Source organism: Zosterops lateralis (assembly GCF_965231275.1).
Source record: "Zosterops lateralis genome assembly, chromosome: 7".
Taxonomy (NCBI): domain Eukaryota; kingdom Metazoa; phylum Chordata; class Aves; order Passeriformes; family Zosteropidae; genus Zosterops; species Zosterops lateralis.
Window position 1 is genome coordinate 17,239,055 of NC_139767.1, and position 57,208 is coordinate 17,296,262.

Below are 57,208 nucleotides of genomic sequence, written 5' to 3' on the forward strand. Positions count from 1 at the left end.
GCTTTGTAAAATGTAGTTGAGCTGATCAAGAGAAAGAACAGAAAAATGACACTTGCTGAACTCCAAGCACTTGATTATGAGCTTGTGTATGCCAGGTGTGATCATTCATCTGCCACCAGGGCTTGGGTCCCACAGCCTCCTTCAGTTTGAGAAGTTTTTTTAAAATCAGATTATTGTTTCAGGCAATTGTAAGACAGTTTAAGTACTCCTGTTTTCTTTTTTTTTTTTTTTTTTTTTTTTCTTCCCCTCCAGGATATAAGTTGCTGCTAACCTTCTTGCTGTGGCAGTCTCCCCAGAGAAGTGTGAAAACAGTGTGAGTTTCATCAGCATGCTGACTCAGCAGTTCCTGTTTCCACAGCTGAGGCAAACCACAGTGGGTAGGGACAGCAGGGCAAGAGAGAATGTGTAACACAGGACTTACAAAAGTGCATAAACACTGTACTGCTGGTGGAGAAAGGGAGTATGTTACCTCCCTGAAAGGTTTGTTTTCTGGTATGGTGACAGGAAAGATATCACCTTTAAAAGCACTGATAGTCTAGCACATGAGAAATGCTTTTGACTTTGGATACTTTTAGAAGGTTGCTGTCCTTGGCTCCAGTCACAAGACCTCACATTTTCATATGTTTACTAGTGCTAGATAAATTCTAGCACAGCCTCCAGGCCCCTAGGCATGCTGCTGGCTATAAATTACCTCTTTCTTTCTTTTCTTAAAAATTGTGAAACTGATACAAAGTCTCCCGAGCTTCTACCACCTGAAGGTTGCACAGACACTGACTTCTAACAAAGCGAATACAGAAAAGGCAATAATGCACTACTTTGTAAAAGATTCTCTAAAATGATCATACTTCAGTGCCCGATAAAGTATACGAGACTGACACAGCTGTGGAAAAGAGCCAACCTGTAGGCGAGTATTTCCATGCTCACTGAGAGAGCCATGCTGAGTCCTGCTGGCTGCAGGTGGGTTATCTACAGCAAGGACAGGACAATTTTACTTGTTACCATGCAACAGGCCCCAGCCTGATCAGCAGACAGAAGTCCAAAGGAGTTTGTAGGCTACTGCAGCACAGGGATGATGGATCACTCAGTGGATTCTCCATAAAGGGACAATTCTATCCTCGCAAGTGTTGTAACCATTTCCTGCCATCCCAGCACAGATCTCCCATTGCAGCACATCTTCCCAACTTCTAACAGCTGAGCAGATCTCTATCAGTGTTTGCTATTTATCCCATATGGAGCCTGGAATAAACACATCACATGGTATTTCCCCAGCATGTAGACAAGAGGAAGCTGTTTGCCTCTACGTGACTTTTCAGCTAACCAATGACCCAAATGCAGTTTGCCGTGCTTAGGAACCTCATGTGGATTTGTGACCTTCTTTAGAGAGATTTGGGACTGTAAAGACAGTAAACACTGAGTACCTGCAGTTTTACTATTTGTGAGCATGGAAATTTTTACTTGCAAGCTAATCTACACTGTGTGCATGGGTCAGAAAAGCGTACACATAAAAAATTCTACCAGTTTTTGTGTTTATCTTGTAATGCTCCAAGCATACAATGACACAGAAACAGAGAAATTACCTATTTAAAAGCCTGGCAAGGTTTCCAGCCTTCCACTGAAGACAGCACAGTAATGCCACTGCTCTTATGACAGCATGTCTCACCATAATGCTGTGCCTTCAGGCAACTGCTCAGGTCCTGGTGAAAACACGAAAGTTGCAGCAGGTTAACTTAGCACACAGGTTACTCAGTCTTTGACCTTGCTGGGACATGTTACTACAAGCGAATCAAAAGCATATTTCAGTTCTTCAGGACACCTGTCCCTAACATTTTTATTTTAGATAACAGTGTTATATAGCTGCTGGGCTGGACCATGTCTACACTTCGAGTAAACAAAACCCATCTGAACACCTCAAAATGTGAAATCCTACAGAAGCAAAAGCACGTGAGATCAATGTTGGCTCAAATAGACACTCAGGGCACAGTTCTTGCACTTCAAACTTTGCTCCTATCTGCACAACATACTCCATTACATATACTTGGGCATTTTTCCATCCAAAACTTCAGTGTTGGACATAAAAACACTAACAGAAATTTTGCTTCTAGAAAACTTAGTCAAGCTAAGGGGGGAAAGGGAAACAGAATTTATTGCTCGCCTGGCAAAGCAATCTCTGCATGAGTTAATTGAGGTATGAAACCCAAATACCTTCTGGGGCATCCTGCAGAGAGGGGTAATTGACCTTCCCGCATTTCAGTATACTGCAGACCTTAACAGGGAAAAAGCAAGCACCTCTTTCCCACTGTTTAATTGCGTTTCTACTCTACGGTGTGTGTCTCTGCCTGTGCCTGGCTATTCCCCAGGCGCCACTACCCTTCCCCACCGTCTGCCCTGGACCCGTGGGAGGCAGGTGGGGAAAGGAAGCGTGTAGAGAACCCTGCGGCCACGGGGAGCCCAGCCCGGGAGCGGGGCCCAGAGGGGCCGGGAGGCTGCCCCTGCGGTGAGGGCACGGCCGGGAACCGGGGGGCCTTGGGACGGCATGTGTCCTCGCAGAGCCACCAAAATCACAGCTCAGGCTGGTGGCACCTGGGGACCTGAACCCATCCCGCTGTAAGGGGCTCTCTGTAACTCTGACTGGTGTGAACTCCACTGGGCACCGGGCACAGAGCGAAGGGGGCACGGCCATCACCGGCACCCCGCGTCCTCTGGGAAGGACCACCCTGGGGGAGCCCGGCTCGGCCGGCCGGGCCAAGGGCACAGCCCCGGAAGGCGGGACCCAGGGGCGGGCACCGACCCTCAGCGACCCGGCCCGTCCCGGCCGCGCTCTGTGGGCCCGGGGCATGTGCGGCGGCGCGGGCGGCGGGGGAGCGGCGCCCCAGAGCCGAGAGCCGCGCCGCTTCCTGCCGCTATAAATAGCTGCCCGGCCCAACATGTCCCGGCCGCCGCAGCGGCTGCAGCGCCGGCGGGACCCACCGTGCCCTCCCGCCGCCTGGCCCGCCCGGAGCGCGGTAAGGGGGCCGCGGGGGCCGCACGGGCGGCTCTGGGGCGGGCGGGGCCCGGTAGCTGCGCTGGGGCGGCTCGACACCCCCGGCCCCGCTCGGCACCCCCGGCCCCGCGGGTACAAGGGTCGGCAGCGACTCTCGCCTCGCGCCTGTCTGCTCTTTCTCTCTTTTCTTCCAGACTGCTCTGTCTCGGGCTGGACGCGTTCCTCCTGCCTCCCGAAGCCGCGCTGGCGGGCTGGGATCCCTCCCTGCTTCCCCCCGCGTTCCCGCTTCCCCCGGGGCTGGGCCCGTGCCCGGTGGCGGCCGGCCCCGCTCTGGGGACAGCCCCCGGCCCCGCTCTGGGGACAGCCCCCGGCCCCGCCGGGCAGCTCGGACCTTGCTGCTGCCCGGGCCGCCAGGGCAGTGCCTGCTGGCATCCTGGTCCAGCTCTACTGCTGCACGGCCGCGGCTGTGAAATCCTGTCTGGCACCTCAGGGCGGGGACAGCCCCGGTGGGGCCGTGGCACACACCGCTGGCTGCACGAGTGGCGCCCACGCAGGGCTTCGGTGTGTTGGTCACACACCAGGTGTTGGTGTGGCAGCCTCCCTCAAGTGCTTTCTCATCTGCAGCGAATGTTGAGGTGGACCGTGTAGTTGGGCTTTATGGTGGAGTCAGCCAAGCAGATCTCTGCCCTCTGAGCTGGCTCTTCGGGGCTTTTTGGAAGGAATCAACTTAGGGAACCTCAAGTAACCACTCGTCAAGTTTTAGTTTGTTTTGCACTTTGTTTGCCTCTGCTGCTCTAATGGCTGGTTTCATCTTCAAATGAACACCTTCTGGGGTGCAGGGCTGTGTGCCTTCTCAAAGTCGGTGTTCCTCAGCCACCATGTGAACTGCTTGAGTGGCCTCTCTGAAACAAGCACGACAGCAGCACTTGTCTCTGGCACCAGGGTGTGCGTGTTCAGGAACCCACCATGAGGTACTTCTGAATTGCTCCTTTACTCCCGAAGTACGTTCTCAAAGACAGGGCTGTGATAAGCAGCTGCTCTCAGTTTTCACCTCCAGAGGATAGGCAGCGTGTTTTGCTTCTCTCTCACACTCTTTTTAACTCTGTCAACCCTCCCTTCTGTTTCTTCTGTCCACTAGCACTTCCAAGGCCAAGTTGAGAGGACGGTGCAGAGACCCAGGAGGGCACGTAAAAAAGAAAAGGTCCTCCCAGAGCCTTGCCTTCAGTGAAGGTGGGAGGGATTGCAGGGCTGCTCTGGCAGTGCACTTTTTCAAGTGCCATGAACCACGAGGCAAGCTGAGCTGGCATGTACTTTCCCCTCTGCTGCGAGGGGAAGGAGCAGATGAGGAGGAAATACAGCTGTTCCAGAGCACTTCTGCCCTCTGTCCAGCGGGAACACGTGAGGGGGACGGACAGACGCAGAAAGGGAGATTCAGGAACACAGTATGGGGGGTTGGGTAGGGACCAGAGGGACAGAGGAAAGCTACAAATGGAACGGAAAAGCTCTTTATGTGTGCACAAATGTTATTTAAAGATCTGTTTAGCTAGAGCGAGAGCAAATAGCCTAAAATTATGAGATTGTATCTCTTGAGTCCCTGTTACTGTTCCTCCAGAAAGCACTTTTCATTCCTCAAGTATTATGTGTGTCTTTCTGCCTCACTCTTCTAGGCTCTCCAGCATTCTCTAACCTCAAGCTGAGCAGGACGTTGCCCTTAACATCTGCCTGTCAAATGTGTAGTTCTCCATGTTGTACATGAAATTATTATTTCCATAGTTGGTTAGGGCAAGTTTCCGAGGAATGTGGAGCAAGAGGCACGCCAGTTCCTGTGGCTGGCCTTGACTGGGTGCAGGCATTTTGGGACAGGGGCTGTGCCTGGAGTCTGTGGTTACTCTGTGTTATCCTTGGCAGGATTCCTGCCCCTCTCACCCTTCTCTTCTGTCTTATTGCTGCTCACCTGTTTCTCTGCTGCAGCTGCTTCAGCCTCTCCCGGTTATCCGTGGGGTTATGCTGAAAAGCTCACAAGTCTGAGTAAGGAGAAAAAGAGAGCAGTAACTCCCTTGTCTGTAGAGATGTCCCCTCTCAGCCCTGTGCTGACTCTCCCCTGCATCCTGCTTTGAGATCCCTCACCCCAACAATTAGGAATTAAAGCAGTTGAAGCTCTCTCGCTATGTCCTAATTACTGCTGCTGCCTTGCTGTTTTTTTTGAAATTACACTTTGAACTTTCTCCAGAATTAGTTTACTCCCTGAATGGATCAGGTAGTAAGGTTCTGTCCTTGGAGACTGCATGGCTACAAGACCACTAAGCTTTTTTTGTTTTTTTCAATGGAAAACCCAGTTACCTGCCCTAGCAGTGTTTAACTGCTTTTACCTGTGTAGTATAGTCAAGAACTAAAAGTGTGCATCTAAGAAAAGGTATTGGCTATGGAAGGAGCAATTTCCTGCTTGTGATAACAGGTATGACCTTTAGATCTGATGACCTCCAGACTCTGAAAAAGCCACTGAGAAGCACAAGCAATGCTAATCCCTTTGAGAAAGGAGTATGCTGCAGTGTTTCTCTCCATTACCTACACTGCATAAAGTTTTAACAGCTATTTAGTTTTCTACCTTGCTTGTATAAACACTCACCTGCTTTGTGGGGAGAAAAAAAGGTATGTTGGTGCTGTCTGACAATTGTGACATGATGGGAAGGCATGGGCTTCCTTTGGAGCACATATGTTGTTGATGGCTTGTACAATTCAGTAAAATGTCTTTATCCAGCAGCTTTGAGAAGTGTTCTGTGCTTTTAACTGTCTTGAATCTTCCTCTGGTTAACAGACCTATGTATAGAAACCAGATGAAATAATGATGCAGCAGAGGGGCGGGTTTTTTTTAAAGTATCTTTTTGCCAAAGTAAACATACCTTAATTATGGCTTCTTCACAATAATGATGTGTTATCAAAATTCAAATCTAATTAAATACTTTTGTGTTCTTTCTACTGATTTCTTTTATTCTTGACTCCAACACTTTCTCATTTTCTTCATGTGGCACACTCTAACATTTGGTCTGTGGGACCTGTTATAAAAAGGGACTGTTTACTGTCTTGGTTCAAAATCCCTGGTGCTAGCAGTTTTAGAGTAGGGGTGTGGAGACACAGTACATGGGGGTAATTCTGAGATGGTAGAACAGATTTTGGTAGTATAGAAGAAGTAGATACTGTAAGTAGCTGCAAGCCTTCAAGGCAGCTGTCTGTCCTGTGTGCAGTTAACACCAACTTGTTTAGCTCCTTACTTCAAAGAGGTAGGTGAAAACCTGTTATTGAATAATAACTACTGAACTGTTAGTTGGCAAATGGCCCAGAAAAGGCATTATTAGAAAGTAAATTTAATAAAGATATTTATAATCATGCTTTAGTAGGAGGCTTTGTTTAAAGTAATTTGTGTGCTTGTGGTGACCAGTACGATAGCATAGTGTTCTCATGAAGCACCAGGTACACATATGCATATGTCTGGGTATCTGAAGAGGGGGAAGGAGAAGTAACAAACTGTTTACTATGTTAGCACTCCGTTGTGATCCTTTGTGAGGACTGTGTCACTGCTGCTGGACTGAGAGTGAAATCTGAATAGTAAAAAAGTTTGGTTTTTTTCAGTGGCAATAACCTGAACATCAAGGCCCTGAAAGGTACTGGAGTTGCTCTTCATCCTTGCAGGCTTACAAATCTGCAAGTGCAGCTGTCCTTGGGCCTCATCCAACACAGTTCACAAAGATCAGTGAAGAGTGTCTCTAAGGCTGGAGACACAAGTGGCAGGGGAGAAGCTTTGTCTAAATCATAGAGATCAGAGTTCAGAATAGAAAGTTTTTCCTAATTCCTGGAAGGAGATAAATGGGAAGCACAAGGAGTAGTTCGAGAGTCTGTAAGTAAGTTTTGTAACACTTAACTCAGCCGTAATTTCATTTGTGTTCTTCATTTGGATCCAATTACATGGAAGTATGCTTTGGAGTTAAAATGTATAGTTTTGTAATTCCTTAAACTACTAATGTTGTAGAAGCGGAAGTTTCTAAGTCTTAATGTGTTCATGTGACACCCCTCATCTTTAATCTTCTCAGTGTGTGTGTGTATGTAGCTCCCACCATTTCCTTCTTGGGATGATGTCCATGAGGAGGGCCCTCCTGTCTGTCTGTGCATGCTTTCATGAGAGCCATCTTTCTGTTTGTGCTAAGCTTGAGCATATAACTCCTGCTGAAGAAACTACAGGATATTCTTTAACGGGAAGTAGTACAGATGTTAAAATAAATGCTCTTAGCAGCTTCAGTGAGCCCAAAATAGCTTCTGCATGTTTCTCTTATGATAAGTTCAGGAAATGGGGTGATTCCCTCTTCCTCCCTCTCTGTAGTACTTTGAGTGCTGAAATCCTCTTGCTGTGAAGGGTAGGCAGTGTGGAGCAGGCTTCTGTGTATCTCTCTGGGCCCTGACTTAGCAGGGCCAGAAGTGAGCCCTAAACAGAAGTTGCATTCCTTGGCACAGTGTTCTGCTTCCTACTAAAATTTCCGGTAAAGTCCTTGGTGCTGAGGGGGGCTAACCACTGAAACTGGTTGTCTAGAGGGATTGTGGAGTCTGTTGTTGGAGATGGTCTAAAAATTAGATAAGGCCTGAGCAATCTGCTTGAAGGCAGGTTAGCCCCACACTAAACTAGATGAGATCCAGCAGTTCAGTCCAGCTGGCTGTATGCCATGTTTTTTGCATTAAGGGGAAAGCTTGGCTGCCTTTGTCTGTACCCAAAACCAGTGGGAATAAATGTAGTCTTAAAATATCTGAAAATGGCCTTGAGAAATCTGAATAAAAGCTTCAAAAATGGAAGTATGTAGAGAATCATAGTTGTAAGGAGGTAATTTTGCCCAAAGTCTCATAGCAGCAGGTCAGTAATAGTGCTGGGAGAGGATCATAAATCTCCTGGCTGGCAGGCTAGTGCCTTGGTAGCTAAAAGATTTTGTCTTCATGCATAAAACTACCTCCTTTCCCTGCTTGGCTGTTTTCAGATCAATTGGCAACAGACACTACACTTACCTGCTGAGAGATATCATATTCCTGTCTTTCTTTTTCCTTTTTTTTTATTTCCCTTATCTCATGTTCATAGGGAGTTGTAGTACTAAAGAAAAATGTAGTGTGTTGACTTTCAGAAACGTAGAAAACTTGATCTGGAAAAGAATTTGGTGAAATAAAGACTAGAGCTGCAAAGGAAATTTTTAGAAAGTGATGTTATTCCCAGTTAGTTGCACAACAATTAATCTCATATTTTTTAAGAGTGGAAAATAGCAGATGAAGCTGTACACTGAATTCAAGTTTGAATCTCTCTTTTTGAAAAAAGAAAAATCACTTGAAAACTTTTAAATATCTGGAAGCTAAGAAGAACACAGATCAGCACTTTAGAGAGTATCATAGAAGGAGTTAAGCTGTGAGTTAACTGCATCTGTGTTTCAAATCCAAATGCTACGAACAAGGCACCATTCAGATCTTCAGTTATAAGTTATGCTGAATTCGTTATGCTGCGGTTTTTTTTAATTCTGTTCAGAGAAGAAAAAGAAAACCATGTCAGATGAGAAAAAAATCATTGCTCTTGTTTTGGTAGCTTATTTTTTAAGTGATGAAGTAGGATTCTCTCTCTTTTTTTTTATTTTTTTTGTCTAGCACTTACGCAGGTCATCTGCTAAGTATTAGCAGCTGTGGAACTGTGGAGTTGCATAAGCATAACTAAAAGTCAGCAGAGCCTTGCATCATTCTGCAGATCTATCCACTGCTTATTCTCCACAACAACAGACCAGTTTTGTAGCTCAGTTGACACAAATCCCTAAATGTTAAGAGGGCATCAGCAAGCATGGCAAGTTGGGAAATCCTTTAAGTCATAGAAATCAGATAGGATAATGCTTTATTTTATTGTTGCCACAACCTGCTGTCCACTTAGGCATGTGGCTTAGTATTCTGTGAAGAGAGCTGTGTCAGAGTAATGCCCTGGAACAGCTGAGCCTGCCAGCTACATAAACCTGATTTGTCTGGGCAGCTTTGCTTAGAAGATGGGTATGGGTGCTATGCCTGGCTGCTGTGGAAGCAAGACAAGTGTGAGTGCTCACAAATGTATCCCAGATTAGCCATGCTTAGTGATATGGCTGAATACAACAGTCTCTTTTAAGCATTAGAAAAGACATCTTTACGTGTATGGAGCTGAGAGCCTGGAATGTCTTGACAAGGCAGATACCTGCAGTGCACATGTGAGTGTGTTGGCAGAGGCAGCCTGAGGCTGGCAGGTCCAACCTCTGCCCCCAGGTTTATGATAGTTGCTCAGCACGTTGCAGGGTTTGGTTAGCAGGATGTGTTTCTTCCCGCTGAACCTGAGGTTACAGAGAATTTAATCTCCTGTGGTTCTGACTTTAAAGTCATAGAATATGTAATGAATTCTCTGATCCAGACTCTGGCTTTGTTTTCAGGGGTGTTTTTCATCTTTTCTTTTGCTGGTTTAAAGATCTCCGCAGGCAAGAAAGACTCTGAAAGGGTGAGTACAGTGTTACCAAAATATGCTCCTTACAATACTTGTTCTTGGAAATTAAGAAGATAAAATGAGTTTTTAGCAAATAGTGTCCCTCTGGATCAGTCCATGCACCTGGTGGCTCAGAGCTAAAAGCCCTGTCCCCTCTTTCAAGACTGCAAGAGGAGTTTGCCTGAGCTCCCATTCCTTCCCCAACCCTTCTATTTTTTTCTCTTTTTTTCTTCCCCCCCCGCCCCCTTCTCCCTGCCATTTCTTAAAGCAGTGATATGAACAGTTATGTGAGGGTGCTTCCCCAGATAAGTGGTGTTTCTGCTGGGACCAACAGGCAGTGCTTCATTAGCTCACCTCACCAGCAGGCTCTGAAAATGGTGGGACCTTGAGCTGCCCTGGTTGCCCAAATTGCCTTGGTCCCTGAGAAAGGCTGTAGGTGCTTCGAGGCAGAGTGCAGCTCCAGTTGAAGTAGCACTCCAGAGCTGCAAGTGTGGTGTGAATCAGGAACCTGCCTTTCTGAGCAGTCTGAACCAGGATGGTAGCTGTTTGTAACTAGCACCAGCTAGGTAGCTGTTGAGCAGAAAGATTTGGAGGACAAAAAAAAGTATATATATGGTGGTGAGGAGAAGGGAGGATTGCTTATTTCCCCCCTTACCTCCTACCTGAGGAAAGATTCCTCAGCTAATAATTAAAGGGTGCTACACTTCAATGCTCTTTTGGTTCAATTTGATTTGCAGTTTGGCTAACATGGACAGCATCAGCCATGTAGTACATAAAGAAACATCTTACTCTGAGGAGTTGCTGCATACTCACACTTACTTGTACCCTTAGGTGGAACTAGAGCAATATTTATTTTCTTATTTAGTAGTTATCCTTTTCCAAGCAGCTCTCTGCAGATCAGTGTCTCCAGGTTTTATTATAGCTTTTCCTTTTGTTTCATTCGTGTGTCCTTAAAAGAAGTGTGCATGCTGACTGATGTCAAGAGGAAGACAAATTAACTTGAGCTGCTATAGGGAACTAGAAAATGAAGTGTTCCATAACTGACAAACAGCTTGAGGTGACTGGACAAGTTCCCTCTTTATTCATCTAAAATGTGCCAGTTGTTTAGCAGAACATCCCTGATAATGTGAGTGAATTGCAGGGTAAAACCCAGTTGGATGGCATCATGTGCAGTACTTAAATGAGAACACTGAGGGATTTTGTGTTTCCAAGGGAAAGAATTGTCATTGTTGTCTTTTGTTTTGTGTTACTTGAAGTTCCCCAAGAAAGTTTCCTCTTAGGAGGAATAATGGAGCTTAAAGTAAGGATGGTTTATGACTGCTCTTTTTTATTTGAAAGCTTTTGTACTTCTCCAAAAATGTTTGTTCACCATCCACTCATTAATTGACCAGATTGAGGAGGCACTAAAGAAACCATAGTAATTATACCACATGATGTCTAATACCACAGCATTTACAGCTTCCAAGGTCTTGGCTCCAGGTCATCCACTGTGAGATATGGACAAAAGCAAATGAGAATATAATGCAAAAACTTGCAAGAAGGGAAAGTAAAAAAAAAAAAAAAACAACAAAAAAAACCAACCCAAGACTGTATTTCCACTTTTTTCCCTTTAGATAGAAATAAAGAAATGTCCTACTGCCATTTGTTAATGAGGCAAGGCTTTATGCCCTAGGAAGTGTGGACAAAGATACACAAAAAAATCACTCTGAACTAGCAGAAGGGTTGATAGGTGTAACCTGGGCCCAGTCCTACCCTTGGTATGTGGTTGCTGTGGAAGATGAGTGCTGAGATGACACCAGTGGAGCAGGATTGCTCCTTAGAAGGTCAGAACAACATTTTCCAGGACTTTCCTCCGAGCTGTTTACTCTTGGGCTTCTGGAGTTGCTCTGTCTTGTCTGGTAGACACTGCTGGTTGTTTTTGGAAAATGCCATTCTGAAGGTCGGATGACTCTTTCTTCTGCTCTAAAGCCCCAGCGCCCTTTACATCTTCGCTTTAAAGTTTTGCAGGGTCATTGTTACGTGATTGTGCTGGGAAGGAAAAAACCCTGATTATCTGCAGGCTTGTTTGGTGCATAAACCTGAGTTCTGTCAAGTGGCATTGTCAAAAATTGCAGTTTAAGTTTCTGTATTAAGTCTGGCACGTGCAGGTTCTGTTTTCTTCATTTCTCAATGGAGCATGTGACCCCTGTATCATTGTCATTTCCTTTAGCATGCATTAGATCAGGATTTCATACCCTGCCACTAGGGAGTAATGTCTAGTATAGGACAAGTGTAAAAACTTTTAAATCGTTCTTTAGGGTATAATTATGGAAATAGCCTTTGGGACAGCCAAGGGTCTTCAAAATCCAGATTTCCCAAAGTGATGCAAAGTGCTGGCTTTGACATTTGAGGATGAGAGAATAGTCCTTGTCCCATTTACCAGCAAAAAAGCCCAAAGTTAAATATGCCACAAAGTTCACTTAAATCCAAACTGGTAACATCATGAAACATCAAGTAGGTATATACAGCCTGTATCACAGCTGGTGCAGCCGAGCCCCTGCTGGCAGCATGTAGTGACAGGGAACAGGTGAAGAAGCACCTTTAGACTCCCACAGTGCATGGGGATGCTTTGAGGCATTGCTGAGAGAGAGCCAGGAATATCAGCTCACAATTCACCCTCCATAAGGAACTGTGCTGGGTCTGCTGGGACTTGGCCCACAGACCAACTGGAACCATTGGGCTCTACCAAAATGCCCGTGACTAATCTTTCTACCCAAAGGGCCCCATGCTGTAGTGTCCCACTTACTCTGGGGCAGCTCTAAGTTTTCAGGCCAGGCAGGAGGGGTTTTAGGAGGTCTTTGCTTTTCTCTGTGTTATTCTCTTAGGTCACTGCTGTGGTACAGCCTCTCAGGAAAGCCAGCCAGCTTTGCTGAATAGCGTAGAAGTTGGACTATAAGGTATTTCTGCTCTTTTAGCAGCATTCTTTCAGACAGTCATACTTCAAACTACAGTCTGGGGTTTCTGTTGAGTATAGGTAATGCCCTTGGAGCCATAAGTCATAAACTTAGCTGTAAATTTAGTTTTTCAGTTCTCTACTGTATACTTGGCCTTTTGCTAATGGGAGGGGAAAGAAGAAACAAAAAACATGTAGAGGGGGATGCAGACAGATGATTGCATGTTCAGTTATGGCTCCGTGTTAAACTTTTGCTAATGAGGGAGACCAGGTGCCAAACTGTTTTGATCCAGAATATTATACCTGCCTCTGCTTTCAAGCTCAACCTTCACATTTGGGCTATTCTGACTGTCAGTTCCCAAGTGTGTTAAGGGAATTTGCATCAGAAATCCAGATCCTTTATTTGTCTGGCTGTGGGAACAACAGGATATTGACATACCCTTTTGAGGTAGAGGTGCTGGTTTGTCTTGTGAGTGCAGTCTCCTGATAATTGACGCAGTTTCAGCAGGTGATGAAAGCAGTTGATGAAAGCAGGCAATATATTTCTAAATCAGCAGTTTATTCTCTAAGCCAGGTGATCTGTGACTAAACATTGCTTTATGTCAGATTAAGTGTAGTCTATGTGCAATGAGTTGGTAACCCCAGGTCTGCAAGACAGAAGTTCCTGCTCAAAATGGCATTGCATGACTTCCATGCTGAAAGGAGAGCAAGGTTTGTCAGTTCAGCAGTTTTTACTCAAGTCGAGAAATACATAAGCATTTCTAGGCAAAAGTACATTTTCTTAGGAATGGCTTTTATTTATGTGGCTGTCCTCTGAAAGGAGAGCCTGTGGCTAAACCCAGGGGTGATACCTGAAAATGTAATCTCATATGCACATAACTGTGTAAAAGGCTTTGGCCCAGAATCTGTTGAGTCTGGGAGGGAGGGGTTTTACTGTTTTCAGACAGGACTGGAACAGTGTAAAAACTCTTCATTTTCCACACAAACATGACTAGAGAGTGGCAATCTGCAAGAACATTTTTGATCATCAGATTTTGTTCACATCCTGGTTGAGGGACAAAATAGATTCCCTGTTTTTATCTGGTATGATTCTCCCTACCCCCAAGGAATGCGTTAATGTTTCATCATTTTGAAGAAATGTAGTGGGCAACATTAAATATTTAGATCTCTCCAAAGTCACACGGATGCCACCAGGATACCTAGCTCTACATCACACATGCTCTAATTCACCCCAAACACCCACTGTTTACTAATCTTCAGCCCCCATCTGTGCCGATAATGAGAAAGAGGAAATGGAAACAGCAGGGATTATATGCTACTGAGAAGTCCCAGTTTCTGGTTGTAATTCTTTCAACAAACTCTTGCCGACTGTGCTCCTACTTTGAAGTTGGAACACCTCTGTATTAGTCCTTAGCTCTGGTGATTTGGCTGACAGATCTGGGCTTGGTTGGTTTATTTGTGGCTGCACATTCCACATGGTGGTTTACTCTTGCACTTGCCTGTGTTGTGCCTGCTCAAAGTCAGGGCAGTACAGATTGTTTTGCCCAAGCACTGAGATGTTAGTTGCTCAAATTTGCTGGTGACAGGCTTCAGATAGAAAACAGTCCCCACCATATCCACTGTTCTGTCTGTGTGTATAGTCATAGCCATATTGATGAATGGGGTGAGTTTCCATGTGGTGAATAAATAAGGCCCATTTTTATAAGGCAAAAAGTATGTGCTGGTTTTGAATGCTGAGTTTCAGCATGCTCTGTTAGTCTGGATGATCATGTCCATATACTCAAATGTGTGGACAGTGCAAGTTTCTAATCTAAACCAAAAACCTCGAGCCCATGATTGCATTCTTATCCCCATTGCACAGGACAAGCAAATCATTTGTGTAAATAGCTTTACATCTGTGTCTATTAACATCCTTCTGTCGCTTATCTGTCAGGCCACTGTGCAACTTGTTACTGCTGCTGGTGTGGTCCTTTATTTATAAATCAAACACTCTTTGATCAAATGGCAAGTGAGGGGAAGCTTGTTTAAAAACAACTTGTGCTGTCTCTAGGGTAACTAACACATGCCTCCATTAAGTACCCATGTGTACATAAAGGAGAGCTTCAGGTATGCCTTCCACTCAGAAGCTAAAGAGATGGTTTTGTCGTGTATGTAGATACATATATATATATGTATGTAAGGTGAGCCATAGCATTGGTTGCAAGTGGTTGGCTTACACAAGGTGACTGCCAAAAATCCCTGTTGGAGTTTTGTTCCTCTGAAAAGTGCCAGCCAACAAATTCCTCATCTGTGACAAGGATGGAGAAATAAATGGTTAGTTTACAGGGGATGGAATTTATCAGGCTTCAGATGTTTCCCTTCTTGTCTTAGTGGCCCACAGTCAGAGTTGACAAATGCTCTGGTGTCACTGGTGACTCAGCAAAGCCTGCTGTGCAAGAGCCCTGTGGACACGGTGGGTCCCCCGGTGTCACACAGCTGCCTTTGCTGTCCCTGCAGTGCCTCTCCATGGCCCCACTGAAGGGCATGCAGCACTCTGAGCTTGGCTGGAGCAAAACCCTGGGAGGCTGTTTTCTTTGGGCGTGGATTAAAAGTGACTGCAAGGCTGCTGCGGGTTACCTGCTGGGTGAGCAAATTCCTCCCGTCTTGAACAACCCCAAATGTCTGGGGGGGATTTAAAAGTATATTTGCCCCACCAGCAACTCCAAGCACAGCTCTGGCACAGTCCATTATGTGTGACTGGATCCTCACAGAGAGGTTGACACATTAAAAGTGACTTTGTAAACATAGCCCCTTCTTAAAATGGAGAGAAATAACCCATCTCTTGTGAGGGATCCAGGCTGTCTGAAAGCTCCTGGGGGAGCAGCTGGGTGAGGACAAAGAGGCAGTGTGCTGAAAGCAAGCATGGCCACTTCCTGAACTCTTCAACTTCCCCTCAGCGCCTCTGGAGCTCGGGGTCCGGCGTATCATGTCTCTGCACGCTTACCGAGGGGAAAATGCTTAAGCTGCATGAGCCTCACAGCACTCTCAAGTGTCTTCCAGTGTAAATAATACCTTAGCCATTTGGCCCAAAACCTTCAGTGGGGGCAGAGCAGGTGCATCTGCAGACATGTGTTTGCACATGCTTTCCTACTACAGCTGCAGGAGCTCAGAGGTCCATGCACAAGAAGGATGTGTGTGAGTCTCATGCAAAAGCATCCATTTTATGGGATTTGTTGGGGGGGTTTCAGTCATGCATGTGTTTCCTTTTGCATGGGTGTCCTATGCATGTTCACACATACAATACTTGCATCTTTTATTAGCTGGGGGTAATTTGTTTAACACTTAGCTGCTGCTCTGTAAATCCTGTTGTTGCTGCCTCTTTGCCAGAGGTCACTCCTCTCACATCTCTGTGGATAGGAGGGATTCTCAAAACCATTGTTACTCTATTTCCAATTATTTTAACCCACTGATATAAATTACTGGAGCAAGTTTGGCTCATTTGATAGTAATGAACTAGTAAGTGGTGGTAAGAAGCCCTGAAGCAGCAGATGGGAATGTAATCCCTGGCTGGTGGTTACCAGGAGGCTGCTCACAACATTGATGTCTTCATCTGCCACAGCTTAATTATAAAGATGACATTGTAGTGGAAACCTCTTAATTTATGTAGAAATTGCATAGAATTCATCTACCCATGGGCAAAGAAGCAGCTCTGACTGGCTTGCTCTGGGTCTCTCACTATAGCCATGGCTTTATGTGACAGCCTAGGTCATGACAGAGCCAGCTTCCTACCAGCACTTGTCTGGTTTTGCCTAAAAGTGAAAAAAGAGGGAAAAAGATCTAATGAGCTTTGGACCACTAGATCAGCTCCTCAGTGTGGTCCATGGCACAGGCTGTGGAACCACTGTGCCTACATACCTGAGGCAGCTGTGGGGTGCAGTGGAGAACTGAGGTGGAGTCAGGACACCATGAATGAATGTTGCTGTCAAAGTATTTGCATCCCAAATTTGCAGCATCACTGTCTGTTCACTCTCTTCCTACCTTCGAGGTTTTCACATTCACACTTAGGTACAGCTGAAGCAAAGCTGTGCCCCAGCCCAAGTCTTTGCAGTCAATCTGTAAGGGAGCCCCTCTGGGTTTGTAACCCACCACTTTCACACAGGCCTTGCCAGGCTGGTCAGTCCCCCAGGCACTGTCTGTTGTTATTTCAGCTCTCACTAAATAAAGGAACATGACATTTATCTTCACCCCTCCATTAGCTTGATTTACAAGTATTTACTGTTTTCCACAAGGAGCATCTTCCAGCAGAGCAGTATTTCCTTGCTGACTCTGATGTGACCATCTGGCCTCTGCTGTGACGTGATAGTCTTCAAACTTTATCTCCAGACTGTGTCAGTGTTCTGCTGGTGGTGCACTTAGGGTTAGATTACCTTTCCAAAATTCATGTGTCTTTAAAAAAAAATAATAATTGTGGTAAAGCACCACCTGTTGGGTAGTCCTGTCAACACAGTACTCTAATCCAGGACTTCACTGGCCTTCCTTTTGTGACAGATGTTCAGGCCTGTTTGCTGAGTGCTAGATAACAAAATGTGGATGCACACTGCTACAACTGAGGAAATCTCTACTCCTCTGAAGATATAAACTACTTCATAGCACTCAAGCTTCTGTTTACTGTATTTAAATGAAAGTATTTGTGAAAATTGCTGATAACTGCATCTGTTTGAATTCATCAATTCACAACCACTATGAACATTTGATAAACAAATACCCTTGAACTGAAATTTCCCACGCCTGCAGTGTAATTACGTTCTCCACTACTGCATTTGTTTCCCCTTTAAAAGAATGGGGGGAGGGACACTGAGCATACTGTGGCAGAATCACATTCAGCATTTGGTATTAATATATAGTACAAAAAGGTCCATTGAATCATGGAGTGACTCAGAAGGCAGTAGAGGAGGGATTTCTGGCTGTGCAGAAATGTCAGTGGTTCAACATTAGATCAGAAATGTCTTTAATATGTTGTGAGGGACAGTTGGTTGTTTCATTTGATGTTAAAACGTAAGCAAAACGAGTCTAGCAAGGTGCAGTGAGGAAGTGTGTGTCACATGCTCCTCCACAGGAAACGAGACTGGAGCTTCTGGGGAAGTTCAGAACTGGGTGACCTCCAACGGATTCAAATAACACAGGTTAGTTCTCTTAAAACATCTCTTTAGCTGTCCTACAGGGGTTCTGCACGTGTATTTTCACTGTTTTTTGGCAGCAGTGCATGAGGAGTGGTCTGTATGGCAGTTGTAGTAAGTAGTGGTAGGAAGCAGCATGGGATTTCAGAGCAGCACTCTACAGGGCAAAAATAGGAAGCTCATCTGTGGGTTAGCTTGGTTTGTGCAAAGCTTGGAGTACATCCTGCCTTGCAGTACAACAGCAGTGTGGACCTGAGTCACATTAGAAGTGTGAAGGAAATCTTCTCCATCTTGTTAAGACTTTCATAAAATAAGTTAAAGATCTGGATTTTTAATAGATGTTTTCAGAGTTAATAGAAGGCACTTTTCCAAGTAGAGGTTAAAATCTTGACTGTAGTGAAAACTTCATTTAGTTTATTTTGGCTGTACCAAGTATGTAGCTCCTCTCTTTGATTTTACTGGCATAGTTCCTTGTTAAAGGTGTTCTCTCATTCCTGGTGATTTCTGTTGAGAAATTGCATCATGACTTTTCTGTACTGGAAGATTTCGACTTGGGAGCACATTGCATCTGGAATGAAATGAAGGTTCGTGCTGGAGAATTTGGGAACTCTTGGAGGGAGACTCTTTCATGGATGTACTGTATGCTTTGTACTCCAACACAAAGCTAGATTTGTTACTTTGAAATCACTAGGCAATTGTGATTAATTACAAATCTTAAATTCAAAGTTAGAGTGAAAGTTACAAAGAAAACCTTCAGGATGATAAAATGTATAATACAGTACTAAGTGCACAGAATCTGAAATAAAACTAAATCCCAGCATGGTGCTTGGAGAGTGTGGGGAAGAGGAGGTGATGGCCCCACAGCCAGCTCCAGCAATGGTGGCTGGAGGCCAAGGTGCTTGCTCTGCACAGAGGACCCCCCTGCTCGCCCAGGGTCACTGCTTGTGAGGCAGAGGGGCTTGGACAGAGGCAGCAATCTCACAAAATGCAGCTGCTGGGGGTGACAGTGCTGTAACAAGGCCATGCCAGGCATTAAAATCAGAGATGTGAGCTTCAGGCAAAAAGTCCTAAAGCTGCCCTTACTTCTTCCCAAATATTTTTAAAAGTCTTTCTCTGGTCATGTAGAAAACCAGACTAAGTTGCACAGCCCTTTTGCCCCCCTCGTACCACCCGGTATGTTCATCCTGATCTCAGTGTAGAAACATCTGCGTAAGATGAGCGCAGCGGCTCACGGCCCACCAGGCTGCTGCTGCCTCCTGCACCTGGAGCTGGATGCTGCACCTGGCCCTGCTGCAGGGTATGGAGGGTCCTGGCAAGCTGGGAATAGCAGGGCCCTGTTCCTGAGCAGTTAAACAGCTCCATGGCTCAGCCTTGCAGAGCTTTGCTGTCATATTTCAAGCTTTGGGGCTTTATATGCAGAGAAGGCTTTGGCCTTAGCCTGGCTCCTCTGCTTCTGTAAAACCGGCAAGTTTTCAGAGAGCCTAAGTTCTGCCCCAAATCAGCCTTTCTGATGTAGTAGGGTTTATAGCCTTCACTGGAACACTGTTTAACTAGAAATGTGATTTAAAAGCAATTTAGTAAAATCCCACTGCAGACATTTTCATTTCAGCCTAATCCTGTCTTATAGCAGCTCATCTCAAATAGATTAGGAGTTGTTTTAAGCTAAATATAATGGCTCGTAAATAATATATTTCGGCCTCCATGCAGTGGCTTGTGCTGGGTATTTGAAATGGAATTAAAAAAATAAACTGATACACGTTCCTAAATAAATAAACCCTAACAGTTCCTCTCTGCTATCAGGACTGAACATAGGCAACTAGGATTGAAAGAGAAGGAGAGTTGTTAAAGAGGGGGGATTTCTGAATGGGTCTTTTCCAGCAGCTTGTATTATGAAATCCAGGGAAAGAATATTTCTTCCTCTAACAAATTAAAAAGGAAATCTGCAAAAAGAGGAAAGGAAATAAAGAGTACAGACTAAACAAAATGAATTAAATATGCATTGGAATGAGAGAGAAGGAAACCAAAAAGAGAAAATAATAAAAAATGGAAACAGATGGGGACAAATTCTGTGCTCAGGAAAAAGGGCTACTCTTCTGCTGCATTTCAAATGGAGGAGAGACTGTGTATATGTGTTCATGCATATATCATCTATGGAAGAAAAAGTCTTTCGTATGCTTTTTAAAATTGCTTGTTTCTTTACCTTGAGCAGTGCTAATACAGAAATTTATTGATTTGAGGGAAGTTCAAAGTTAGATGAAAACATTATTAAAGAATCTTTAATTCTGCAAATAAATAGAATAAACCACTCAATGTCACCTTAATCACTGGCCAGTTTTACTCCCCAGAAACTACATGACTGCATTGTACTGTTGAACTGGTGTCCACTGTGCACTTGGATCCACAGCACAGGGTTATTCTACTGTCTGCAAGGGAAAAAGTAGGAGTTAAGATGTGCAACACCAGCTAATGCAAACTGAAACTGCATAGGCCAGCGTCAGAGGGTTGTGGCAGAATCCTCTTGTGGGTTTCATTTCTCAACACACTGTATGCAAAGGTTGCATGGCTGTGAGGGACTGTGGTCTTGGGACTGATTTCTAAATAGAAGTAAATCTGTAAAATGCTGAATAGCTACTGTTCTTACATTTTATTTTAAAATTACCATATTTTAAAAGATTTTGTTGGTTCTAGTACTAAATACATAAATGGTCAAGTGTGTTTTTTGTAGGGACATTATTTGCAGCACATCTGTTGTATGTTCCAGGTTGTTGCCTCTCCTTTTCTTCCCCACACACATTTATTTCAGCTTTTGCATATTTTTTTTCTAGCCTAAACTACAGAAACCTAATTACAAAGCTAGTTGTTGAACCATATCTCTTACCAGGAGCAGCTGTTGTAGTGGATAACTCTGTTCAGTTTTACCATCACATCCATGGCTTTTTGTGCCTTTCTGTTTTTCTTCCACTGTTTACATTGTCTTTTTCTACGTATGCTATGCTGAAGTTGGAAGAATTGTCTTAAATGTGTTTGAGAACAAACTGGGTCCTTTGGCCTCGGGGAGCGATATGGAGAGCCCAGCCAGTGTGTTTTCCTGTTCTGATTCCTCTTTAGAAGGAGGGGGGTTCTTCTTAACAGTACACTGCCAATTTCTCATGCAGGATTTCTACTTATGTAAGGAAATATATAATGGACACATGCTCAAGTTCTGTGATTCCCAATGGTTCACTAATAATAGTTCTTTTCCTTTCTTCCTTGCAGGATTGTGCAACCTGGGAGATGTTATTGCAATTTAATTAACTTCAGAAAGCGTATTCTGGACTGAACCGATCAGACCTCCTATTCTATGCAAGCATCTCCTGCTGGTGACCAGGTAGAGGGCCTGGGGTTTGCACGGAGGGGTGGGAGTGGGTGGGAGTCATGGTGTGTGTCATTCCTGGCCTGTAGGAGTTGGAAGCCACAGAGCCACCTCATGTCTTAGGTTGCATGTGACAATACAGGAGTCATTCTTCTCCAGGGCAGGATTAATGGCAGTGCTGGTGCTCTGATGTGCCACACCTTTCCTAGTGTCAGATTTAGGTGCCTTAGGTCACATCAGATTTTTTGCCAAATCCATACGCTTTTAACATGTCCAGTGAGTTATTTTCTGTTTGGTTTTGATTTTTTTCCCATTTCAGTAGTACAAGGCTAACAGTGAAGGAATTTAAGGCTTGGCAAGTAAGTCAGGAGACCTAAGGTATGATAAGACCAGGCACCATGAATCTGTAGTTGTCCTTACTTAGAGCAGATGACATTACACTTGAGAACTGCACAGTGAAGCCTACAGTGTTTACAGTTTGGTGCTAATGAACCGGTATGGTATGAAAAGGTTCACTGAAACACATGGTTAGTAAGAAAAAAAATGAAGTTTTAGTTCATCTTAATTTTAGTTTAATTATTTTTTAATTTAATTTTTAGTTCAATTTCTTTTCTTGTTGCAGCAGAAGCTCCATCAGAAAGCATGTGCTGTAGATAGGCTGCAATGTACTGATCTAGAGCTGGTGCAGCCCAGCAGATCAAGTATTTCCTATCTTAAATGCTCTGTGTTGTAAATCCCAACTGTGGCTTTCCTTATGGTTAGTGGGCCTTGTAGAAACAGATGCTGGGAGGGTCTCAGAGTCATTTGGGATTTTGGTTCTCTGTAGACATGAACACAAAACCATTCAGGGTTTCTTCTAGATGAAGTCTATAGCTGGTCTATGTGGGTTGATGCTTTAGTGTAGTTTCAGCAGTGCACTTGCTTTGGAAACCACAGTCTGGAGAAATCTAGGTGCTACGTTTGGAGATGTGAGAGGGAGGAGCTAGACCCAGGAACAGACAAATGTCTCACTTCATTCATGCATCTACAGCTTTTATCAGGCATGACGGACTGCTGCTGGATTGGTGCAAAGACTATTATTTGGAGGGTTATTCCACAGGACCAAAAAAGATGGTACTACTATGTGCTCAGTAGTCAAACAAACCTGTTTGGGTAGGAAGGGATGGCCTGTTCGAAGAAGGGAGACATGAAGATAATGACTATTTTTAAACTGACATTTATAAACTTACAATGCAATACTGAGATAAAGATGGTGCATTGTGTCACTCTAACCCATTTCATTTATGATCATGGATTATGGAAGGTCCCAGGAACAGCAGTAACGATGACAGCACAAATACCACCTGTGAGGAAAGACTGGAGGAAATATGATTGCTTAGCGAAGAGAGGAGAAGTTCAAAGAGACATGTAACCCAGTTTTCAAATAACCGTGAAGAAGAAAGGAAGAAATTCTTTTATGCATCACTTGTAAATAGTATGAAAAATAATAAATGCAGTCAGAGCAAACAGAGGTCTAAATAAAGTACTGGGAAAAGCTTCATTAGCTGTTAGGATAACAAGATAGATGACAGGGATATTGCAGATTTTCCATCAGTGGATATTTTCAGTGAAAAAAGAGATAAATACTGGCAGGAGTGACATAATTTATGGTGACACAGGGGAAGGGTAGATGCCCTCTTCCAGCCCTGCTGTCTGTTGTTCTGTATTTCAGTCTCCTTGTTGACAGTAACTTTGAATTTTTCTGGTTATTGATGAAGGCTGAATAGTTATTTTAAAGGCAATAAACATTTCCATATGGATGGTACTGTATATTTCATACTCCACTTTTCAGAGAGGGAACAGAAAATGCTCTTTCTGAGTTTCCTGATGAGATCTTTCTCTTGGAAGTAAACAGATAAAATGAGTGCGTTATATTCTACACTGTGGAAAAGTATTGAGTTATTATTAGCAGCTGGCAGGGTAAGGACCAGGTCTGCCCCTGGCATAAGAGGGGGACCTGACAAGGCAGACCCTGCTGCTTTCTCAGGTGAGCAGTTGTGGGAAGCCAGGAAACTGCTCATTTGTATCACAGATCTCAGGAGTCTGGCACTAGTGGCAAACTTTGAATTCGTGCTGGCTCTGCAAAACGAGCTTGGTCTGCGTTGAACAGCATTCCCTGATAGCGAGTTTTGATGGATCAGGGCTCACCTGAAGGAAGTGTTTGGCTGCAGAGTTGTGGCTTTGTTCCCGCAGCAGCCCTGGTGCTGCTGGACCCTCTCTGTGCAGAAGCAGGACTTTTTCTCTGTGTGGTGGTGCCTGCACTGGCACTCCCTATGACCTAGCCTCCTGGGAGCCTGCCTGCTCACAAGGGCCTTGGAGATGTCAAAGAAGACAATGATCCCTGCACCAGCATTTTTTGAGGACTGCCAGTCATCAGGGCTGCAGTTTCAAAGAGAAAGTAGACTTCATGAGAGCAATTATGTCCTTTGATAAAACCAATACAAAGCTTCCATTCAGCTGTGAGTTTTATCCAAATACTACAGCTCTCTGAGTCTAGAAAAACTTTGCTTTTTATCTGGAAGCTTGTGGCCTCAGATTTGAAGTGGCTCTTAACTCTCCATCTAATTACAAATCCTGGTTTTGAAAGCAAAGGTGTTGGACTTATAGGTCAGTCTGCCATATGCTAAATTTAGCCTTCAAATTTACTTAAAATGAAGTTGGGTTTTACCCCTGCAAGTAACCAAATCGTTCAGCCAACTGGATCAAGGTTTTGGCCATATTTACAGGATTCAGCAGATGTGATGATAACTTTAGCTAGGGTTCAACAACTGTGACAGCTACTCTCATTACAGATAAATTCAAGGGGAAATGGGTTGACACCCTCTGATACATGCAATTCAGGGCACCTGCACTGAGCACTACAGCCTTTAGGGACCGGTTTGTTTTCTCTTCTGAGCTGCTGGTAGACTGGTACTAGCAAGGACAAATTACAGCATTTCTCTGGAGTAAGATGATTTGTTGAATGTTTTAAAGAGGAAATGCAAGTGCTGAATGATGGTATGTGGCTGCTTTTGGTTTTGTGGGTATGTTTTCATGGCAGTGGTATGTCATATATACTATTTCTTTTAGCTTGAACTACACTAAATTACTACTTTCATACAATAAACCTGCATTTGGAATACTAGTAGGAGCTCAGCTAGACCTGCTATCTTGAATGGAGGCCAATGACCTCCAAACGCAGCTGTTCCCTGGGGCCCAGTGAGTTTCTGTGCCACCTGTGTGGCAGCTACTTCAGAGCTGCCAGCTAACACAGAGGTTGCCGTGCTGGCTGGGCACTGCTTCCAAAACACTGGCAAGAGCCAGGAGCCACTGCTGACCCTGGAGCAGCTGGATCAGGCACCTTGTCTCTCCTCAGGCAACAACTTGTGGTTGCTGCTGACTCAGGCAAGATGTGGATTTGTCCCTCTTGGCATATTCACCTTCCTGGCTCCTCTGCCTAGGTCTGACCTATGCAATCACTGGATGTGGCCTCGCATGGGCTGTCACTACAGTGGCCTGAGACCCCTGGTAAACCCGTGCCCTCCAGGGCAGGCACCCACTTGGCACACTGCCTCTGGCTACACTTGCTGCATGGAAACATTTCGTTGTTGAAGGTCACAGAAAACAGTTAGAGATAGAAATACTTAAAATAAATTGCAGATAACTGAATGGAACCTCTTGGTTTTTACTCACCATGACTTGGGACAACACTCTCCTTTAACATGTCTGGACTGAGCCAGCTTCATAAGTATTAAGCGGCGGGGTGCTGTATGTTGTCAGCCCAGGTAGCTGCAGTAGGCAGTGCAGCTGTGCTGTTTTCCCTCTCGGGAAGGCAGTCCAGGACATGCCTTCTCCTTTGTGTAGGGGGAGATGGACTAGTTTGTGTCCTGAGCTGTAAAAGACTTTGCCCTGACTATTTTTTGGCAGAATCCATTAATAATCATTCTTTCCAACTTCCCCTCTGCTTACTAGCTAAGTACTTGCCATGTGCAGCTGTAAAAAGTTGTTTCCAAAGAGAAAATAAACTGGAGCAAAAACTTCTGTAATTGGAGATGGGAAGGAAAGCAGAAGGGCGTTTTCAATTTGTTGTACTTGGATGCTTTTTGTTTGATTTGTGCCATGTTTTAAACTGGAGCTCTTTACAGGCCTGTGTGCCCTCTTGCTTGTCTGCATCTGTGTCCTCCCAGTCCTGGCTGGAGCAGCACCAATTTGCCCATCCCTCACGGGACCAGGGGATAATCAAGGCAGTCAGCATCAGTCAGAGAACCCTGTGCTACATCAGCAGTGCCATGTCTATACATTAAGATAGAAATCTCTTCAGGTCTCAAACTCTGACTAGACGTAAAAATAGTTCCCCTCTCTCTTTTTTTTTTAAACCCAAACCCCATATTATTAAACACACACAAATTTTAGTGCCTCTCCAGGTAGATCTGGGAATTTAAATTCCTGCATTGTCTTTCATGTAACATTAAAATTGCTTTGAGTTTGAAGGAACCATAGACTGATGAAAAACAGAACTGGTACCTTGCCATCTCTTAGATAATTGCCAAAACAAGTAGAGAAATCTATTTCGTAAACGAAATCTTCAGAAGCTATCTTCACTTTACTTGGGCTTCCAACTGAATGATGAAACCTTAGGTTAGTCTCAGACAACTGTGTGCCCTTACTTGTAAGTGTTTAAATTGGCATCACCTGCTGCAGATGTGTGCTGTGTACTGTGATACATATGTGCAAATTTCATGGTCCCAATATCATTTGAGTATTCAGCTAAAGGCCCAGGTGTATCACCTGAAACCTCCAGTTCAATCTTATCTCACCTGTATTTTATAAATGTATATATTGCATAAATATGAAGTCCTGCTGCAAACACAGATGAAAGGATTTATGTAAAATTGGCTATACAAAGCTACTGTGAGTAAAATTTTTATTGTAGCTCTGTTCTAGTAAATGAAACAAAGTGTAATTGTGGTTGGTAAATACTTTGATCTCAGTTTGGCTTATAATGATATAAATATGAAGAATGTTAGTATCGCCTAGATTTTGTTCTTTGCATTTTGGCAGCCTATTTATGAAATAATTGAAACATCTCATAGCTGTACCTTTCTTTTCCAAGTGACTTTTGACATTTTTTACTTGCCAAAAGGCAGTGTTGGAAATGCTTAACAGAAAAATTCATCCTTGTATTACTCAGGATGTTTTCCAGATTGGACCAAATGGAAATTGCTGGTGATTGGAACAGCACATGAGTATTGCTGGTGATTGCACACATGCAAACTCAGATGCTGAAGGCTAAGGTCTCTCCTATAACCTATGGAGAGCTGTTCAGTGTGCTGTAGGTTAGATTTTAACTACTTTGCAAAGAGACAAACTACATCCAAACAGAGGAGGAAGAATTTCAGGTTTGTCCTTCTACTGCTTCAGCTGCAGATGAGAATCTGAGCGAGCAGCCACCAGGGCGTCAGACTCCTTGCCTGGGGAGATCTCTAAACACTGGTCGACAGGTTCCAAAAGCCCCTGGGCTGGAGCTGACCTTCTGCAGGCCACTCAGCAGGCCACTAACTTGCTTTGGAGCTGCCTTTCCCAAGAAATGAGTCTAGAGCAGGAGATCCTCTGCAGGATTTCTGTACGTATTTCCATTAGGTAGCAGTTCTTTTTGTCCAGTAACTGGTGTTGGAGGGAAGGGCTGGCCAGCTCAGAATAAGACATATGATAATGATATATTCAACGGTTCAGTACTCTAGAGGAAAAGATAGATCTTTATTGTCCCTGCTGGTAGTCTGCTTTAGCCCTAGAATTTCAACTGGCAGCCCTCATCTTTTATCATACAGATTCTCATGACTACTTTTGGATCATATCCTCTTCTAAGTCTAAGAAGACTTCTTAGGTCTGGAATGAAACCAGAGCAGTTGCTATCAGCTAAGGACAGGTGGTATTTCCCTTTCCCTTCCCTTCCCATTAGAGTCTTAAAATTAAGCTTTTCTTGTTGTAATTCCAACACAATTAGTATCAGTATAAAATCTGTGTATTTTAAAAGAGAGAAAATGATGGTCAGATTTAGTAGATTTTTATATATGATGCAAAGAACCAAACAATGCAGTGATAATGGCAACCTTCAGTCTGCTTTACTTAATGATTCCTTAATGGTTATCTGGTCTGTTAGTTTTGTACAACCCATCTAAAGATAGTTTTTGAGTTACCTTACTGAACATTTTTTGCTTCCTCTATCTATATCTCTTACGTTGCAGGAGATGTTTACTGCTGGATTCCAACCAGGCAGATAACTGAGTGGTGCAGGAATATAACATTTTGGCTTTGTTTCTAATATGGATTAGGACAAGACATCATTTGCCAGTAGTGCCAGGATATTAGGTGATCATGTACTTTCATATGTGCAATAATGTGTTTTCAGTAATATTCTTGCTTTTCTTTGTTGTTTTTAAATTGATCCTTTTCAAACCAAAATGTGTATGGTAAGATATTTAGGATTGAAATTAATCTCTTATTCTCCTCGATTTACTTTCTGGTTGGGTTTTTTTATTGCTTTGGATGTAATTTCTGAACTTTTGTAGACCATTTAGAGCAGATTATGAACTTTTGGCAACAGTACCTTGAGTAGTTTGGAATGAGCTAAGATTGGCTCCAACATGAAGATGGGGCGATTTAAGGCCCAGAGTTTGGGGAGGGGTTGTTTGCTCAAGAAAACCCTCTCTTTGCTTCAGATTACTTTTTATCCCCTCTTTTCCCTCCCCTTTATTATTTCCATCCTGATTTTAAAGTCTCTTCCACAGATTTGTTTTTATATTGCCTAGAACCTTTAAAAACAGTTACTGAAACCATAGCAGCCCATCTGAAAGCTTTCCGAGACACAGTTTGAACTACAGAGCAGGCCAAACCTCAGAGGGCAGAGGCTCTTTTCCAAGGAAGGAATGGATACTGAGAGTTTCTTTGGATGTTTTTTCAAATGGGTGCTTTGTTGTCCTGCTTCTGGGTGTGTGGATGCCCAGCATACATTGCCCAGCTTCATATATATCAGCATTTCAGGGGGTTTAAAGTGATAGTAATTTATTATTGTAAACAATCATGTAAAATTTGTAAGACTGTTTCATTTTGTAGCTGTTCTCAGACGAGGATCAAAGATAAAATACCTACCTTGGTAAATACTAAAAGTATGCAAAATAACGGTATATTTTGTGTATATTCCTTTATAGCTCAGTAAACTGAAAATTTTCAATTGCTTTATTGCAAACTTGTACTAATTCCTTAGGCAATGTGAACTGTAAAAAAGTAACTGTTTTGTAGCAGCCCAGCAGAGTCTACAAAGAAGTTAACTTTTCCTGGCCGCATTGCTGAAATGAGCCTTTAAATGGCAGATCAAATGTTGTTTTACAGTTTTTTGTGGAGGTCAGAGAAGGTTTGTGAACACAGGGGATACAAGTCATATGCAGAATGAGTTCTCATTTAGTACCTAGGTTGTTAGTAAGATGTGGTGCAAGTTTCTGTTCAGTTTGTGGTTTGTGAACAGGGCATGGAGGGTAAGTTATGGGGAGTTTTTCAATAGGTTGTGGTCCTTGGAGACAGATGTCAGTATATATTGCTGGTTGCTCTCCCCAAATTCATGGAGCAAAGTACCAGCAGTGCTGAACACAGGGCGTGGCATCTCTGTGCAAACTATGGCTGTGGTCCTTGCTCTACCAGCCTTCCTGATCCAAAGGATGGTGTTGTGGGAGTCAGTGCCAGCCTTGTTTGCTGACTGTGACACTTTTCAAATTCATGACTTACATGCAAATATGATTTGGTGCCTCACAAATGATCTGGTTTAATGACTAACCTTGAGCTACAGTGCAAATCCCTGCACAGGAGAAAACATCAAGGGACTTCATGGGATGCACTCTTCTTAATCTCCAAGTCTGATTTCAAAAAGTTCAAATGCTTCAGAAAAGTCAGAAGGTACAGGAAGTCTCATCCAGTCTCCTCTGAAAACTGGCCTGAGAATAAATTCAGTCTCTCCATCTCTACCCCATCTAGTGGAGGTTTCTCACCACTTTGCAGCCTCAAATTATTCAAAATTAACTTTTAAGAATAGAAATTGGATTTTTTTTTCAATTAAAATTTCTGCCAGGCCTGGTTGCCTGTTTCTCACAAAACTGATTTATGGGTCTTGCTGCACTGAACAGAGTCTTTTATTGACAGTAACCTGGCTCTGAGGTGGGGGTTTTTCTGCACTGTCCATGGTGGAGCAGGCTCCCTTACATTATGCAGATCTGAGGCTGGCTATTTTTTTGTTTTTCCCACACTCCAGGCAGATCAGTCTTTGATTGCTCCTCTAATGACAGGTATTCAAGTTACTCTAATTTATGTCAACACCTGGGCTGTAAAAACTCTAATGCACTCTTGCTTGTGCAGTTGGTCTTTCCCTGATGACTGCCCAGGCCACTTAGCTTTTTGTTTGGGCTTTTGATGTGAAATCTGACCTGATCTCTGTGCACTGTAGTTTTTCAACATTCTCACAGGAATATTGGAATATTTATAAGAGGCAGGGATTGGAAAATGGTGCTTTAAATTCATTCCATATGTCTTGCCCTTATATGCCTCAGATTTCCCCTATAGAGGCACTTGCTATTTTAATATCATTTTATAGATGCTGCCTTTAGTAGACCAGCCGCAATTCACTGCAATTCACTTAGTCTCACTAAGTAAGACTTAGTTGATTGTGGTGAAGGAAATGCTTTATATTAAAAAAGCCTTTTTGAATGGTGAAGCCAATTGAATTCTAAACCTTCACCTTCTGACAAATAAAACAGTCTGACAGTGTGGGAGATCCTTGATCCTTTTCTATTAATATCCATTATTGTTAAATGTTTTTGACTGCAGCTTTGTTTCGTCCTGTTGATAAGAGAAAGGTGAATGAAGGCACCATCAGCAATGGTGTTGTGCAGGTCACATTATTATTAATTTAGTGCCAGGGCATGGAGAGGATGTGCTGTGGAGTATCCCAAAGCTCCCACAATGTAATCTCTGGCTCCAGACTGGCTCTTTTCGTACTAGCCTCAGGACTTGCAGAGAGAAGCCCCTCTCATTATAGCTACTCCTCTGAAGAGGACTGCATCACAGCTGTAGGCAGCAGAAGTCCACCAGCAAAATCCCAGAGCTTGCTCTCCATATTTGATTGCTTTCTTGACTTTTTTCTGAGTGTACCAAAAGTTGCAACAGCTCAAATGTCAAAAAACCCCTCAATTTGGACTAATTTATGGTACTTTTGGCCTGTTATGCTACAAAGAAGTGGATAGAAGGGAAAAAAATGCTCCAGGTTTCTGTCAATTTGATTCAAATAGCAGAATTGCTGTCATGTTACACAAAAAAACCCAAGTGGTAAGAGCTGTAATAACCTAGAAATAAAAGTGGAGCAATAGGTGGAAAGGCAAAAGGTGGATATGCTCATGTAAACAAAAGCTGTTTTCTCATGGTAACAATCTGGGGATTCCAAAGACCAGGCCATGCCTTTCCACTTCTGGGTCACCAGGTGTGGCCTGTGGGAAACATCCCTTCCTGTCCCTCACTGTTTGCTCCCTGCCACTGCCAGGCCATGAATGACCCTGTCTGGTCAGAGATGAGTGGTGCCATGTTGTGAGGATAAAACGGTGGGAAAAGTCCTGTTCTTGAGTGCAATTATTTTTGTTCTGATTTAGGACTGAATAATCTGGAGGCAATACCCAGAAATCCCTAATTTCTGAACTAGCCTGTTCACCCTACCAACAGCTCCTCGAGCTTAAGACAGTTTTGGGGAGAAAGCTGTGCAGTGCTGAGCAGCCACATGACATTGAGTGACCACTACTATAGTGATGAGACACTGGAAAAAGCAGCCCCATTGCAGAGAAGCTCTTGGGCTATGTGTTGGGAATGCTATTTTCTGAACACAAAATATTCACGAGGAGCAACAGATGAGGGAATAAGCTGGAGAGAGATATCAGGCCCTTTCTTGCTGCAAGTGTGTTGTTCCTGTGTGGAGAGGTTGTCCCTGTAGCCTCCCCAGAGCACTGGGAGTCAAGTGTCCCTTTCAAGGTTGCCTCCAGCCTGTGTGAATCCTCCTTGGCTGTGCTAGGGCAGTGTGCCTGGATAACAGCCTCCTGTGTTGAGGCCTTGACTAAAGGCTGCAGTGGGTGGTAGATGGTGTAATGTTGCAGGCAGCTCTGCTCTGGACAGCTGAAGGAGAGTTCACAAACAGCTCGTCCTTAACTATCAGTTCTGTCTGGAAGAGAGGGTGAAGCCTTTAGCCCTAGTGCTTTTTGCAGAGTGGTTGGGGGAAGGGCTCTTCATTTCTTGGTATGGGAGCACCAGTGGGGATGGAGCTGTCAGAGGTTCCAGTGTCTGAACATGCGTCCTCCTTCCAGTAGTTAGATTTTTCTGCTGGATTTGGCCCTGGCCTCCTGCTGAGGAATGACGCACATGTGCCTGTTTCAAAACTCTGTGTGGACTCACTCCTGAGGTCCCTGGTGCAGGGGCTTTGCTCCAGGTGTCCTTTGCAGAGCTGGTCCTGTTGCCCAGGACCAGGTTGCTGTGGTGGAGAATGGGACCTGACCCTTGTTATCTGAGCAGACAGGAATATTTTTGTACAACTCCTCTGAGCAGACTGGCTGAAAGAAATGATAGGAGTGTGGATTGGATGTAAGCAGTTTCTGTTTTCAGTGAGTCAGATACTTTCTGCTATTTGCTGTTACATTATCAGCTTTTCTCAAGTCAACATCCAAACATTTAAACTGACAGAAGCATAGCTGTTTTTTCCAAACCAGGACTATATTGATTACTAGAGGCAGTCCCTCCAAGGTTAGCCATTGCCTGTGATCCTCTGCATATCTTGAAAAATATTTCACTGAAAAAAAAAATCTTTTTAAAATACTTGGATTAAAACAATGTTCTGTCACCATAGCAGCCTATTTCTTAGCTGTAATAAAGCAGCACCACTAGATTTTCTCCATAAAACTCTCGATTGTGTTTGACAGATGAGGTTTGCTGGATGCAACTTGCTGTGGACCATAAGTGCATCTGGCTGGCACTGCTCTCAGCACCTGTGGTCGTGTGCTGGCTCAGGGGTCTGTTGACTCACTTGTCACTGACACACACAGTTACTTGCTCTGTTACTGTATTCCTGTGGTGGTATGAAGTAGATGCAAAGTGTTTAGGGGGTTTTAGGTCTGGGGAATTGCCCCAGGTGTGAGCTACAGATCATGTTGACTGGAGGATCACTATGCTTGGCTGGATCCTCTGGGGTGAGGGAATGAGCATGAGAAATGTGGAAGAAGATGGACATGCTGTAGGGTTGACAGAGCACAGGGGCCTGGGATAATACACATAAAGATGTGAAAGTAACTGACAGCATCCTCACTTTTTTTCCCCTAGCTAGTCACGTCTTTTGTTTGTTCTCATTGTTATTTATCTTTACTGGTCCTCACTAGCTCCCCAACACCTGCACCTTTCACAAACCTCTTACAGCAGCGTAACTGAGCTAAACTAACTCTGCAATTTATTGAAAGGGCTGTGCCCAAAGCAAAACAAAAAATGTATTCTCTGCAGACTCAATAGGGCAGGGAAAATGCTCACTATCCACTGTGATACCAGCTTGCCAACTGTTTCTTTCCCAAGAACTACCCCATGCACTTCTGCTAGAGACCCTTCAGGCTCTTGCATTTCACCTCTTCCCTTTCTGGTCCCTGCCTGCAGCAGGATGATGTTGCATCGCCCACACCAATCACTGCCAAATTGGGAAAGGGGCACTTCCCTGTGGGAGATCCTTCTGTGAGTTGTTCAGCTTGGGCCAAATCCTATATCGAGTCCACACAGACCTCATCTACTTTCCCATGTGCCTGTGAATAAAGCTTATCGTCACTCCTCCAATGGCAGTTTGTGGGAAAAGAAAGGAAGCTTTGGCTCTGGGTCTAGGCAGGAGCTCTCCATCACAGACTGGTATACCTCCTCTGCCTTATCATTTTGTGTAAGGGGTGGCATATTTCAGTGTGGTGGAAAGTCATACTCAAACCACTCATTTCGGGTACTGCGGAGAGTTTCCTTGAAATGCCAAAAGTCCCCAATAAAGTAGGCTTCCTCTCTGGCAGCAGCAGCTCCCCAGAATTTCCCTGGGTCTCAGACATCCAGAGTAACTTCTCTGTTGGTCACTTTTGGCTGTCCAGATCTCTGTGAGTGGTTTTAAGGGTGAAAAGTTAGTGCCTCCTTTTGCTAGCACAGCTTCCTCCAGACAGGATAGGACAATTTACATTCTTACACTCTTGTAATGTCCTATCTCAGGGCACAAAGTCTTGTAATCCCTGCAACAAAAGGATTGTCTTCTCAGACAAAAACTATTCTAAAAAGATCATCACTGGTGTTAAAGGACCCAAAAATTTTGACAGGAACATTTTAGATGTTGCTTTGTTTCCCTGGAACTCCTCAGCTTCAAAAGTTTTATTCCAGTTAGTTGAAGGAAAATTCAGGCTCTCCTGCTGAGTATAGTCTTGTTGTACAGCAGTCCCTAGTGTCTCAACTAAAACTTTTATCAGTTACTTGAGTTGTGTTGTTACTTGAGTGCCAGATAAGCTTTTCACTCCTCCATGTGCAAGTGATTGAGGCCAGAGAGTCTCCTAAATATTTTTTCTTCACCCTATAAGGGTATTCTTCAGTAGCTTCATGCTCAACTGAATTTGGTTTGGTACCTTTGTTGAACTCTTTGGGGACTTAAACTCATCTATCTGTATGTTTATTTATAGATTTCTGTATATTTAGAAACTTTAATAAAAAGAGAAGAAGAAAAACAACAGATTTTTTTCAGGGGGGATTTACTGGCATGGTATTGCATGGGAGGAGTACCTTCAGCATCCTCTAAAGTTCTCATTCACACTGTGCCACACTGCTGGGCTGACATTTGGTGCAGGCAGCCCCTCTGGCCTTGGGAGACTGTGGTGGTGGAACATGGGACATGTAGACTTGCTAATGACTCAGGTCTTCCAAGGCAAGTGGGAGCAGGGGGACTCAAATTTCATGACATTGCTGTAACTATTTTTGGCAAAAAAGTTTAATAGCTCAATACTCTGTTAAAAAATGATTAATGAAAAATATTGTGGTCTGTATAAAACTGATTGTAAGTGATTTTCCAACCACTTTGTAATGTGTTTTGAGTTAGCTGTCCTTTTTGTTTTGAGAGCTACCTTACTAAAGTACTTGGTAATCTGGCCCAATTTCCTGAAATTCAGATTTTGAAACAAAAAAAGCATCCCTTTCTTTTGCTAGGAGAAAGTAAAGGATTTTGAAAGAACCACTGGTTTGGAAGTTGGGTCCTTTCGCATAGGGGAGTAATCAGCATTTTAACTGGCAACTTCAGGGGGTTTTCCCCTTAAATTTATAAATTCTGTTTTATTTCTACAGTTGTTTGTTCCTTCCTCTTTTTTTGCTTGGAAATTAATCATGCAGGAAATGATTAACCACAGTGAGCTTGTCTGTCTGCCTCTGACTCAATGTTTAAGAGGGAGGGCCTTCAAGCAGCTCAAAATGTCTGACAAGACACAAACCATGCACTTGCAGTGTGGTTGTCGGCACTGTCCATCCCACAATAAAGGTCATGTTTCTTTTTGGCATCTGTAATGTTCCAGAAACGATTTCTGAAATACCAAATGAAATCTGAAGTGCCCAAAATGTGTGTTTCACTAGATTCCGTGTAGTGCCATTTTTGCCCATTGCTCTTTATGGATTGCTCCGCAGAGCAAGGGGCTCTTTGCAGAATGTGTTGTATACTCTTCTCTCCTCTGTTTTGTTTTCTAAATGAAAGGAGTCTTCATCATGGTGCATTGTGTAACATAGCATTTTAATGTCATTCCTGATGGTGACTGCTGCATGTGCATGGTAGTTTGCAGAAATTAGAGTTTTCTTATGCAGGTATTCTTTACTTAGGCACTGCTGGTGCATCTCATTTGCTAGCGGCAAGGGCGGCTTTCTCCAGAGGCAGCAGACGCGGACTCTGTGCACTCTGCTCTCGGGAAGGCTGCAGGGAGGCTCTCCAGCCCCAGAGCTGTGGCCAGGGCAGGGAGTGTGAGGATTGCACGGTGGGTGCTGCTCATGGCAGTGGCAGCCCGGAGCAGTGGGCTGGGTCTGCGGAGGAGCCACGCTGGGCACGGCGCTGCTGGCACCTGCCTCACGGTGGGAGAGCAGCTGCTGGGCCAGCTGTGGAAATCCTTCTCTCTGCTGACAATCCAGACCTCTGTGCTTGGGGGCTCACTGGCTGATGCTGTGGTGTTACTGTAATCCTTTCTGCCACACCACCGACACTCCCCTAGACATAACATTTCTAGACAGCTTCTTAAAAGCTGTGATTATTTACACTGAAGCCTAGAAAATATGCTAGGACATGTGTCCTGGGTTTTCAAGTACCAATCTACCTTCAGCCTTGGTCTTTTGGAACCAGTTCCATTTCAACACCCTGCAGCTCCAAGCATTATAAGAAACTTGGTTGTTCACAGATTTGGTGGGTAAAATTTATTACTAGGTGGATTGATTACTATTTCAGGTTTTTATCATGTCAGCCGTTAGCAATTTAACGTAACAGCCTTTTCTTAAATTCAGCTCCTTCCCACTGACCAAGGGGAAATAATAATGTGAATCCATTGGAGAAGTGTAGAACAGTAACCAAAGCTTTCCTCTAATTGCAGAGTTATACTTAATATCTCAGGACATTCTATGCTGTGTGAGAAACAGTGATGCTGTGAATTGGTGATGAACAAAGCACTGCAGAGCTCGAGTTCAGCATTGTTCTGACTCAGCTGCTTTGGTTCTGCAACTCAAGTGGTGCTCTCATCCCAAGGGCTACTCCCTGCACTGCCCTGAGCTGTGGGAGCATGTCACCAGGTCACTGCACTCTTCAGACCATTGTTATTCTTCATATAGGCTTATAGTGATCAAATTTTAAAATCCTGAGAGCACCTCTTTTATTTTTGCTTACGGTAAGTCAGACAAAGAAATAGATTGTACAAAATCTAACAACCAAACAGCAAGGGTGAATTAAATCTTCAAAGACAGGTGCTGTTTCTTTCTGCAAGGTTTCAGCTTGAGTTTCTAAAAACCTTTTTCATCAGCAGAAGCAGAGTTGGAGTGACAAAAGTAAGAGTGAAGCAGTATTGCAACTTTGGTTTTAAACTAAAATTTGACAATCTAGGGTGCTTTATGGGCTCTGTAAGTGTATGCATTATACGTTTTTGTGTGGGCAGACAGGTTTCTCAGTCACACCTTGTGATCTCTTTTCTGATGGCTCCTAAAGGAAGTGTGTGCTCTAGAGCACCATGAGTAAACAACTGTGCAGGATGCTTGTGTTAAACTTCAGGCCAGTTTTGCCAGAGTTTGGTTTATCACAAAAGCTTGTCCTGTGCTTCCAAAATGCTATTTTCCAGCCTATCTCTGAGGGCTGTAGGGCTTGTTCAACAGCAGCAAAATGCAAGCTCACCAGTGTGTACCTAATTTCGATGGCAGTTCTGTTGAGAGAGCCCTTTAGTACCAGCAATACCAGCTAGTGTGCAGTGGTTGAGATGGGATAGAGGAGGGAACACCCAGTGCCTTTCTCCCCACTGCCTCCTTGCAAATTGTGTGCAGAGAGGGTTTTGGAGAAGCTGGATGTGTCTGTGGGTAGTGGCTTCCTCTAAGAGAAGTCAAGCTTCAAGCATCACCTTACTTCCTCTTTATGCCACCAATTCCTTAAGAAGCTGATCTAAAACAATCCAGTTAAAAGGGAAAAAAAGTAGAACAGAGCAGCCCAAGTGGGAAACAATCTTCAACTGACAGGGAGGTAGACAAGTTACAGTATTTTACAGGAAGTGCTTCTCATACCACCTGGCTCACTTGCTGCATTCAGGTCTGAGCTGCCTTAAGGGATTTATTTAAAAGTCTGATATCAAACCAAACTGTGTTCTGCCTGCTCCAGAAACTTTTCTGTGACACATGGAGTGCCAAAGAGACTGATGGTACATTATCGAGACTGCTTTGACTTCTTAGCAAAGCAGTGCAGAGAGAAGAATTTCTCTTTTTAATCTGATGAAGCAGTTAAAAGCTTGGTGAAATACCCTCATGGCACAGTTAAGCTAGAGACAGCAGCTGTGAAAAGACTGTGTTAAGAAACAGGATGGTTGTGGTCTACTGTAAGAAATAATTTTCCTGTTGACTATTTTTTTAAACAGGAAGCTGAAGAACAAAGCAGCATTAGTCTTGGTGCTTTTAATAGGTTTCAGATTTCAAATATTGCTTTTAGAATATGCTTATTGGGAAAGGATAGGGCTTTGTGCAGAGTTTTATGTAACAACTGAGAGCTACAAATTTGGAAGATGAGAATATGACTAAATTCAAGCAGATCCTCTGTATATGAAGCTGTTGTTTGTCTGGAGGAGCTTAAGATGCTCAGTAATGCATCAGAGGGCCGATGAGAGCAGGCTGGTCTGTTTGCAGGGCTTTGTGAACGCGTGCATTTGCACAGCACTGTGTAGGCTTGGCTTCACACAGTTTCCTCTTTGTCAGTCAGTCTGTCTGTCCGCCAGCTTCCCCTCTGCTCTTTCACAGCAACTGGAAACAGTTTCTGCAGTATGGGAGAAGAAAACCTGCAGACACTGGAAACAGTCCTAGTGCCTCACACCACTTTCAAGTCCATGATTTTTCTAGATGGTCAGCCAGAGCTATGGGTGATGCATCTAACTCCTTCCTCCCTAAAGATTTTACACAAAATCCATTGAAGTCTTATTTCAGAAAATGTTTCTTCTGAGGAAGGTAACTCAGCAATTTGCAGGGGAGAGGGGGGAGGGAAGGGGGATTACAGCTGTATTCTCGATCTTTTGAAGCATGAGCATCTGATGAGTTAAATCTGTACTTCTAAACAGTTTTTTCTGACACACATAACATGGATCATGTCAGAGCCATTACAGACTTTGTAGGTGGTGACTCACTGCAAATGCCATTTTGTTTCATTCAGCACATTTTCCTGATGTTCATTTTAACTGTTCATTTCAACTGGCATGATGTTGATTTGACAGATACTGTGCTATTACTCTTCCCCTTGGTTTCATCTAAAACAATTAAGTTACATTAAAAAGTAAGAGCTGTGTATTCATGTAAATAACTGCCCTGGGAACTTCAGCTATCAGCCTGGGGTTGTCTGGAGAACTACCCTTGTTCCTACTCCCACTGTGTTTACCTGTGTTATATAAACATTATATAAGTGGTGGCAAATCATTGTTACTAAAGGTGGCTCAGGTGAATGGCCAGCATGGTGAAAGCTCAGTTAAAAGAGTAAAGCACATGCTGAAATGCCACAGCACTATTAGAAATGATCCAAAGCCCCTGACAGGCACATTTGCAGCAAGCTGTGTGCCAAAATGCTACAGAAAGCCCTTAAGAAGCCCTTATGACTTGAAAATGTAGTCCTTGACACTTGGGGTGGGTTTTTTTGTGTTTTTTTGGGTTGTTGGGTTTTTTTTGTTGTTTTGGTTTGGTTTGGTTTGGGGTTTTTTTGTTTTGTTTTGTTTTTTTTTTTTGTTTGTTTGTTTTTTGTTTTTTGGGGTTTTTTTGTTTTGTTTTGTTTTGTTTTGTTTTTTGTTTTTTTGGTTGTTGCTCCTTAATTTTGTTGCAATAAATCTCTGTATCTCAGGTGTGACCCTCCTAGGATTGCCCGAGACTGAAAGTTCAGCTTGGGGTGGGGAAAAAGGGGAGCCTGGTGTCTGGCAGGGAAGCTTGAGAAAGGCTGAGTTTTAGCATCAGGTTTTTCTGTCTGCAGCAACCTGCAGCTGAGAGGCCAGGCTGCCTGCTCGCTCTTCCTCCTCAGGGAGAATATCCAGAACATGCCTGTGTGTGCTGCTTCTGTGGAGGAGGAAGGTGCATTCAGACATGATGATGGAGCTTGGGATCTTCAGAGCAAGCAGGGAGGAAGAAGCATGAGTCCATCCCAGAGCTCTGCTGTTCCACTCTACTCATAACAGTGTAGGGGGAGGGATCTTTTAGCAACTAAAGGGATTTAACAAGTCAGTATCTCTTTCTGAGTATGATCTTAAAGTATGATGCCTTCTTGAAATAAAGGTTGATGGTTTAGCTATGGGGCTATCCTGAAGCACTTCCATGGGAACAGGATTGTTGGATTTAACACAGTTCAATTTGGTTACTGCATTTTGTGCACTGCCATAGCAATGCATGGATCGTTGTAAGTGTTCAAAACTGGATGAGTTTGTATGGCAGTGGGGATCATGTAGGGACCCTCTGTTTAAAGGTGTGGCTGGTTTCCATACAATTAAATATAAAGTGCTTTTTTAGCAATTATTTAGACTTCAAAATGTAGAAGATAAACCTGTTAGCTGCAAGGATGTTTTTTAGCTGAGTAGAAATTTACTTATTAAGATGTATTAATCTCTGGACTTTGTGTGTTTGTGTTTTGCTGTGCAGGTTTCTTAGGAAGAGCAGACAGAGCTCAGCCTTCCACCATGCCTGTGCCTCCCCCTCCAGCTCCCCCTCCACCACCAACACTGGCCTTGGTAAGTTTTAGAGGAGGTAAATATATGCATTGTTCTCTGCTGCTGCTTGTCACTTTGAATAGGATCTCCAAAGATACTGAGGTGTGGATGAGGGTATCCATGATATTTGGGAAAAGCTCTCCAAGATATTGTTTATGGTTGATCATTGATCCTATGTGAAGGATCATCACTTCCATTGCCTTCCAGTTCTCATGTGGATGTCACCATCCACTCTAACTCTCCATGCTTCTATTCCTCCCACACTGGTGGCTGATCATGTAGAGGACAACACCTTGTCTAAGGGGATTTGAAGTCTTCCTATCCTCTTGCCTTTCTCCAAACCTGTTGTCCCACCTTCTCCCTTGTTCTACACCAGTCACTTCTGTGACTTGAGCTGGAAAAAAAATAAATCCTATTGTTTAAATTTGCTAAGGATAGCTCTTAGCTACCATAGCTCCCTCAGCCAGCCTGTGGTATCAGAGCACAGGATCCATGCTGGCACAACATGATGGGTAAAACTACACTGGACCTGACTTAAACTGGAATAGAGCTTGTGCTGTGCTTGCTCTCTCAACAGTCAGTCACCTCACTGACAAGAAGGAGGAAGCTTCTTGAAATGCCATTTTCAAGTACCTAGATATTTTCAGAGCAAAACCCTAGCTGATTACACAGCTGTCTCTCAAGAGTCTTTTTCTCATTTTCCACCACAAGCAAGATACAGACTCTGCTTGGTCCCTCTATGACAACTCTCCCCACCTTTCAGGAAATCTTCATAATACTGATCTAATAAGTTAGAAAATGTTTCAGGAACTGTTTCCTGAAGAAGAAGAGCCATATATATGTGCATGTATATGTGCATGTAAGTGTATTGTTTGAAGTTTTTTTGTTCTTTCTTGAAAAACCATGTCACCAAAACATAAAGTGAAAAGAGAGGACTCTTGAGACAAACCTTCTGTATCCAAAGGTTTTATTTGGTCTAAATGAAGAGGTCAATATTATTGAAGTGGCAATTGCCATTTTTAAGTATTTCTATCTAAGCTAAAATAGTAGACAAAGGTCCATCTTTGCTCTGATTTATCTAAAAATTTCACTATTTCACTACAACTTTCAAGAATGTCCACCTTCTTTTATAATTGAGTTACGTGTGTAGTCTGTTCTTGTTTAGTCTCCAAAATGGCAATTTGCCACAGATGTGCCTTGGCTTTAAAAAATCAGACATTTTAAGTCATGAGTTCAAAAAAGGTGAATTCACATAGAATTGTTCTGTTTCTAATGAATAATGTGGGTAGGAATAGCAGTAGTGTTGGGGACTTTGACAAGGCCAGCTACCTGTGATATCATTCACAAAACTAGACATGGCATGCTACCCACCCACTCCAATACTGTTAAAACAGACACTGAAGTCTCAGGTAACTACTGTATTTGAGCAGAACTTTGTATGCAGAAGTTGGGGGTTATTTTGCCTCCTCATTTTTAATTTTTGTTTTGCAGGCAAATACTGAAAAGCCATCCCTAAGCAGGTCAGAACAAGCAGGGCGAAATGCTCTATTATCTGATATTACCAAAGGAAAAAAGCTCAAGAAGACTGTTACTAATGACAGAAGTGCTCCAATTCTAGACAGTAAGTATGATTCTGTATGTTGGAATTTCTGTAGGCATGAATGGTTCTACAGATCTGAAAGCAGAAAATTATTTTATATATCATCAGATGAATTGCCATGAGAGTAGATAAAAAAATGTCAGAAATTGGCATGCATAAAAATAAATTCTATTCATCATGAATGAACAGTCAGCTGAGAAATCAAGTACTGCTTATGAAATGTGAATGCTAATTTGTTTGCTAATTCTTATAAAGTGGTTTATCTTCCTGTTTGCTTATATCAGAAAACTATGCAAGCCCTATCAGGAGTTCTGCTGAGGCCCTTCAGCAGATCAGGCAAACAAAACCCTGTAAGGACTGAGGAGAGAACAGAGAATAAAGTGGAATTTCAGACTCTACTTTTGCATAAACAATATAAGAATAAATGCATGCCTGGCATGACACCGTTGGCTCCAGTACCACTTAGAGCAAAACCAGAGCCAGAAGTGACAGCTCTATCTGTGTGTCACTGCTGCATGCAGTTTTGCCACTCCTGGAGTGACTCAGGGGTGTTACCTTTTTGGCTGAGCCTTGCTGCTCAGCCAGCCCAGCAGTACTGCACAAGGCAGTAACTCTACTTACCTGAATGGAAATAAGGTCTCTATTCAGCTGTGCTGCTGCTGTGCCTCACAGCATATCTAGGTATCTTGGTGCTAAGAGGAGGCTGGAGAAGCCCATGTAGCAAAAGTATTGGGAAGGCAGAACAGAAGCAGGAGAAGAGTGGGGAACACAGCCTGTGCTGACAGAGGAATAGCATTCATTACCTAAGGAGAAAGGACACTTCTACAGACTGATTAGCAAATGTGATACTCCTCAGTCTAGGTTTGGCCATGCAATTAAAGGCTGGACTGTATTAGGAACATGATGGCGAAAGAAGGAAATGCCCAGAGGAGTGTGACCAAATAAAAATAATAATAAACAAAAAATTAGATACAGTCCTGCAATCAGCCAGCTACAGTTTTTAAAGATTATCCGTGAATGCGAAGTTACACGTTCTAGCTATAGTAATGAGCAGGAGGGGATTAAAGGAGGGGATAAACAGTAAGATAAAAATTATGCAGCCTATTATCTTATTTACATGAATTAACAAATCATGATGAAAGACTAAACCACGGTAGCAGCATTTCTCCAGAGGTTCACACCCTATCTGAGTCAGAGCTGAACTGAGCTGACATGCTTAAGAAAGAGAAGGATAATGTGAAACATTCCCCCATGGATACACTCTTCCTTTTTTCTTGGGGAAATTTTTAGAAGAGCTTTTCCTCCACAGATTTTAATTATGTTGAAGTCAGTGTAATTTTTACCCACCCAAAGTTGTGGAAATTAAGATTCCAAGAAATTAGGCAATTGCTCTTAGCCTATGTGGCCCAGCATGTGAGAGCTGATCTCCACACATATCCCAACCTGTGCACCTGCTGATTTTGCAGTGATGCTCTGAATAAGGCTCTTCTCTTTATTGTAGTTGTGGAAACACTTTCATTTTACTTTTGGCAACTCAGTTATCACAGCAGAAGTATTGACATTACAGAGAAATGACAGAGAAAAGGAGGGCTGATAAAATAATTCCTGCTTATTGGAAGCATTCACAGCCAATGATCCTGTCACTGCACTTCTGAACCTACAGAAATGGCATCTCCTTTCCTACTAGGCTTTTTTAAGATAAATAGATATGTTGGAATATCATCAATAATGAGAGAATCCTGTGCATTCCAAACAGTGATCCCCAGAGACACCTTCAAGGGGATGGACCTTCTGCTGTCCTCCTTCCTTCCCTTTTTCCTGTGAGATTGCCCTGACTCTGCTTAAGAACAAGTGGAAGAGAAGGATGAGAGAGCAAAAGTACAAAGAAACAGGAAGAAGCAACTAAGGTGCTAACGAAGACTGCATTATATTCTCAGAGGTTCCATCCATGCTCAGTTCCAAATCCTCTGCAGCAATTTGCTCTGCTCTCCAGTATAGAGTAGACTAAAGTGATGCCTTAATAAAACACAGAGGCTATGGTTATTATGGTTACTGCACCAGCTCCTCCACAGTGGTGGTGGTGATGGTGGTAGCTGTGATGATCCAAACCTTGTGTGTTTTGAAAGTTCATCCATTTTTCCCCAGCTACAAGTATTACTCTAATGAAAGAGATGACTTTGCAGGATCAGTCTTGCTTCACTAATATGAGGGATCTTTTTTCCCAACAGAACCCAAAGGATCTGGTGGAGGTGGCGGTGGTGGCTTTGGAGGAGGTGGCAGTGGCAGCAGTGGGGGTTTTGGTGGTGGCAGTGGTGGCAGCTTCGGTGGCGGTGGACCACCTGGCCTTGGAGGCCTTTTTCAAGCAGGAATGCCAAAGCTCAGATGTACTGCAAGTCGAGATGCTGGTAAGAAAGACCTTGAATTTCCAGTGTGAAAAAATGCTTAAAACCTTCATAGCACTGCAATAAAATACCTGCTGAGATTGAGAAAGCCATCAAATATCATAGGCTCTTTGGGAATGTAATTTTCAGTTTGAATCTTGTTTTATTCTTACTGTTAGGTTTTATGAGGGAGAAGCCAGACTCCCTTTCCACCCATCCTCCTCGTTACTGATGAAAACTAAAGATCTTGGTAGTGTTGAATGGCTACCTGCAAAGTACAGTCAGGCAGATAATGTCCTGCCTTAGCTGTTAGGTGTGCAGGACCAGAGGGGAACAGAGGAGGATCCAGGCTCATTCCTTCTTGTGCACCAGGAAAAAGGATCTACTTTCCAGATGGAAAAGCTGACTTGTGTCAGCTCCACAACAGCATGATTTGCTGCTTAGGGAGTGCTCGAGGCATCCCAGCTGGCTGGTACACACACTGCAGATGGAGGCTTCTCTGGAGTGTGCTTCTGGCTGACCTAACAGCTGCCCCGAGCCTCATGCCCCTTTAAATGAAGGACATCTGGGGCCACTGAATTTTTTAAGTTTAAGGATACAGGATTCCATACTTGCTGAAGAAGGACTAGGCAATGGGGGTTGTAGAGTGTTACAAATATTACCTGTTTTATAGCCTAACATAATTTTTCAGCAAATATGTACAAAACAGTCTCTCAGAGCTGGTATTTTCTATTGTGTCACAGTCTATTTTTGGGAACTTGTATTAATACAAAAGTTCCTGGCATTGCAGAACAGTACTTGTGAAGTGCAGGGCTGGCTGCCTTCTTCCTGATGTGCACAACTATATCCTTAGTTCACACCTACTAGAAAGGGCTGAAAAGAGCCTTTTGCTGAACTTTTGTTGTTAAATGTAATTGAAAAGATTTTTTTGCTCTCAGGTTAATAGTATTCAGTAGTTGTTCTTTACCAGTTCTTCCCTACCTGTTTATTGCTTGCTGTATGGTGGCTGCATCACTTGGTGGCCACTTAACTCGTGCCTCATAAGCGGTATCAGGATGTCACCTGGTACTCTGGAGGGGCTTCCCGAGGGTACCGGGGCTGGGGCTCAGGGCAGGGGCGCTCCGTGCCGGGCTGCGCCCTGGCCACCCGCAGAGCCTGGGGACTTCGGGACCGCAGCTCCGGTGCGCCGGTGCTGATGCTCGCTCCCTCTCCTGTGTCCGCAGACGCCGGGGGAGGCCGCCCGCCCGTGCTGCCGCCCGGAGGCCGCTCCGCCGCCGCCAAGCCCTTCTCGCCGGCGAGCGGCCCGCCGCGCTTCCCGGGGCCGCCCTCGGGGCCGCGTTCCGCCGCCCCGGACCCGCAGAGGAGCCGCGTGCCGCCGCCCAGGCCCGACGCCGGCTCGAAGCCCGAGGCGGCGCCGCCGCCGGTGCCCAGCACGCCCCGGCCCGTGGCCTCCGGCCCGCACACCCGGGGGTCGCCGCCGGTGCCGGGGCTGAGCCGGCAGCCCAGCCTGGGGCCCACGCCCCCGCCCTTCCCGGGCAGCCGGGGCGCGGGGTCGGCCGTGCCCTTCCGGCAGCCGGGCCCCGGCGGGGCGCTCCCCTTCTCGGGCCGGCCGCCGCTGCCGCCCACCCCGGGCCGGCCGGCCGAGGACAAGCCGCCGCCGCCCCCGCCGCCGCCCCCCGCCGGGCACAGGCCGCCCGCCGCCCGGGAGGCGTCTCTGCCGCCGCCGCCGCCGCAGAACAGCAAACCGCCCGTGCCCGCCGCCCCCCGGCCCGCCCTCGGCGCCCCCGCGCCCCCGCTGCCCCCCGGCAGGCCCGGCCCGCCCCCGGTCCCGCCCGCCCCCGCCGGCGGCGACGAGATGCCGCGGCTGCCGCAGAGGAACATCTCGCTGGGGTCGTGCCCGGCGCCCGGCGGGGCCCGCTCCGGACCGCTGCCCCCGCCGCCCGGAGAGAGGCCGCCGCCGCCCGTCAGAGAGCCGCCCGGCCGCTCAGGTACGGAGCGGGGATGGGGGCGTGGGGGGCGGCTGCTGCTGCTTTGGCCGGGACAGGGCCCCCGGCCGAGGGCGCTTTGGCCAGCTTCACGTTCACAACAAACACATCCCAGGATGACATCCCCGTCAGGCACTAGGCATTCTGCAGTTGAAAGCGAGGGTTTATGGGCATCACGGTGGCTTAAGGAAAGTCAAAGTACATCACCAGTGTGCTCACCTGTACTTTTACCGATCTTGGTAACTTTCATTATAGTCACTGTAATTGAAAAGGGTTTGCAAACGGATTTCCCCATCGTGTTCTTTGATGCAAAGAAGCTTCTGGTAAAGTGACAGCATCTGACTTCCTGAGTCAACCAGCGTGAGTTAATGGTTGTGTTCTCACCAGTGGAGGTTTGTGGAACCTGACCTTCTACGTGTTCAGAGACACACACACAGTCAAATACAAATAGCTTTAATAAAAGACCTGGCCAACAGTTGTTAAATGTAATAGCACTTGTTACAGCGTGACTAAGTGTTGTTACTTACCCCATATGTAGATATCAAATTAGACTAAAATCAGAATTGTCTCCTTTGAGCAATTTCATAATGTACTTTGTCCTCTGTGACAACTATTGTTCATAACTTTTAAGAATTGCACATCATAACTCAGGTCTCTGATACCTGACAGTTGTCCCTTTGGAGATGAGAGAATTTAGGCACAATTGAGCCCTGTAACATCAGGTGGAGAAAAGCATTGCACAGGAGATACTGCTAGGAAACTTCATAGAGTTGCTTTTCATTTCATCCTTTGAATAAACTCAGAAATCATCTTTAGCCTGCCCAGTCCTAGACAATAGAAATTAATGTCATGGGAGCTCCCACAGACAGCTATGTTGCTTTTCAGCTCCTTGAACCAGCCTGGATCTCCAACACCTACAGCAGCTGTGCAGCTACAGAAAATAGTGGCCCTGAAACTGTGCCTTGTGGAGCTGGTTGCCAGCCCAGAAGATGACACAAAGCTAGTGTAGCCTGCAGTAAATAAATCAGAGAAATCTCATTACAACTAAGGGGGGGGGATGGATCAAAGCTACAGAGAGTGTCTGTAATTATTCAGTCACTTACTTCCAAGAGTTTGTTCTGTGATGGCCTTGGCTTCTGCCTAGTTGACCCTTTGCTGAGGCAGAAAAGGGTCAACTGGTTTTAGTAAACCTGCACTAACTTTCTTCTGGCTTAAGTCTGGCTCAGTAAGTAGAAGGAAGTTGTAGCAATACATTCTAAACATAAATACATCTATTCTGCAGCAGTTCAGTATAGACAATGGAGTTCAGCTACGTTTAGAGAGGATGAGCAGAACTATCCTGAAAGTTGCTGAATACTTCTCATTCTTTGAAACCATTCCCTGAAGGCAAACTTTAGTAATTTGTAAAACAAGAACGAGAGCAAAAATACACAAAGTACACCGTGTTTCTTGAAACATTTCAATGCTTGCTGGAGACACAATATCTACTGCTCTCTTTTTCAAAGTCTCTTTTTCTCTTTTCTATCTACATGTCTGTATTTTCTCTTTTTCTCTTTTTCTCTTTTCTATCTACATGTCTGTAGATAGATTTCATCAAGACAGGGAAACATTTATTGAAAATTAACATAATTGTCAGTTGCCCAACTACGCCAAACAGAAGTAGTGAGACTTTTGAACGTGCGTAACTCTCCACACCCTTTGCTTCACCTTCTTGTGTCCTAACCATGGTCACTTCTCTCCCTAGCAGAAGCAGCTTTTCTCTCTTTATATGCTTTTCTTGTAAAAGCACCCTTCCCCTGCCCTAAGGACAGCCCTCGCTCTATATTACGTAGGCTGTGCCTTCATATTTGACCTGTCACGTCCGTGCCAGTTACAGATACACAAACACTGGAAATGCCAGTCTGTGGGAGGTCTGTTTCCAGTTTACAGGGAGATGGATATGCTCCAACTACTAAAAAACCTGTCATGCAGCTCATTTGTTTATGAATGAGTGAGCTGATGAGCTGCTGCTTAACACAGCCACTCCTGGGCAGAGCTCCCCTGTGCGTGACCACAGACCCAGAGGGGACCCCCCCTATGGACAACGAGTGTCTGAAGGTAGCAGGTGTCTTCTGCTACACGTCCTCTTGCCTTGCAATGGTACATAGAAAGGAAATGTGTTATGGTTTGGACCTCCACAGCACCCTGAATTCCAGCTGTGACCACTGTTAATTTAAAGTGGCTTAAAGTAGCTTTAAGGACCAGGACCTCTACAGAAGCTTCTGTAGCTGAGCAGAATGGGAACCTGGACACTGCAGTGTATTTATGTTTAGATACATGCAGCTCCTCTGAGCTGTACTCTCCAAATCAGCACCAAATCCCTAGAGAGCCCTGGAGAGCAGGGAAGTGCTGAGGGCCATTACCCGTTGGGGCCAAGGGTCCTAAACCAACCTTTTTTGTTAGCAGGAGGCCTTGGGAAAGCCAGCAATGGCTTTCCACTGGCAGAGTAACCCCTGGTGTTAACAGCATTTGTATGCTTGCTTCTTGCCTTGCTCTAGGCCCACTCCCGCCACCTCCTCCCATAAGCAGGAATGGAAGCACTTCAAGGGCTTTGCCCAGTACTCCCCAGCTGCCTTCCCGGGCAGGGCTGGACAGCCAGAGAGGAGGTGGACCACGACCTCCACTTCCCCCCGACCGGCCGGGCTCGGCAGCGCCGCCGCCACCGCCACCACCTTCAGCAGCTGTCAGAAACGGCTTCCAGGATCCAGGTGATGGTGAGCCATTCTCCCTGCTGTTTGCTCTCCATAGAGAAGGTGTAGTGGCTTTTAGCCCTGATACCTCAGAAAAGGTTTGGGATAGAGACTTTGTTTCTAGCGCTAACCTTTGATTTCTGACCAACAGAGATGTCACTTGAGTCTCAATTAACCCTGGCAAGTAAGAACTACTACTTGTATGCTAGCTCCATACATAGAGCAGAATTGCAAAGTCATCAATTCAGTCTCCAAAATAACCCTTTGAAAAATATTCTGAAGAAAGGAAGGGAATTGTTTCAATTCTAATACGAATTCAAACCACAGCTACACTGACACTTTGAAAGTCAGAATAAGTTAGATGACTCAAAAGCTGAAAAACAGATGAGGGAAGAGATTGTCAGAACATTGCTGAAAATGTCAAGTATCTATTTCTGTTAGTGTTTATTAAAAAGATGAGGTCCAAGATTGCTGTGTTTTAAGGATTCGTCATGCTTTTCTTTTAATTGTTTTCTATTTGTGTAGAACAGATAAAGCCTTCAGCTAATTACGGGAGGCCAGAATTGGTTTTCCTGACATTTATAAGGTTAGAAAAAAGCAAACAGAAAATGAAACTATAACTCATGCTTTTGAAACATCTTCACACATCAGGTAAGACAGAAGGATCACAGGCATATTTCTTTCTTTCTACACAAGTCATTTGCAGGGGTCAGAACATGCAGCTCCTCTACATACTGGTTTCTGATTGCAGCCATTGGGAGTAAACATAGAAAAACTGGATCCAGCAAATAACCACATGTACAAGTGCCAGATAGAATTTTCTTAGCTGTTCATTACATTATGCAGTAAAATACAGCAATATCTCAAGAAAGTTATGGTTGCAAAGTCCTGAAGCAAGCAAGTGAAGAAATGACAAAATTTAAATTATCCCACACTTTCTTCCTTAGGCTTTCAAAATCAGGTTCAGAGCTCTTGGAACATTTCCTATTATTTCAATGAAGAAACTAGTCAGCTTGCTTTATTTAGAATTCTATAGACCCAGTAAGTACAGCAAAAGGGCCTCTGTAGTCTAAAGAGATATAGCTTCAAGTGATGTATTTTTCCATTTTGACACTAGTTATATACAGAATTCTCTGTCATTAATTTTAGCATAATGATTATTTTTCTTCCTCCAGTATAAATATTAAGAGAGAAAAAACTGTGCTTATAGGAGTATGCTTTAAATTATGCTTTTGAGCTCTGTTTATCAATGACGCGTGAGTATTGGTAAATTCTATACCAGGAGCAAAATACTGTTCTGAAGAAAGAGAAACTAGGCAGTTGTGGTAGCACATATATGTATGTATATGTGTGTGTGTCTGTGTGTTCTCGATCTGTGATTTTGCATTAAATTGGCAAAATGATCAGTTAAAGTTGATAAAAAATTTCACTCTCAAATTAGCCTAAAGCATCATATTCCCTGACTTTCTAAGGGAATGCTGGTTCAATACTCAGCTGTGTAAGCATTTTGCAATATAAAACATGCATTAAACGTGATGTCAATGTCAATTTACTTTCCTAAGCTATGTCAGAAAACTAATGAGTAAATTGCATGGGATTTTTTTCAGATGAATGGGAAAGCAGATTTTCTTTTCATCCAATATCTGATTTGCCACCTCCAGAGCCATATGTACCCATGAACAGAAGTTATCCCAGTAAACTAGCAAGAAATGACAGTAGAGGTAAGTTAGAATTTCAGTGTATTGTCCTAAAACCAATGTGCATGGGGAAGAGTCTGGATGCTGAGGTTTCCAGACTTCTCAGACTAACAGTCTGGTCATCCTTCCTCACCACAGAGGAAAAGCTAAATGCAGGTTCACAGGTACAAGCCCTCAAAAACTTTGAGTGGGAAATTGTTTGTTTTTTAATTTGAAACATGTACTCTAAGTGACCAGCTCTGCCATTATAGTCATCCCTTCTGCTCTAGGCAGCCAGAACCACAAAACCCCTCAGGATTTTCTCCTCGTTTCCCATCTAAATTCATGCACAACTCATTTATTTTTGTGCCAGCATCATCCTTGAGTTTAGTTTTCCTCTCTTCTTGTGTGTTTAACTCCTCATGTTTTTTAAGACAAGAGTCGTATCCTTCTCTCAGTTTTTGTTTTGCTGGGCTGATTGAATCCGGATGTACTACACTCTGCTTCCAAGCCATGTTCTCTGATCATCAGAGCTGCTTAAGTATACATTTCTGTTTGTTTTTTGTCTTTTCCGATCAGTGTTACATGCTGTTCCAGCTAAGGTTTCAAACGTGTCTTCTACAGCAGCGTGAATGTTTCCTATCTTCTTTAATGGCATTTTGCCTGATACACCCAAGGATCAATTACTTCTTTCACAACCAGTGACACTGGTGGCTCATAGTTATCTTGTAATCATATGTGTACTCAGGTGTTTCTCTCCTGTTTCCAGATGATGAAGTTTTGGTTTGAAACAGAGATTCCTGTTAGTCTCTGACTGTTTACTTTGCCATGTTAGCTTTCATCCCATTTGTATTTCCACAAAGGAAAGCAAAGTAACATATGCATATTTTTGTGTTTCCTTTTATGAGTTTGCTATGAAAATCTTCATATAGGGAAAAATGTTAAGAGCTTGGAAATTTTACTATGTTTAGAGCTTGCCACTTTCTGTTGAGATTTGTATGTATTGCAAGTAGCACTGAGAAGTTGTGTGTTCACATAAATTAGTAAGGCTAACAAGAGCTATCGGTCTGCTCTGGGAAGGGGACAATGGACCAAAATACATGTCCTTTCCAGGCATTAGGGATAGCATTAGTTAAAAACGTTATTCTACAGTGTTTGAAGTTCTGATGTTGTTTAATAAACTAACCAGAAACTCTACAAAGTTGTCTTTTCTTTTTTTTTTAATGGCCAGGCATGAAAATTAGTAGATGTTCACCAGTTACTGAATTAATTGCTTGGATGTAAACTCCCCCTTCAAAAGAAGGAGCATTCCAGGAAGAGTAACACAAAAACCTCTTCTTTCTCTTTCAGGTGGGTCTGTGCGAAAAGAAAGAGGTGCTCCCCCGCTCCCGCCTATACCAAGGTGAAATGGGTTCTTGCCCATCTTTGGGTGACGTCTGTTCTCAAGTTTCCTTCGAGTCAGCTCTCCTGTCCACATGACTGGAAAGTTGTCTATCTTGATTGATTTCTACTTTTGCTTGTCAGCTGGACCAAACTTCAGTCTATTACAGAAGTAATAGATGTGGCTTATGGACTATAGTTGCTCAAAGCTATGAATTTTATTCGCTTAAACTGCAGGCATTTTGTGGACCCTACAGAACATACGTGCATCATGCTTACCGTGTCCAACCCCATCCCCTGGAGAGCACCATGGGAGGTCTGGCTTTGAATTTGATAGAGCTTGAACAAAGCTCTTCCGTTCCTTTTGGGTACAGTAGCTATATTATTTTAATGATAAAGTATTTGATGTTTAAAAAAACAGTTGCTGGGTAAAAAGTGTAGCCAAGAGTCCCCTGGATCCTTCTTTGCATGCCTAACTCAGCCTATCTGCTTCTGCAAGCCATAGACCTACTACATGGTGACAAAGAGTTCATCTTTAACTTTGTCACTTCAGCTTAGTCAAGCAAATCTTAAACAATTCACAGCACATCCTGCCTCGATGATGGAGTGTCTCTGGCCTTGTTTTTATCTGCAGAGAATCTTCCAAAGAAAAGTACAAGTGAAGAATTCATCAGCATAAAAATATATATATTTTTTTAACCCTCTTTCCTATGTTTTTTAAAGTGTTATGTGTTCTGTGACCTAATTCTCTCCTACTCTTATGTGGGCCAACCCAGATCATGTCATCCGTGCCCTGGATTCCTGTAATGCCCTCTGCCTGATACTGCATGTGAAGAGTCCTCAGAAAGCAGTCTGAGTGCAAACGCAGCAGTTGTTGTAGTTGCAGGCTCCTCCTGTAAAGCATCACTAATGCCAGTGCTCCACAGACTGCTTTCCAGTTGTTTCTTTGGTACAACTAAATGATGGGGTTTGACTTAAAAAGCTTCTTGGCACTTGGGTCACGAGTCTCAGAGAGCTTGTGTTTGACTTCCATTATGGTAGAGCAGCCAAGGTCAAAAGCGTTCCTCAGTGAAAGCCCTTTGATGTGGTGAGGGGGGTCCAGCGTTTGTGCATTCAAATGGGACCATCTAAAATTTGCTGTCTGCACTGGTTCAAGAGAAATGGAAAGATTTGGTCTTCTGAGGTGGCCATGAAGCCTGTTCTTTAAAACTTTGCTGAAAGGAGTCTCTACAGAGAGCTGCAAGGCTTACACTGATAGAAGAAAGAGTATTCTAACATTGGGGCAAGTGGTTAATATGTTTAATGGCTTTTAAATTTTGTATATGAGAAAAGAGCTCATTGTATGAGTGAATTTTACAAGTGGATCTAAGTGTGTATAAAATGCCTTTGGAAATTAGAGGAAGATGATAATTTTGGATTTGAAATATTGGTGAATGATAGGTCTTTGGTAATTGGACCTCTGAAGTTTAGCTCTGAAAAATGTCCCCTCAGTCTGATCAGCAGTATGTTTCTTCAGTGTGTTCCTTGGGATCGCTACCAAGCCTGTGTCAGCAGCTGTGCTTCACAGGGTGTTGCTCAAAAAAACCCAAAATAAAACATAGAAACTAGGTTTAGAAATGTAGGTTAAGAAAATGTTTCTCTAGCATGGGAGACATGATCCTAAGTACACTCTGTGGCTAAAATGAGGTCAGTCCTTGAAAATCTAGGGAATTTTGCCAAAGGGAGTCTGGACCCTGCTGGAATGTGCATCACAGGGCTTTTTGCTCTGTCTGTCAGCGGGGACGGGCAGATCCACTTTCTGCCTGGCAGCCTGGACATTGAAGGTGATGAGTTGGATTTGGCCAGACCAAATTTAATTTGGTCTTTTCAGTGTTTGTTTACAAAATCTTGTTAGCTGTGATAGCATTTGATTATGTACCTGTTTTTTACATTTTTGTATCTAATGACCTATCTTAAGTTACTGTTTATAGTCTTGAACCTGCAATTAAATGCGCAGGCGCAGGGATGTACCTACACCCAGTTGCAGGATCGTGGCTGTAAGAGTTTCTTAAACAGATACGGGTGGGACCTCCATGTGAGAGGTGCACCTTGGGATCAAACCTGGCACAATGCTGAATTTGTATATGTATTTTATGGATGTCACTGAAAGTGCCTGTTTCTTTAGGATATTATTTTGTGAATAGAAGTCCAAATAAGATTTTTAGGATAATAACTTAAGGGATAAATTATTGTATTCATATTTTTAAACTGAAGCACTTAATACCTTTCTAAGGAACAATATTTTGAATTAAGAATACAATATTTTCAGTATCTTGGCCTGCCAAATCCTTATTAATATCCAAATAAATATCCAAATAGCTATGCAGCCAAAAAAAAAAAACCAAAACAACAAAATCCAACCCTTCAGAAATCATATCTTTTTTATAACTTACTTGCTTCCAACATGAATTTTTTTACTTTGGTAAGTCAATGAAGATGCTGCCCAGTGTTCTGTCAATTCTCTGTATCATTCAAAGTATGTTGTATTTGATTGCTTTAGGAAGGTTTTCTGACTAGAAATCTGGACCACTACCGAAGACTTTGAAAACCAGCTTCAGTTTCAGTTTAAAATGTGCCATGTAAAAGGCCCCCAGTTAACAAACCAAGAATCCTGAACTGCTTAGGTTTTTGCAATTCTTTTTTATTCTATAAACCTCTTCAGAATAGATGTTTGGCATACATGTAAAATGGCTTAATACTGCAGAAAGGGGCATTTTTGTTCACGTAACAACAGCATTTCCATTTATTTGTTTTGGTGTAAAAGTCTCTAGATATATTCCAGAACAATGCAGCATTTTATCATTCAATATATTGCTTCATGTAGCAGTAGCTATTTACAATATGATCAGTATTAAAGTATTTATTTCACTATGAAGTGTTTAAAAAGAATAATACAAAACAGGTTGAATCAATGGTGCCTTATGTCTTTTTAGTCAACTTTTCTGTGCCTCAATAGAAGAATTAATAGACTTTGCTCTTCCAGGTCCTAACCAAATAGTGCCGACAGTAGCATTTTACAGTGTTTGAGCCAAGCCCTGCTGTTGTTGTGTGCTCAGTCTGCTGACTCCAGGTGGAGCTCAGTATGTGGAGAGGCCACTAGATCAGTGTGTAGGTGAGGTGTATGTGGGCACTGATTGGCTTCACAACCAGTTGCTGGTATTGCTCTCAAAATTTAGACCTGTCCCAAACCAGTGTCTCACACTTCTATTTGCACAGCCCAGCTGACTTCAGTGTGATTGCATAGGTTGCAGAACTAAATTTGATTCACTGCTTGCATATAAAATTTGCTGGGTTTGTTTTGTTGGTATTGTATTATAAACCCTCACACCTCAACCTATCTTCTTGCATTATCACTGAGGCTCACACTGCGTGACAATGGCCACGGATGTTCATTTTTGTTTAATTCTACTCCATAAATAAAATGAGAATAACTTTTGTACCATGTAAAAATAATTTCTCCTCTATATTTTTGGAAGAAAAGTACATGTTATGTTTGTTATGACTTTCTGCACCAGCCATTGGGAGAAGAGGTCACAGCAATGAATGTTCAGAGTTGTTTAAGGAAACTCAGCTTGTGATTCAGGAAGTGTATATTTCTGTAAATGAAATAAGTATCATTGCAAAGTTCTTGTTTAGAAGCCAGCATTTCCCAACACTAAAAGAATCATAAGTTTGGTGGGTTTTTTCTGCAAGACAGCACTGTGAAAGAAGTTCCTTATATTGTCACTTAAAAAACTGGGCAGTAGTTTCTCCTTGCACAGCATCAATTGTTTGCATGACACTTGCAGAAGTAGATCTGTCTTGGAGCAAAGGATAAAGGAGCTAAATTGCTATCCTGCGTCATGTGTATTGTAACACAACAATCTTCTGTACAGAAGTATGGAAATAGAAAAGATACTTTTTGCGTTGAAGGTAAAGAATGGAGTTGTGTGATCAAATTGAGGTTATTTCAAATAGAACGTCAATGGTTGAGAGACCTAGAGAAGGGCCCCTTGGCCATAGGAAACTGGAAAAGAGAAGATTGCTCAAGGAAATAAAAACCAATTGGCTGAATGTTGTTACCAGTACTAGATTAAAAATTACTGTATAAAATGTGCATTTTGTAGTTCCACATCGCAGTGGTGTGAACACCTTTGTCTCACAGCTGGGTGCAAACAACCTGTTACAGCGGTACATTGACTCCATGTAACACACAGATTGTGTGAGCTTTAATCTTTTAAACAGTATTCACCAGAAAATTAGGAGACTCTCTCACCTAAGATATCCAGGAGCACTTTAAGTTCAAATTCATGGAATGGTTCTTCATGTACATTGGAAGAAAACAGGGATCTTGTAGCCTATAAGATGGATGCATTTGGACCATTCAGTTAAAATCTAAACTGGAGCATTGGCAAAGAGAGGAGTATTTGAATAACTCAGGCAGAAGCAGGGCATGTGTTATGGTCTCAGTGAGTATGCAGCAGGTAGGTATATAGATTAAAAAAGCAAAAATGGAAACCGCATGTTTCAAGGGAGTAACCACTTATGTATGTTGCCATTTTGAAATGCTCCTTAGTGTAAACTAATGCATGCAGAGGAAGATACCTAAATTTGGACTTCCAAAGCCACACGAGAGAGAGGGAAACATAAAACAGGTTGAGCAGAAAGTAACGTTTTCTATCAGATGCTTAAAGTTTGAGCTTTTTATAAAATATTAATCTAGTTCTGTGAATTTTTTGCTTAACATTTATTTTGTACGTGATTTTGTTCTCCTTATTTTTCTGTCCTATATCAAATAAATTTTACTTTTATTTAATTGGTGGTGCAGACTGTTATACTGAGGACAAACACAATTACTTCATTGACAAAAGCACATTGGCTTTAGCAGGAGTGTAGCAGTGAGCCTGGCAGGAGCTGGGTGAGCTGTTCCCCACCTCTCCTGTCTGCCATTGGACAGCAGCATAGCAGTAATGCTCAGAGGACTTCGGTCCCACATACGATGAAGGACACCTGCAGATAACAAGAAATAATGAGTTTACTTTAGGATAAAGAATGATTGAAAACTAGTGGTTTGTGATGCTGTAGTTGTAGGTGGCTGTTGGGTGACCTGTGGCCATTGGCTCTTGGCAGGGCAAGCTAGGCACTTGCCAGGGGAAGATGACATGGAAAATCACTGTAGTTAGTGTAGATTTTTGTTTGTTACGTCTCCACTCACAAGGCAGAAAGCTGTCAGGGAATAAGAAACAAATGAAACCCTCCTTTTGACTTTGGAGCCCTGTTCTTTATCATAGGTGTTAACCTTTTCAGATAATTTGGACCAGGTTGATCAAAGAAAGGCCCTTTGATGAAAGTCCACATGAGGTTCAAATTCAGATTGCACTTCCAGCTTCTCATTAGAAGGGTCATTTAAAAAGCTAAAAAGCTCTGTACTATAACTCATTTATCTTGCAAAGACTTAAGCATCAAGTTTACTCTTAGGCAGGTTGTGGATCCTTTGACACCTTTGGGGACTGCTTGTTGATACCTTAATTTTACAGACTGACTGGGACAAAGATCACTTTCTTAGAAGGCCACCAACCCTTGTGTAGCCTGGAGACCCAGCAATCCTGGTGCCTGGGCTATAGAAACAGGGAAACCATGATGGAGAGTGGGGGGAAGCTGGTGAGCTGTAAAGGAGCTGGCTCAGCAGGCTGTGAGACCTTTGCTTGCAGATCTCCGTGGCAATAGCCTTGAGTGAGAACACAGAGGTATGAATCTAATAATCAGCTAGTAGGACTGTCTATCACGTTTTACCAAAGAAAACACATTTTTTTTCTGGTTTTCAAGAAATCAAATCACTTGCTTGGCTTCAGGAAGAGGGAACTGAGCTGAGCGTTCTGTGACCTTGTCACAACCACAACATAGTCCTTCCTTCATTTAACTCAACAAATGCTGTTGATTTAAAAGAAGCCCGTGGACTACCCTGTAAAACAGTTCTGACT

General features: G+C 43.5%; 1 protein-coding gene across 4 annotated transcripts; it reads left to right on the forward strand.

The window, feature by feature from the left end:
• The first annotated feature begins 2,940 nt into the window (after nt 1-2,940).
• Nucleotides 2,941-56,011, forward strand: WIPF1 (WAS/WASL interacting protein family member 1). Of its 4 annotated transcripts, XM_083865109.1 has the most exons (10): nt 2,941-3,002; nt 9,439-9,503; nt 20,832-20,943; nt 39,391-39,479; nt 40,950-41,079; nt 43,287-43,463; nt 44,663-45,427; nt 47,962-48,177; nt 49,761-49,874; nt 51,180-56,011. In XM_083865109.1, the coding sequence occupies exons 4-10, from the start codon at nt 39,429-39,431 to the stop codon at nt 51,233-51,235; spliced, it is 1,509 nt and encodes a 502-aa protein (XP_083721235.1). In that variant the 5' UTR covers nt 2,941-3,002; nt 9,439-9,503; nt 20,832-20,943; nt 39,391-39,428; the 3' UTR covers nt 51,236-56,011. The 4 variants fall into 4 exon arrangements, with proteins under 4 accessions (XP_083721235.1, XP_083721237.1, XP_083721236.1 ...); XM_083865111.1 differs by lacking the exon at nt 9,439-9,503 and having other exon boundaries at nt 2,951-3,002; XM_083865110.1 differs by lacking the exons at nt 2,941-3,002; nt 9,439-9,503 and adding an exon at nt 17,513-17,582.
• Nucleotides 56,012-57,208: the final 1,197 nt, after the last annotated feature.

Excerpts from the sequence above, each read along its gene's own strand:
- WIPF1 (XM_083865109.1), top strand. The coding sequence starts at position 39,429 with ATGCCTGTGCCTCCCCCTCCAGCTCCCCCTCCACCACCAACACTGGCC. Across the intron at positions 41,080-43,286 it reads AAGTGCTCCAATTCTAGACA|AACCCAAAGGATCTGGTGGA; the intron begins GTAAGTATGATT and ends TTTTCCCAACAG. Across the intron at positions 45,428-47,961 it reads AGAGCCGCCCGGCCGCTCAG|GCCCACTCCCGCCACCTCCT; the intron begins GTACGGAGCGGG and ends GCCTTGCTCTAG.